Genomic DNA, 72089 nt, shown 5'->3' with positions numbered 1-72089 from the left:
AATATCTTCTGTATTTCTGTAGTGCCATTTTGATATTTCCTTTTTCATCATAGATTTTAGTAATTTGAGTTTTCTCTCTCCTTCTCTTCATTAACATCATTAAAGGTTTATCAATTTTATTTATTTTTTCAAAGAACCAGCTACTTGTTTTGTCAATTTCTTCAATTGTTTCTTTTGTTTCAATTTCATTGATTTCAGCTCTGATTTTAGTTATTTCCTGTCTTCTGCTTTTGGTATTGATTTGTTCTTTTTTTTTTTTTTTTTTTTCCTATGGCTTTGAGATGTAATTTTAGGTCATTTAGTCATTGACTTTTTCTTCTTTTGTAGAATGAACTCTACACAATGAACTTTCCTCTTAGTACTGCCTTCATAGTGTCCCAGAGTGCTGGTAGCAGGCCTGCCCTGGCCCCTGGGGACTCAACCCCCAGTTCTTTGTTATGCATGTGAATGTGGCCAGCTCACAAGGCCGAGTCTCGGGCTTGCGGTTCCCTATTTATCTGCCTAGAGCATATGTGTCTCTCGGGAACATCTTGACCTGTTCGAGCCTCCTGATAGGGGACGGTGACATGTCGGTAACCCAAGGACGCAGTTATTACTCTCCCCTCCTCACTTTTGAGTGTCTTCCCGCAGCTGTTAAAAGATATACAAGGGGAACAAATTTGGCAATAAAGCGCACACGCTCCCTCCTGGATGAAGAACCTTGGTGTCCTGTGTATTTTTTAACCCCGCCGTCCCTCGCCGGACTCGGCTCCGTTAGCCGGACGAGGCACCAGAGATTTTGATATTTTGTTATCAGTGTTCTCATTTACCTCTACGATTTTTTAATTTCCTCTTTGATGTCTTTTGCAATCCATTTTTCATTCAATAGTATATTACTTAGTCTCCAGGTTTTGGAGTGGCTTCTATGTTTTATTTTATCATTGATTTCTAATTTCATTCCATTACAATATGATAGAATGCAGGGTGGTATCTCTACTTTTTCGTATTTGCTAAGAGTTGCTTTGTGACATAATATATGCTCTATTTTAGAGAAAGATCCATGTGGTGCTGAGAAGAAAATGTCATAAAATCATTTGCTATGGCTGAGTAATATTCCATTGTGTGTGTGTGTGTATGTGTGTATTTATCTTTTGAAGGGCACCAAGCTTGGCCCCATACCTTAGATATTGTGAATTGCTTCACTATAAACATTGATGCAGCTGCCTCACTGGGTTATGCTAATTTTAGTTCCTTTAAATATATACCAGGGAGTGGTATAACTGGGTCAATGGTGGTCCCATTCCTAGTTTTTAGAGAAATCTCCATGCTGGTTTCCAGAGGGGTTGTACCAATTTGCAGTCCAACCAACAAGGTATGAGTATGCCTTTTACCCCACATCCTCACCAACATTTATTGTTACTTGTATTCTTGATAATTGCCATTCTGGTTGAAATGAGACGAAATCCCAGCATAGTTTTAATTTACACATAGCTGAGTGTTATAACAATAGAATAGGAGAGCTTGTCTAGTGAACTCAACTGAAGAAGGTAAGATAGAAGTTAGTACACAAACCCCATCTAGAGGATCAGAATGGAAGTAATAGAAGAAAAACAGCTTTGAAGAGGAACAATGCTGAGTTTAGAGGTTTAGGTTTTGAGAAAATAGAGCAGAATATTAGGTTTTTTGACCAATTTGATAAAGACCAAACAAACATGAATGACAAAGGATGTTGGGAGCTATCTAGAAAGACATATTTAAATTTGGTGCCCAAGGGGGTGCTGAAGAGGTTGCTGTTGCATGCTTTTCTGCTTTAAGTTTCTGTGGAAAGATCTTAAAATATTTTGAGCCACTGGAAAGAGCAGAGAGAAATGTGAGAAAGGCTTAGATTTCCTCAAGCATCATGGAGCTTGAAGTTCCTGAACTTCAATTTTCTATGTCCCTGAACAGATGTCTGCTCACATTCATCCAACTCACTGATTCCATTCCTATGTAGGGTCGGGCAGGGTTGTGATTGGTTGGCAGAGCCATCATGAAGCTTCAGTTGAGTAGCTGCATAACATATTCACACTGAGGTCAGTGACTGACACTCATTTAGCTCGTTTTCCAGGAGCAGGAAGAGAGAGCTCCTAACTTTGTCCTTTGAGCCCAACCTTGTTTCAAAAATTGTCATCTTCATAGGATGAAGATTTAAAAGTAGGATATTGTCTTTGAGTCCTGCAGGAGAGGGCCTTTGGAGTGGGAGCCCACAGGAAGGAAGTTATTTAGATTGTACTTAGGGAAACAGAGGTACAGCTTCCAGAACTCTACTTTGCCAATAGTCTTTCCCCTTGAGTGTCTGAATGCCTACAGAATTTTGCGTTACTTGCTACTTAATTCTGCAATGTGACCAGCGCTGGTTTCATTAAAGAAGGTTCAATTCGTGAGTAAACACTAGGGAGTTTTAAATTAAAGAGACAAGACTCTAATTACCTTTAAAACCAGCTCCAGAATGGCTTCTCCTAGCTCCAGCCTCCAGCCACCTAATGCGGTAGCAAGGTTTACTGAAGAGGCTAGTGAGAGAGAGAGAACACCCCATGGAGTGGACTTTTATTGGGGAACAAAAAATTCCCGGGAAAATCCCACCCAATGAAGATTAAGGGGGCAGCATCCAAGGTCAGGGGTGACGACTGGGTTTTCGGGGCAGTGGCCAGACAGGCCTCTGCACGGCCAAGCCCTCAGACCGGGAGAAGGGTGGGGAAAGTGCTGGGAGCCATTAGCCAAGTAGGTATGACAATTTCCTTGCCAGCATACCCCATGTTGCTTAGTGGAAGGACTTGTGGAAATAGGACATTTTGCAGTGACATTGCATCTAAGGTGACCTTGCTCAAGGACCAGGGCGGATCCGGGTTTAGGGTGTTCCCGGTTTAGGATAATCCGGGTTTAGGGCGTTCCAGGTTTTAAGGTTATTCCTGCTGGGAATAGGGCATATCCTGCTGCCTGAGTTCCCCTTGAGTTCTCACAGGATTCAGACAGTATTTTGGGGGAGACAGAAGCCCAGTGGGGGTGGATTTGGGCAGAGAACGTGGATTTCCCCAGAACGTGATTGTAGACGGCTGGTGTGAATTTGGGAATAAAGAGTTGCTGTTTGAATCTACAAGCTGTGTGGTGGCTCGTGATTTTGTGCCCAGCCAGACTGTGGCATTTGGTGGTCCGTACACGGAACGTCTGAAACTTGGAGGTAAGTGAAATTGCTCGCCCCTGAGGGAAGGCAAGAGAATGGGTGACCATTTCAAAAAACAGTGCGTTCTTGTTTTGATTTATTTTGTTTTTGTTTCAAGCTGCCTATCCCTAGAAATTTCTCAGGCAAACTGGAAAAAATGGTTGACTAAAGGTTTGAAGTTTGTCGGCCCTGAGGAAGAGAAAATTGTTACAACGATTTTTTATTCCATTTTTGTTTCATTCAGTTTCGGTTTTGTTTTGTGTTATCTTGTTGGGTTGCGTTATCTTTATAGTAGATTAGAAATTAGTAAAAAACAAACCGAAAAGATGTTAAGTAAATTGTTAGAGGTTCAGACCATGGAGAAAGACATTTTAGATCAAGCAAAAGAGAAGGTCTCTCGAGCTAGTCAGACGGAGGAAGAAAATTTAAAGGAAATGGGGTTGTTAGGAAAAAGGCCACAACAGGAGGCTGTTACTAACTCCGTTTTATCACAAGAGGGCGTAATTCAACCAACAGCCCCACTGATGGAGACAGCTGAGTGGCCCTCAAACCCTGTAGTTGATAAATGGGATCCTGAGACAGGACCTCAAAGATTAGCATGCCCTGTACTTGAACAGGTAGGAGGGCAGCGAATTCACAGTGCTTTAGATTTTAAAACAGTGAAGCAGTTAAAGGAGGCTGTAACAACCTATGGTCCCCAAGCTCCCTTCACGGTAAGCATGGTCGAGTCCATTACTAACTTGGACATGACGCCAGCAGATTGGACTAGCATGTGTAAATCTGTACTAAATGGAGGACAATATTTGTTATGGAAGGTTGCCAATGAGGAATTTTGTGCGGAGACAGCTAGGCGAAATGCAGCAGCCGGTTACCCTCAAAGAAATCTAGATATGTTGTTAGGAAAAGGACCTTATGAGGGTCAACGGCAACAAATTGAATATGATCCTGCTATATATGCACAAATTGCTGCAGACGCAGTTAGGGCATGGAATACTTTACAAGGACATGGAGATTTACAAGGTCAGCTATCTAAGGTAATACAGACAGCTAGTGAACCTTATGCTGACTTTGTAGATAGGCTAATTCAAACGGCTGCCAAAATTTTGGGGGATACAGAACAAGCAATGCCATTAATAAAACAACTGGCTTATGACCAAGCAAATCGTTGCTGCAGAGAGGTTATTAGACCATGGAGACATGAAGATTTAAACACATATATTAAATTATGTAGAGATATTAATGAACAAGGGCAAGTCTTGGCAGCTGCAGTACAACAGGCTTTAGATGCCAGGCCAAAAACATGCTATGATTGTGAACAAACAGGACATTTTAAAAGGAGTTGCCCCATAGGAGGAGGGTTTAACAAAACTAGGTATCAAAGAAATAGAATACCGGGTATTTGCCCACGATGCCGTAGAGGGAGACATTGGGCTAATGAATGCCGTTCTCAAACCACCATAGAGGGTACTCCCTTATCAAAAAACGGACAAGGACCAGGTATTTATCCACGATATCGTGGAGAAAGGCATCAGGCTCCATTGCCAAAAAATGGACAGGGGGGCCCAATGCTCCGGGGCCCACAACCACAAATCTACGGGGCAGTGGAGGAACCCAGCAACACCATCAGGGTAGTGCCCAGGACACATTGTCCATTAAATCCCTCATCAGACAAACCCGAGGGAGCGCAGGGTTGGACATCTGCGCCTCTGCCAGAGCAGTATTAACTCCAGAGATGGGAGTTCAAATCATTCCCAGAGGAGTAAAAGGACCTCTTCCCCAAGGAACAGTAGGCTTATTATTGGGACGTAGTTCATCTACATTAAAAGGACTTATGATAAGTCCTGGGGTAATTGATCGCGATTTAGTAGGTGAAATAAAAATTATAGCTAGTTCTCCAAGAGGTATATCAGTAATTTCACCTGGAGATAGAATAGCACAGTTGTTAATAATACCCAGCCTACATAATAAATTTCCTAGTCGTAGAGTAGAAAGAGGTTCCAGGGGATTAGGCTCCACAGGTGCAGATTGGGCTATGTTGTCTTTAAATTTAGATTCTCGCCCAATGCTAAAACTAAATATTCAAGGACATGAGTTTAATGGGCTACTGGACACAGGTGCTGACCTTAGCATCATGTCTCGTCAAGAATGGCCAAAACATTGGCCATTACAACAAGCCACTCAAACGCTTCGAGGCCTAGGAGTGGCGACTAATCCCCATAGAAGTTCTATGATATTAGATTGGAAGGATCCTGAAGGATGTGAAGGAACTATACAGCCATATGTATTGGATCATCTTCCTATAAATTTATGGGGACGAGATGTCCTAGATCAATTAGGTTTGACATTAACAAATAACATCAATCCTAATGCGCCCACTACTAGGGCTAGACAAGGCTTTAGGAAAGAAAAAAGATTAGGAAAACAAGGGCAAGGTATAGCAGCACCAATACAAATAGATCAAGGAACAGACAGACATGGGTTGGATTTTCAGAAAGGGCCACTGAGACAATCAAAATTACTTGGAAATCAGAAAGACCAGTGTGAATTCCTCAGTGGCCCCTGACTAAAGAAAAGATACAAGTAGCCCATGATCTGGTCAAACAACAATTAGCGGAAGGACATATACAACCTTCCATATCTCCCCATAATACTCCCATTTTTGTCATCAAAAAGAAATCTGGTAAATGGAGATTATTGCAAGTTTTAAGAGCCATTAATAATGAGATGGTTATTATGGGACCTGCTCAATCATGGATTCCTCAATTGTCTGCTTTGCCAAAAACCTGGCATGTTTTAGCTATAGATATTAAAGATTGTTTTTTTTTTTTTCTATTCCAATTCATCCCGAGGATAGTCCAAGTTTTGCATTTACTATCCCTGCATTAAATCATGAAGGTCCTGATCAGAGATATGAATGGAAAGTACTCCCTCAAGGGATGGCTAACAGTCCAACTATGTGTCAAATATATGTTAACAAAGCAATCCAGCCACTTAGAAATCAAAATCCTGAACTACAAATATTTCACTATATGGATGATGTATTATTGGCACATAAAGATAAAAACATATTGCTGGAATGTTATGCCACACTTACAAACTTATTAAAAAATTATAATCTAGAGATGGCAATAGATAAAGTACAATTAAATTTTCCAATTAATTATTTAGGAGTTCTATTATCCTCAACCATGGCCCATCCACCAAAAATTCAAATACGAGTAGATCAACTCAAATCACTTAATGACTTTCAAAAGTTATTGGGAGACATAAATTGGATAAGGCCTTATCTAGGTATACCAACAGGAGAGTTGGGACCTTTATTTGATATTCTAAAAGGTCCATCAGATCCAAATTCACCCCGCATGTTAACTCCTAAAGCAAGAAAGGCATTAAAAATTATTGAAACATATATGGAAAATATACATTTGGATAGAATTGATATAAGTTTGCCTTTATTATTTATTGTACTACCAACAAAAAATATTCCTACAGGAGTATTTTGGCAAGAAGGTCCATTATTGTGGATACATTTATCTTATTCTCCTAACACTATTCTTACTAGGTATCCTGAGGCTGTAGGACAATTAATACTCAAAGGAATAAAAGCAGCGAAGGGAGTGTTTGGAATTTCTCCCAATAAAATTATTACTCCATATACTATGGATCAAATTGATGAGTTAGCTAATGAGTTAAATACTTGGGCAATAATCATGTGTAAATCTAATGTTTCATTTGATAATCATTTACCATCTAATCCTTTGTTGTCTTTTTGGTCTAAGCATCCTGTAGTTTTTCCTAAAATGACAAGAAAAACACCTATCATGAATGCTCCAAATATATTCACTGATGGGTCAAATAATGGTACAGCAGCAATACTTACCCCTGATCAAACTTTTACATTTTTAGTACCCAAACAATCAGCTCAAAAGGTAGAGCTTAATGCAATTTTACAAGCTTTTGTGATGTTTAAAGATTCTGTATTTAATTTATTTTCTGATAGTCAGTATGTAGTTAATGCTATAGTATCTCTTGAAGATGCTGGTAGGATTTCCCCTTCTTCTACTGTTTTCTCTTTGTTTTCCACTATACAAAGTCTAATTTGGGACAGAAAAGATCCATTCTTTATAGGACATATTAGGGCACATACAGGATTGCCTGGAGCCCTTAGTTTAGGCAATGATTTAGCAGATAAAACTACACATGACATACATATTTTCTCTACATTTGAAGAAGCTACAAATTTTCATAAAAGGTTTCATGTTAATGCTAATACTTTACAAAAGCATTTTAAAATAACTAAGGAACAAGCCAGACATATAATAAAACAATGTCAAAATTGTGTGACATTTTTACCACAAGTTAATCTTGGAGTCAATCCTAGAGGACTGATACCTAACCATATTTGGCAGATGGACGTCACACACTTGCCAGAATTTGGAAAATTAAAATATTTACATGTTACAGTTGATACTTCTTCCGGATTTTTGATGGGCTCCCGTCAAGCCGGAGAAAAAACTAAAGATGTTATAGCTCATTGCTTACAAAATTTTGCCACTGTGGGCGTTCCTAAATAGTTAAAAACCGAAAATGGTCCTGGCTATACCTCTACCTCTTTTAAACAATTTTGCTCATCATTTGGTATTACTCATATAACAGGAATCCCATACAATCCACAGGGACAAGGCATAGTTGAAAGAGCTCATCAAACTATTAAAACGTACTTATTAAAGCAAAAAGAGGGAATTGGAAGGGGGTATATATCCCCCAAAGATAAACTTAAAATAACGCTTTTTACTCTAAACTTTTTAAATTTGGATTCATCAGGACTTAGTGCTGCAGAAAGGCATATGTATCCAAAAATGTACATAAGCCTAAAGTACTTTGGAAAGATATTCTAACAGGACAATGGAAAGGTCCTGACCCAGTGATTGTCTGGAGTCGGGGCTCTGTTTGTGTGTTTCCACAGGGAGAACAGCAGCCGATTTGGATTCCAGAGAGATTAACTAAAACAATTTCTACAGTCCAAAAAGAAGATGACTTGACTCAAATCCATAACAGCTGATATCCAGAACTCCAGCTTGGCCATTCTTACATCTGCGACAGTGATTAACCAGGATGCTTTTTTCAATAGCTATTTTATTATTGCATTTTTCCACATCATAAGGTTCTATTTTTATTTTTTGAGCTCATGCAAACCTAGGTTAATGTTTTTCTGATCAGTTTTATTTTTTGACTGTGGAGTTTTTAAACATTGCAATGGAGATTTCACCTAGGTAAAGCTACAAGGCCTTTACTATTTTCTTATGTGTTGTACGTTTGTGTGCACTCTTGTGTTTTGTGTTGTATGTCTGTATGTGCGTATGTCCATATTTCTTATGTGAGGAGCGCTCATGAAAAAATGGATCCGAATTATTATTATTTTTTTATTCACATGATTTAAATGGTTTAATTTAAATTAGGTAAACAGCTGTTAAGGATTGTTTTTAAAGTAGGTTAACAGATCTGTTTGTTTACTTTCACCTTTCCTTTTCATTATATTTAATAATTCTTTTCAGGATAATGTCTCTTTAGCATCATTGCCAGAATTCCTATCTTCATCCCAGTGCTGGTGAAGACAAAGATAAAACCAGACTACAGCTTCTATGATAGCTATCACAGTAAACTGTATAAACTGATGCATCAATGAATATAACTCAACAAGTAATGCTCAATCAAGGACTCGATTTACTTTGGGAGGAAATGGACATATTGATAGACCCCTCTGCTTTGAACTGCTTGCAGAACTTGCCTGGACTATGTAACTATCGTTTGGTGCAGCGAACTGTGGTAATGCTGGCATATCTTTGCTGATGGTGTCACCAGTGATGCAATTTTTATTTCCTTGCCAGCGCACCCCATGTTAATTGTGGTAGTGCTGGCATATCTTTGCTGATGGTGTCACCAGTGATGCAATTTTTCACCAAGTCAATTGGCTTGGTGTCGTGGCATTTCTGTGTCCTCTTCCCTTCTGCTAGTGATGGTCTAAAATTTGGGGGCCAATGGCTATATGCTGGACCGGTAGTCAGTGACGGGTATGATCCAATTGCAGTGGTATCAACCTAAGACAGGAGGCTGACGCCTAAAGGTCAGTTTTCCGATGACGGGTAAGAACCATATGTTGAATTGGACAACCTACCAGGCACGGTCCTTAAGCCACATTAACCTCACTCCCCTGCCGCAGTCTGGCTGGGCACAATCAGGAGCCACTTGTCAAAAGAAACTCACTTTATTTTTAGAACCACACATGCCAAACAAAACAGCCTCTCAGGAAAAACCCTCAGAGCCTCAACTGCCACCACCGGCTTTCCACAAGCCTCTCTCTCCCACACAAGCTTCTCTCCACCTCTCACAATCCTCCTGCTCTTGAAGCCGATTGGCTGGGTCATGTGGGCGGAGCCCAAAAAGTCCCCCAATGAGCAGCTCCGTGGTCTGAAAGGGCAGGGAAACAGCCCAATGAGCATCACCGCAGAGGAGCCAATCAGCTAGATGTTGCTGGGGCCGAGGAGCCAATCAGCTAGATGTTGCTGGGGCCGCTGTGAGCCAATCATCAGCCGGCAGCTGGAAGTTTGCTGGCAGCTGGAAGTTTGCTGGGGCCCCTTCGGCTGTGGCTCTCAACATCTCCCCCTCTCTGTTTAAACAACAAGCATGTGGCTTAGGGACCGTGCCTGCCTTAGGTTGTCCAATAGTACATATGGTCCTTAGGTTGGTACCATTGCAATTGGATCTTACCCGTCACTGACTACCGGTCCAGTATACAGCCACACCTGTGGAGAGGTCTTTGTACCAGCGGGGGGGTGAGGTTCTTTGCCTCACCTCTGTTGGCCCCCAAATTTTAGCTGGACGATCATGACAAGCAGAAGGGAGGAAGATACACCAAGCCAATTGATGGCTCCTTTTGGAAAAATTGTACCACCAATGACATCATCAGCAAAAATACCCCAACACTACCACAAGTCGCTGCACCAACAGATAGTTCACAATGCATACAGGTGAGCTCACAATGTGTCCAGGCAAGTTCTGCAAGCAGTTCAGTGATGGCTATTGTAGAAGCTGTAGATTGGTTTTATCTTTGACTTCACCAGCACTGGGATGAAGATAGGAATTCTGGCAATAATGGCTAAAGAAAAAATTATGTAACATTACAGAAGGCACTAAAAGAAAACAATTTTCTTAACAATTTACATTGTCTTCACCGGCACTGGGATAAAGATAGGAATTCTGGCAATAATGGCTAAAGAAAAAATTATGTAACATTACAGAAGGCACTAAAAGAAAACAATTTTCTTAACAATTTACATTATCTTTAAGAGAATTATTAAATATAATGAAAAGGAAAGGTGAAAGTAAACAAACAGATCTGTTAACCTTCTTTTGTGTTCACATATTAAAACAATCTTCAACAGCTGTTTACCCAATTAAATTAAACCATTTAAATCACGTGAATTAAAAAAAATATTTGGATCCATTTTTTCATGAGCGCTCATCATATATGATATATGGACATACATACATTCAAACATATAACACAAAACACAAGTGTGCACACATAATATAATACATACAACACATAACATTATAGTAAAGGCCTTATAACTTTTTACAGGTGAAATCTCCATTGCAATGTTTAAAAACTCTATAGTCAAAAAATAGAACTGATCAGCAAAACATTAACCTAGGTCTGTATGAGCTCAAAAAACAAAATAGAACTTCATGATATGGCAAAGGGCAATAATAAAATAGATATTGAAAAAAGCATCCTGGTTCTGTTGCAGATGTAAGAATAGCCAAACTGGAGTTTTGGATATCAGTTGTTATGGATTTGAGCCAAATCATCTTCTTTTTGGTCTGTAGAAATCGCTTTAGTTAATCTTTCTGGAATCCAAATCGGCTGCTGTTCTCCCTGTGGAAACACATAAACAGACCCCCGACTCCAGACAATCACTGGGTCAGGACCTTGGTTAATCTCTCTGGAATCCAAATCGGCTGCTGTTCTCCCTGTGGAAACACACAAACAGACCCCCGACTCCAGACAATTACTGGGTCAGGACCTTTCCATTGTCCTGTTAGAATATCCTTCCAAAGTACCTTGGGCTTATGTACATTTTTTGGACACATATGCCTTTCCGCAGCACTAAGTCCTGATGAATCCAAATTTAAAAAGTTTAGAGTAAAAAGGGTTATTTTAAGTTTATCTTTGGGGAATATATACCCCTTCCCAATTCCTTCTTTTTGCTTTAATAAGTACATTTTAATAGTTTGATGAGCTCTTTCAACTATGCCTTGTCCCTGTGGATTGTACGGGATTCCTGTTATATGAGTAATGCCAAATGTTGAGCAAAATTGTTTAAAAGAGGTAGAAGTATAACCAGGGGCATTATCTGTTTTTAACTGTTTTGGAACACCCACAGTGGCAAAATTTTGTAAGCAATGAGCTATAACATCTTTAGTTTTTTCTCCGGCATGAAGGGAGCCCATCAAAAATCCAGAAGAAGTATCAACTGTAACATGCAAATATTTTAATTTTCCAAATTCTGGCAAGTGTGTGACATCCATCTGCCAAATATGGTTAGGTATCAATCCTCTAGGATTGACTCCAAGATTAACTTGTGGTAAAAAGGTCACACAATTTTGACATTGTTTTATTATTTGTCTAGCTTGTTCCTTAGTTATTTTAAAACGCTTTTGTAAAGTATTAGCATTGACATGGAACTTTTTATGAAAATTTATAGCTTCTTCTAGTGTAGAAAAAATATGTAACATTACAGAAGGCACTAAAAGAAAACAATTTTCTTAACAATTTACATTGTCTTCACCAGCACTGGGAAGGTTTACAAGGTCAATTATCTAAGGTAATACAAGGAGCTAATGAACCTTATGCTGAATTTGTAGATAGGCTTATTCAAACAGCTACCAGAGTTTTTGGGAATACAGAACAAGCAATGCCATTACTAAAACACCTGGCTTATGAGCAAGCGAATCGTTGGTGCTGATAACGCTAAGGTCGCGGGTTCATTCCCCGTACGGGCCACCAAATGCCGCAGTCTGGCTGGGCACAATCAGGAGCCACTTGTCAAAAGAAACTAACTTTATTTTTAGAACCACACACGCCAAACAAAACAGCCTCTCAGGAAAAACCCTCAGAGCCTCAACTGCCACCACCGGCTTTCCACAAGCCTCTCTCTCCCACACAAGCTTCTCTCCACCTCTCACAATCCTCCTGCTCTTGAAGCCGATTGGCTGGGTCACATGGGCGGAGCCAAAAAAGTCCCCCAATGAGCAGCTCCGTGGTCTGAAAGGGCAGGGAAACAGCCCAATGAGCATCACCGCAGAGGAGCCAATCAGCTAGATGTTGCTGGGGCCGCTGTGAGCCAATCATCAGCCGGCAGCTGGAAGTTTGCTGGCAGCTGGAAGTTTGCTGGGGCCCCTTCGGCTGTGGCTCTCAACACTCCCCCACTGGCACCAAGGCCAAATTTGGGGGCCAACAGAGGTGAGGCAAAGAACCTCACCCCCCACACTGGTGCATAGACCTATCCACAAGTATGGCCGTATGCTGGACCGGTAGTCAGTGACGGGTATGATCCAATTGCAGTGGTATCAACCTAAGACAGGAGGCTGATGCCTAAAGGTCAGTTTTTCCCATGAAGGGTAAGAACCATATGTTGAATTGGACAACCTACCAGGCACGGTCCTTAAGCCACATTGCTTGTTGTTTAATTAATCAGAAGGGGGGAGATGCTGGGAGCCATTAGCCAAGTAGGTATGACAATTTCCTTGCCAGCGTACCCCATGTTGCTTAGTGGAAGGACTCGTGGAAATAGGACATTTTGCAGTGACATTGCATCTAAGGTGACCTTGCTCAAGGACCAGGGCAGATCCGGGTTTAGGGTGTTCCCGGTTTAGGATAATCGGGTTTAGGGCGTTCCGGTTTAGGGCGTTCCAGGTTTAAGGTTATTCCTGCTGGGAATAGGGCGTATTCTGCTGCCTGAGTTCCCCTTGAGTTCTCACAGGATTCAGACAGTATTTTTTGGGAGACAGAAGCCCAGTGGGGGTGGATTTGGGCAGAGAACGAGGATTTCCCCAGAACGTGATTGTAGACGGCTGGTGTGAATTCGGGAATAAAGAGTTGCTGTTTGAATCTACAAGCTGTGTGGTGGCTCGTGATTTTGTGCCCAGCCAGACTGCGGCAGGAAAGCTCTGACACAGCTGTGTCTAAGCGCTTCTCACCCAGCCAGGGAGGTAACTCAAATCACTTGCGAGGATGGCCTCCCACACTTAATGTTGTACTGAATAAGATAGGACCTATATAAGAAACTGAGTTGGATTTTATAATGTGTAATGCCTCCCCCTCTCAGGGAAAAGGCTTCTCAATAACAACATACACATTTGTTTTTCATTATTGTACGTTGATATTTCAAACAATTAAATTGGAACAGGTAATTCCCTAGATATTTCTGGGTAAAGGAAAGCAATAGGTTCTTTTCAGTAGGTGGTTTCCATGCTGAAGAACTGAACCTGCCATTTTCAAGTTAATCTGACTTAGTCTTTGATCCCTGCAGACATAAATGTATAGGGATAGTGTATCTTTCTAGCTCATCTGGGTTACCAGTTTTTGTTTCAGTTCAGGTAATACAAGTGATTTCTCTCATCATTTGGATTTTCGGTTCAATCTTCAGGACAATTTTTTTTTTAAAAAGATTTATTCTTTCAACCTATTGGCCATCACCTTTGAAACAGAACTAAGTATCCCTTCTTTTAATATTCCATTGATTGGAAAAAGTACAGACAGAGATGGATAAAAATAGTGTTTTGAAAAACAGAGGTCATATGTTAATTGTATCAATCTAGAAAAATCATTTAATATAGTGATATATAGACATTGATTACCTTTTATTTCTTTGAAAACCTGGTGCCTTTTTTTTCTCTAGTGATCCTCCAGGAAATGTACTCCTGTTGAAGATGGGCTTACATCCAATGTGGGCAACAATAAATCTGATACCAAGGTAAAGTGTGCTTTTGTGAAATTGATGTACTTTGTGTGAATTTTTTTTGTGAAGTGTGTACCATTACAATTAGCAGTGATCTTCTGGTTATCTTCTATTGGAATTTTTTCAAAAGAAACGATATTATGTAGATTTTGAATTTTTCTCTTTTTTTTTCTTTTTAAAGTTTTGTACATAGCAGTGGTCTGCAAACACTTATAGGTGGTAGCAGCTAGAAAATGTGTAGTAATACAAGAATTGCATTAGTTAGAGCCTTCCAACTGCAGAGAATAAATTAAATTTGGTCAAGGATTGTTTTGTTAAGCTTATTTACTGTTACTTAAATCCTAGTGACGCAACTTACATAATATTTGAGTATAAATTAGTTTTTAATTAATTAGTTATCATGGTGACTTTTGTTTGAAAGCTGTAAGCACATTGCCTGTAGTTTTTTTTTTCTCTGAGACACTTTATATTTTAGTATCATATAATTTTTTGTTATATTTTTCTCTATTTCAATCTTTGGTTCTATAGTTACACTCGATAATATTAAGAGCTGTGAAAATTTAAAAATTTTAAGTCTGTTTTTCAAAATTTGTATTGCAATGGTATTGCCCCAAGTTTTCTGAATACTTCCATTAATAGAGTATTTAAATCTTTTTCTCTATCTGAAGGATATATTCTATAAATAATAACCAGTTCTAGAAGCAAAGACTCTCATTAAGCATATTGTATAATGTTAATTTTAAATTGTTTTTGCATTGTTGTGTTTTAAAATATTCACTCCAAGACCTCATGTCACATTCTAAGATTCAAATTTCAGAAGTTTCTGTACTTAATTTTTATTTATTTATTTTTGGTACTGGTGACTGATTTCAGGGGTACTCAACCACTGAGCCACATCCCAGCCTTATTTTGTAGTTGTGCTAAGCAACTCAGTGAGCTCCTGAGTTGTTTAGCACATCACACTTGCTAAGTCTGGCTTTGATCCTCCAGACTCAGCCTCCAGAGCTGCTGGGATTACAGGCATGTGCCACTACCCATGGCCTACTTATTTATTTAAATTTTCATTTTAAAGCTCTTCTGTCATTCAAAGTTATTGAAAGTTAGAAAACAGATTTTGTGTATCTTGAAGCACCTAGAACAAGGATTTGAATATGAGAAAGTTATTGACACATTTGACATGAATAAGCAGGCAGAAAATAAGATTTCCACATAATGAAGTTTTCTACGTAATATGATAATCATGAGGTAGCTAATAATTAGGATTACTGAATTTCTAAATATATGGCTTAAATTTTTATTCTAAGTTAGAGGAGGTAGATTTTCAGGTGAGTTGTAGTGAACTAATGTCATAAATTACAAGCAAACAAATTAGAGAATTGCTAAATATTTAACAATTGGCTCTTTTGAGCTGGCAGAGCAGTCTTCAGCATATCAATGAGCCATATCTTCAAACTGTTTGTCATATGAGTAAAAAAGTTTCTATTGTTTAAGCCAGCTTGAGTTGGGTGCCCCAAAACATCCAAGTGTTACCACCTGGAACCCCCTTTTACCGTCTCAACAAGTTTTTCTCTCTCCCCCATCTTATGATCTCAAAGGAAACTGATCCTACCCTAGACTTTCCAAGAATGAATTAAGCCAATCTGCAAAACTCACTCCCTCCATTTGGTCATTGGTTCAGGAATTGCTTACATCTAAACAGTTCAATAAGAATGCATTTCAGGACTACAGAATGGGGTAAAAAAATCTTTGCTAGCTACCACTCTGACCAGGATTAATATCTGGAATATATAAAGAAAACAACATCTCAATCAGGGAAATGCAAATCAAAACTACACCAAGATTTCATCTCACTTTGGACAGAATGGTGATGATCAAGAATACAAGCAATAATAACTACTGGCAAAGAAATGGGATGAAAGGTACACTATACATTGCTGGTAAGACTGGAGACTAGCACAGCCACTAGAAAGCCACGTGGAGACTCCTCAAAAAAAAATAGAAATAAAATCACCATATGACCCAGCTATCGCACTCCTCGGTGTTACCAAAAGATCTAAAATCAGCATACTACAATGATACAGCCACTTCAACTTTTGTAGCATCATGATTCACAGTAGTCAAATTATGGAATCAACCCAGACACCATCAAAAGAGGAATTAATTAAGAAAATGTAGTATATAAACACAATGGGTTCTCCTCCACCACAAAGAATGATATAATGGAATAATGGCATTTGCTGGTAAGTGGTTAGAAACGGAGAAAAGCATGCTAAATGAAATAAACCAGACTCAGAAAATCAAAGGTTGAATATTTTCTCTCATATGTGGAAACTAGAGCAAAATAAAGAAAAGAATGCAGTGGTAGAGGGGATGGATATCATAAAGATACAGGAAAGATCAGTGAGAGTAGAAGAAGGAGAATGAGTGGGAAGGAAAAAGAAAGAGAAAGGAGAAGAAATATGGAATAAATTTAACAAAATCATGTTATAGACAAATATAAATGTACCAAAGGAAATTTAACCTTCATGTATATGTAGATAGTACCCAATCAAAAATAAATAAAGGATTAAAAAAAAAAAGTTCATTTGTGTCGCAGTCGGGCTGCAGCAAATAACCGGGGGGTGACGAACAACTTGTGTACGTTGATACAGCAGGAGTGGGAGCCGTTTATTGTAGGACAGGAGCAGTATTTATACATTCCACACAGCTTATCTAATTAGCATAAACTAGATACATCAGTCAACCAATAAGGAATCTCCCCACTTAATGGCTCGCTTTTGTTACTTCTCAAACCACTCCCTCTGGCATTTTGCCAGGCACCATCCAGACTTGTTTACGAACTCTAACATTCCCCTGGCAAAGTGCCAGGTGTTATTCAACACATTTAAGTAGAGAAGGAAGAAAAGGGGGAGGGAGAAGGGGAAGAAAAAAGGGGGGATGGGATTTAAATCAAATTCCTTGCATGTATAATTTTGTCAAAATGAACTCAAGTGCTATACATAATTATAATGCTCTATTAAAACAAAAGAATGTTTCTTAGTATGCTTTCAGAGTGCTAGATAGGAAGTGCTCCCTCTTCTGGATGTTGTGACATACAGTGATGTGATCACAGGCCCCTGTCACTATTAGTCTAACAAGCAGATATATAAAAGGAGTCCATCCAGGGAATCACAGGAGGAACCAGATTAGGCTAATCAAATCAGTCCTATCTCTGAACTTCCAATAAGATATTTCAGCTAATTTCTGTTTTTCATAAGCATATGAATTGAGGGGTTTTATTACTATCTTGAGGTAGAGCCAGGTAGTGATATATAATTCATACATGCTTTAATCTTCATGAAAACCAAAAAATGTTGAAACGATTTTCACATTTTATATATGGAGACACTAGGGATCCAAGAATTACATCATTTGTTTCTTCCATTATGGGGCAAATAAATATTTCTTCCAAGAACTGCATGATTCTCAGTTCATCACTATAATAAAATGCAGATCCACATAGGAAACCCTCATAATCTCTGTACTTCTCTCTTGGGTCCTGTCAAAGGGCTTTAACTTGAACATTAGTTTTACCAAAAATGTAAACCAAACCAAAAGAAAACATTGTTTCTAGTCACCTAATGCCTAAAATGAGGCAGGCCTTCAGGTTAATTGAGAATAAATTTATTTCCTAAGGGCCACCCCCTCTGAATCTCAGCAAATAGCAATGATAAATGAAACACCTTTAAATGAAACTAAAAATTCAGAGCTTTTTACAAAATATGAGAAAAATCCTTCCTTGCTATAAGAATGGAAAATAACTACAAGATGCTGATGAGGGCACAGGCCAAAGTCTCATTGGGTCAATACCCGAGAGAAAACCAAAGCCTGATCTCAGGTTTAGTAGAGGGAAAAAAAAAATGTGCCTTCTAGAGACAGAAAACAGAATCAGGCTCACTTCTCAAAATCAGGGTCTGTGTTGGGTGTAGCTCAGTGGAAGTGCTTGCCTAACAGAGGTGAAGCCTTGGGTCCATCCCAGAACCACAAACAAAAACAAACAAAAAGTCAGCCAAGACCAAGCTACTATTAAACACTGCCTGGAACTACGACTTATATGAAGCTGAGGCCTAAGGAGCTAGGAAGCTGTCCTCAGACACAGGACTGAAATTGCTCTAGCCCTGATGTCACAAAGGGACATGAGCCTCAAATATCGATGAATCCTGGCTCACAGCTGGGGACTCTGGAAAATCTAGTTCAAGGACCCACAAAACTACTATTGCAGAGAAATTGGAAATCATCTGTCACTCAAGATAGATCTATAAACCAAGTTCAAAAGTAGTTTAGAAGCCAGGCATAGTGGTTTGTAGTCCCAGTGACCCAGGAGGCTGAGACAGGAGGATTGTAAACAAGGCCAGTCTCAGAAATGAGTGAGGCCATCAGCAATAGTGAAACCCTGTCTCAAAAAAAAAAAAAAACAAAAAAAAGGCCTGGGGATGTATCTCAGTGCTAAAAAATCCCGGAGTTAAATCCCCTAATACCAAAAAAAAAAAAAAAAGTATAGAAAAGTCACAAAAGGAAAGCCAACCTACAAAACTGGCATAAAATCACTGTCGTTGAAATTAAGAAAACAAAGCAATTCTAAACAGGGCTTCAAGCCAGATCTGGTGATCTGGTGGCACATACCTGTAATCCCAGCTACTCAGAAGCTGGGGCAGGAGGGTTCTGAGCTCAAGGCCAGCTTTGGAAATTTAGCAAGATCTCATCTCAATAACATTGACAATACAAACTTTCTTTTTCTTTAGTTTTCTTTCTTTCTTTCTGTGCTGGGAATTGAACCCAAGGCCTTGGTCATGCTCAATAAGCTATCTCCTCAGCCCCTTGGTATAAAATTCTAAATCCAAATAAATTACCATCCAGAAATTGGCATGGAAAAAAATTCTTTTTGTTGTTATTGTTGCAGTGCTGGGGGGAAAAAATTCTAAATCACATGCATTATTAATATTAATTTTATAAGCATTATCCAGACAGCTTCAATACCTACAAAATATCTGATCAAATCAGAGATGGATGGACTCCATGGACATGCTAATGAGAAAGACCAAGATACTCCAGTATGTAAGGCCACCATGTGACCTGTGACCTCATTCTACAAATAGCCTTTTTTTCTACAGCTTATACATGACATTTGGTTGATACTCATACCCACAATGCCCACCATAGATTAGGCCAGGTTCACCAGCATGAGGGTGACTTTGAATCAAGGAGCTCCCTTAACTCAGGAACATAAATGTGATTGCTGACATAGAAAGAATCCTGCTTGGGGCCCCTGGGTGAAACCAGAAGTAGAAGAGCCATACCACCAAGTACAAAGGTCTCCTCAACTTCCTCCTCCCCCCGAATGAGCCCAGAGTTCTTGGTTGGAACTCACAAGAGTGGGTACAGGATATTCTCTAAGTCATTTTTTTCCTTGCAAAGTAGGAATTCCACTTCTGGCTATGAAGAATAACTAGCGCCAGACTTGCCCTTCTGCTATCTACAGCTAGAAAACTAGACAAGGTAACACAGCCTGTGAACGCTCAGAAAAGAGAAACGAATGAGGAGAGTCCTATGATCACTCAGATTTTCCCCACACAGGCGGGGCCCCTAAGCAAAGCACAGTCATTCTTGCTAAGATGAAGAGCAGAGATTGGAGTGGAGGAGGCGAAAGCTGCTGGACTTTGCAGTACAGATATACTGGAGGGAAGGGAGATATCTAGGTAAAATAGTTTCAAGTATTATTTTGCCATAAAGAATAAATTGTGTTATCTGCAGGAAAATAGAACTAAAGATTTAATGAAAAACCAAATAAGCCACACTCAGATAAACAAGTATCTCATGCTTTCCCTTACATGTGGAATCTAGGGGGGGAAAGATGATATAGAAGTAGGGGAGACTCTTAGAAGTAAGGAAGGGCAGGGGAAGGCAGGAGAGAGGGGAGGGTAAGAAAGGGAAGTTGAGGGTAGGTGTGATCAAAGTATGTTATTTGCATGTATGAATATGCCACAATGAAACCATTTTTCTGAATTAAAATGTACTAACATACGAATGTGATATAATGATTTTCACTATTATGTATAATTATAATTTTTATTTGCTTTATTTAAATAAATATACGTTTTTTAAAAAAGGTGCACTAATAAGAAAAAAAAAAAAAGAAAAATTGTTCCAGATCTATCCAGTTGTTCTCTGGAGTCTCTCGCTAAATACTATATGGTCATGAGGCAGTAAGACTCTTAAGAGTCAGGCAAAGAATAATTACAAGAGAAGTACTACTGGGAGCTATAAACAGAACAACTCCCAAAGCTGTCACAGGAATGGGAGGTATTAAGTTCAGCCAACCAAAGTGAAAATATTATATTGAACAGATCTGGGCAGTGCCAAACTTTTAGGTCTGGACTGGACATAATTAAGGCTATTCTAGACCACCTAACAAATATATAACCAGAACTATTGAATATGGTAGTCACTAGCCACATGTGGCTATTGGCCCTGTAAAATGTGGGTAGTCCAAGCCAAAATGTGCCTGAAGGTGTAAATAAAACATAAACAAGATTCTGAAGACTTAGTATAGAAAAAGAATGTAAACTATCTCATTTACTGATTACACATTAAAATATTAATACTTTGGGAATATTGGGTTAAATTAAATATACTATTAAAATCAAACTTAAAAAGAGAGATGGAAAGAGAAGACAATGTTAGGAGAAGAAAATTATTTCTTATTATATAGACTTTGAGGAAGGGAAAGAAATTCCCCACTCATAAGATCCTGGAAGTCAGCTTCAATTATCTGATACGGCTACTAGTGAATTAGTCACATTCCCTTAATATTGCTACTATTATACTTATTATATTTGAGTTTGTGATGAAGTTTAAGCTAACTTTAGGGTTAATATAACAGCTACTGTGGTGTGAGACATCTATGTTTAAATTGTGTTCTTGCCAACATGAAAAACAAAAGGAATTCATTTAAGGATTAAGACAGAATCAGTGGTCACCAAATAGCTAGAATGGAATATTAGCTTTCTTACCAGTAAAACCTACACTTTCAAATTTGTACTTTCCTATCCTCATTTTGGTGTCTGAATGTAACCTTGTCCAACAAATTATTGTGTGCTGTTTGAAAGAGGTATTCTTGGCAATAGCAATATACAGAAGGGATTATTTAGCTATTAAAGGGGCTTTATTAAAAGGAAGTACCTTCTAAGTGATCAAAGAAAGCTTTGAAGCTTTCTCTAAACAGTATTTATAGAAAAGGAAAACAAAAAGTAAATCCCCACCAAAAAAGAGAGAACTAGAAATCCAAGAACATTGCTTTAATTAAATATTTTAACCTATATTTCCAAACATTAAATGGGGAAGAATCCTCTCTCAATGGAAGCTCTTTAGGTAATTCTAAGTACCTGCTTCAGTTTATAACCATCTTCAGGTCATTGTACATCTATATAATCACAAAATAACCTTTATTAAAGTAGAAATATAAATACCCTTTATTAAAATTCATATTTAATACAAACTTTCACAGATGTTTTAATGTAAAAATAAACAACTATCAGTAGGCAAAGGAGCTTGTTTGAGAATCTGCAGACAATAACAAGAGCAATTCCTAAAACCTGACAACATTTTTATCTTTGCTAGGTATTGGTAGCCAAAAATAATACAGGGTGAATTTGGGGACATTCTGCAGAGTAGGGACAAAATAAAAACCTTACCACCCTTGATAGTAGACATGGGCTCATGATATGCCATGAAGCTGTCACCTGTAAGAACAGTGAGTCTGTTTCAGACCAGGCTAGATAGGCTAAGGGCAGTCTTGATTTATGGGGTCATTAAATATTTCTTTGGCAGTCCTTTCATATTTGAGGGTGTACTGGGCTGCCAAGATGACAGCAATGGAGGTAGCAAGGGTCTAGTGACATATATCTGTTAAAAATGCTTTTGATACCTGAAAAAGAAATCAAGTATTTTTGTCTAGTAAAATGGTACACAAATAGAAAATATTCAATAACTTTAATCCAATCTGCATTTTCCATTCAAATTCAAAACTGAAAATTGGACCACAGAGTATCAGTGATCTGCACAAATATCTTTGAGGCATAAGTTTATTAAATTGTACATTCAAATATATATGCAAGCTGTGCCTGAATATGTTCCTCTCAGAGTGGTAAATAAAATTTACAAACATGGCAAGATCTCCAGAGTCATCACAGAATCACACAGAAGTAATATAGAAGCAAAGCAGTCTTTCCAGTGACTGATGTGGCAGCAAAAGTTCACAGTTTCTGTTGATGTGTGGAAAGAGGTCAGCAGTGGGCAGTCATTTATACTAATATTCACTAACTACATTCACACTGACAGAACTGCATGTGAGACGCTACAGCACAATCCTAAGCTTTTCCCCTTTGTACAGGCTTCTCTTTGGGTGTTTATCATGCCACTGCATTTACTCTTGACCATGCATGTCTGTCTTCCCACCTGTCTTAAACATCTTGAAGGAAGAATCCTAAGGTCTTTGAACTCCATAAAGGAATACCTCTACAGATCTCACAAATGAAAAAACATAATGCACCCAATAAAAAGTCAATTGATATTTACAACCTTTAGCTACACAAGACCTTTTTCACACTGATTTTACTTTGTTGACTGTACATACTCAAAACTGAGTTAGCTCTTTTTCACCCTGGGCCAAGCTTTGTCTTTCATTTTCATTTCTGCAGCTTGAATTTTCACGGTCACTAACAACGTCTGTCTGGACAAAATCCTGAATTTTGTCAGCCAGAGCACAGAGATTGGCTTTTCGGAGACTTTTAATTAAAGTGTTATATGCATTCTTCTTGCCATGAAATTGATACCAGTTACGAAGCAGTTGGACTTTCTGCTCAGCTGTATCTTGCGGATTGTCATTCTTGATCTCATCTATCTTGGCTTCATTGATACCATTCTTACGAACAAATTCTCTAACTTGATTGATCGTCATCTCTTCAGCAATACTAATGATGTATTTACTCAGGTCAACATCTGAAAAATAGAATATAGTCTCTGAAAATTTGTTTTTTTTTTTTAAATGAAATTCCCATTATAGAAAATCATGTTTATTCCTTCCCTTACCATAATTAACAATACAGGAAAATCCTAGAGACCCAAATGGCTGATTATGGAAAAACAAAAATAAAAATAATTCTGAATTGTAATTCCAGCTCCTGCTATGGCCCCAGTAGTTTGCTCTCTGATCAGGGCATGACACATAACGTCTCTGTTTCTTCCTACCTCCTATATGAAATAAGAGGTTTAAAAGACATCAACTCTAATATCCCTCACAAAATTGAAGATCAATGAGCCACAAGCCTAAATGAATAGGCCAAAAGTTTATGATCATTTTATCTGTGAAACCCAGGTCAAATGACAGAACCAAACAGCATCAGGTATGTTGTTACAGAATTGAGTACAACAAAGACAACTGAGTCTACAATTCTATTTAATTGTCACTCTGAACAGAGGTGCTATAATACACCTAACTGGTTCTGAAGGAACAATTTCTCAGAATGTGATGTTCTGTTGCTACCTGATTTATTTTTAACAATGAGCGCTATAGATTTAAATGAACTACTGAATAAACCCTTGATGGTGAGCAAGAACTGTAAGCCCAAGGGGTAGCAAAGTCCACAATATGTTACTGAAATTAGCAAGACTTTATTCTAAAATTGGCCTACTCCTGCAAAGGAAGCTATCTTTTAGAAATACAATGATAAAGCCTTACCTGAGAAATTCATTGGCTCTATTTCCTGGGGAGAAAAAAAATGGAGGTGGGGAAGAGACAAATAAAAACATATTTAGAATATTATAAATGTCACTTTCAAATTCCTTAATTCTGAAGAAAGTACATTCGTTTGCCTGATATATAAAATTAGGAAACTAGACTAAGTGATTAAGAAGGGTTCTTTCATCATTCAAATTTTTAAAGCTTTTGGCCTCACTAGAAACTAAGCAATACTGGCTCATTTTTTACAAAGACAAGGAATCTAAGGAATCCATGAAATAAAATGAGATTATTTTCCATATAAATGCATTAAAGTAAACAACAAACATAAACATTCTCAAATTTTCTTTACTATAGCTATTTTTTTAACAGCAGAAAAATGGCTCAAAATGAAATTCTTATGTACCATATTGATTCAAAGAACTTAACTCCCTTTGAGCCCTTGCCTCAAATGAAAACATCATTATTCAATTAACAGGAACTGTTTTCTCTTCCCAATGTATAGTTTTGCTATTTGAAATGTCTTGACCCCATGTTAGAAAAAGAAACAACTAGAGATTGGCTTAATAGTTGTCTGGAAAGAGTCGGAATGTGCTTTTGTGATAGATTTTAAGAGCAATCTCTTTGCCCAGGCTAAATCCAGGCTTTGGTAAAGGATGTCTCCCTGCAGAGGTGACACCAACGTGAAATAGGAACCTTGACCACATCCTTCCTCCAATTCATATACAGCACACTTCCACTCTCCCTTTTGTTGCTTCTTAAGACGCTAGAAGCTTATCTATAAACTAGGTACCATATCTTAACTAATATTTGATGCTGTTCTAACCCATATACACATTAAAACAATACATGTTTGTTTAAAAGAAAGTAACTATCAAAAAGCTGAATTACTACTTTCTCTATTTTTTAAAGAAATCTGATTCACCTACCCGATTGTTGGGTAGAAGTTCATGGTGACCATGTTTTGTACTGCGGTACTTAAAAATTCTGTATATCCCTGAAAGACCAAAGCAATTTCTATCAGACTCAGACCTTAGCTTGGTAGAAAGCATGAGAAGATACTTTCACACTAAAATATATAAAAAAGAAGAAAGAGAAATTCACGGAAACTTTAAGTGGCCAAACACAACAGGAAATGGCACTGTGCTAAACTTACCCCCACTGAGTCAAGTGTTCTAGAGACAGGCCACATCTTAACTGAATCATCCAATTATCACACCCTGGCCTTACATGAAGTTGGCTTTTGACTGACTCTACGGCCACACCACTTCCTTCCTCTCCAGTATGGTGGGTGGCATGACAGCAGAAGGGCTCGGAAGCCATAGGATGTGGAATTGAAATCACCCTGCTGTTGCAGGGCATTTAATGCCTAGAAGTTCAAGTACATAACACTTATGAGTAACTCAGGTATACACATTCAATAAGTTTTTCCTTGAAGTTATTATGAGATGGAAGAAAGGAATCTGTATGTCCCTAAGTATAACTGTTTAAACACCAATTACGTATTTTTAGCTAAACAACCTCTAAAGCTAAGACAAAAATCATATTTTAGTTGAAGAAGCAGTGACTTGTTCCAAAAAAGAAGGAAAAGTGTGATAATTCTGAGTTACTAGAAGATGGTGTGACCCTGTATTTTAAATGGTTAAAGCTATCTTCCAAACTAATTATGATTATATCCAATCTGGGGCTTATCTGCTAACTTTAATAAATGATCCTTGCATAAAACGTGTTGCCATCATATTTTAAGTGAAGTAGAAGAAATGTTAATTTAAAAAAAAAAAAACAGCTTGGTCAAGGTTCAGGAGGTACAAAAAGGGATCAGTTTATCAAGTGTCCTTTCAATTTTGTTCCAAGGATGGCCCTTGCTTTTGTGTTTTCTTAACTCATAGGAAAAACTTAATGAATAGTGAAGGATTACTTCTGATTTTTAGCTATTACTGCAGAGAACCCTTGCTTAGAAGGAGGATGGGAATACCACTCAATTCCCTAAAACTGTTCATCAGAAATAGCAGCAGAAGGTATCATCTGTTCTTATTAGCTTTCAGGAGTATGTTCAGTAGCAGGAGATCACCGATACAACAGAGCTACACTTGGTAGCTTTCTTACAGTTAGAAGACAGAGAAAAATTCTTGTGGGCAAAAATTCAAATTTATAGTTTGAACAAACTAAGAACTTACCAAAAGCTATAATCGGGAGTAGCAGTAGCAGGAGGAACCACAGCCAGTTATAATTGAAACCTGTAGCTGGAAACATTGAACATTTTATATGAAAACAAGCAATTTTTAAGGTTAAACAAAATATTGTACTCTTAAATAATTAAAATCAATTAGTTTTTCTTCATATTTAATGGTGAGGATGGGAGAGAGGAGAATATAAAAACAAAAAGAATCATTACTTTCTTTTTTGCATTTGGTATTGCTAGTGGGTGTACATCTCTCAATGATTCCATGTTCACACCTAGAAAAAAAATACACGAGAAATTCAGAAAGCCTGGGTTGATTCCTTCATCATTTTCAATGGAACGTGTATATTTGGGGCCATTTTATTCATCTTTATGTCTCTGAGAAATATTTTTTCCCAAATATATCTAGATTATCATCTAAAAACTAAGTGCAAGTTAATAACATGATTTTGGGTGTTTGGATGAAAAAAACACCAAGAGTTACTTTGTTTTAAGATACCAAAGTTAAAGGAAGATAAAATATTGGCATACAAGGGAAGATGAAATAGACAAACAAACTTCAAACTGACAATAAACCGAACTCTTAAAATACCAGACCTTAAAATAAACTATCTTTTAAAAAATGAACTACCAAGATAAATTTCAAAAAAGTATCATAAAACATTAAAATGCCCAGAGAGCAGACAATGCTCAGGATATTGCTTAGGGAAGCTATTCAACTAGCTTCTTTGGGTTGCCATTCTTGGAATCAAGGGGTGATAAGGAGAGTCAAGAGGCTCAAGTGGAATTTTCTTCATAAGTCAAACACTGACAGAGACCCAGTTTACATCATCATCTTTAGCAATTAAGGGCACAGGAAGTATTCAATCATGTTTGAATGAGTCAGTGGTCATCTAGTTGCTTGGAAGGAGAAACAAAACCAGAACCTTGAGTCTTGGTCAGTGTGGGCTTTTCTCTAGGAAGACATTCTTTATTAGGGTACGTCTAATATTTTCATCACTGAAAGACTAAAACTTACGTGGTGCACGGGTCACAGTGTTCACAGAGAGCAGTTTCACAATAAAAGTTCAGTTTACATCTGCACTTGGTATTCTGGGTCTGGGTACAATTTGTTTCCACTTCTAAGCCTAGAAATTCAGTTTGGAAAATATTAATTATAGCAGCTAGTTATAAATGAACTATGAAAATAATGATCAAGGGCGGCATGGATTTTTGAGATCCACTGCTAAGATCAACAGTTATATCATCAAGCCTTTAGTAACATAGGTAATGTTAAATAGCAACACAAATACCCACAGGTTAAAATAGCCAGCAAAGTTTTAAGTGAACAAACAATCCAGCAACCAAGATCATCCTGCCATTGGTTAGATGGTTCCTCTCTTCCTCTAGCCTAGACCCTTGCTACTAAGAAAAAAGCCCATGGACTAGCAGTATAATCAATACTCAGAGCTTGTTGGAATTGAGAATGTCTAAATAGACCAAAGCCAAGGCCATCACTTAAGGGATTCTGATTTAATTGCTGTAAGTGAGACCTAAGCACTGGCATTTTTAATAGCTCCTTGGGCAATTCTCACACACACAGCCAGGGTTGAGAAACCTTGCTTTACAGCCTAAATAGGGAAAAGAGAAGCTTTTTGTCCAGTGGGTTTTTGATATCAAATAAAACTAGGAGTCCTTCTGTTACATTTTACTCTGCTCCCTCAGAAGAGATTGAGATATCCATAAAAATTCAGGTCCCCCAAGTGGAATTATCAAGACAAATCAGATCTCCAAAGATAGGGGAATATGCTACCCACATTTTGGGTTTCTCTGCCCTTGAGTCTATAGACTTCTAAGCTCTTTCTGGCCATGAATAAAGACCATTATACAAGCAAAAATCAAGGCAGGATAAAAATAGTTTCTGTGGTTTTGACTGGAGATGATGAATCCTTTGATTTGATATTTAGTCATTTGCCTTCATCTGAGAGAACTGCTGAGAGTTGACCCACAAATGTCCAGACCAGTGAATTTCAGCTCAGTACTTGGTCCTGCATTGCTCCAGCCAGCCTCATTCTGCACCTTCCTGTGTGTCAACATCATATCAGAAGAGGGGCCAATCTCAAACTGTACTATAAATGGTTCTACATGAAGTACCAGGTTTGGACTCTTTTTATTGCTTCCTAAGACACTTACCATGTCCTCCATCACAAAACTTACATCTTCTGCATTTAGGAGAATAATGTTCATTATCTGTATACTCCTTCCCTTCTTGGCAGGGCACACATATTGGCTTTCCCCCATTGGCTGTGCAGTCAGCATCTTTTCTTGTACCTGAGCAGGGGGAAAAAAATCAAGTATTTGAAGGTAAGGTGGCTATGTAACAGCATGGGGAGTGCACAGGAATTATTATGGCTTGGATGTGAGTTGTCACCTCATGTGTGAGACAATGCAAGAAGGTTTAGAGGAGAAATGATTGGCTTATGAGATCCTTAAACCAATCAGTGAATTCATCCCCTAATACGGATTAATTGAGTGTTAACTGGATGTGGGTAGGGTGTGGCTGGAGGAGGTAGGTCATTGGATGCATGCCTTTGGAGTATTTGTTTTGTATCTAGCTGGCAGAGTCTCTGCTTTCTGATCATTACATGAGCCACTTTCCTCTGCCACACTCTTCCACCATGATGTTCAGCAAAGGAATGGAGCTGGCTGGCTGGCTGTGGACTGAGACCTCTAAAACTATAGGCCCTCAAATAAACTTCTCCTTTTCCTCAACAATTGTTCCAGTCTGGTTCTTTTAGTCACAGTAGCAAAAAAAAAAAAAAAAAAAAAAAAAAAGCTGACAATAAAACACTCCTAAAATGTTGTAAGGGCATTTAAGCTAATGATATATAAATACAATGGGGAGAAGATTATTATTAAAAAGTCAGTTGTGAGTGAGAAAGTCTTCTAAGACAAAAGCTAAGAGAATGAGTAAAGGAATATGCCTAGAGAAACAAGATAATTAAGAATAAGAGCATATAAAAAGTGGGAGATGGTCTGGGATTGTGGCTCAGCAGTAGAACACAGGCCTAGCATGTGTGAGGCACTGGGTTCTCAGCACCATACATAAATAAATAAATAAAGATCTACCAACAACTAAAAACAATATTTTTTTTAAAAAGTAGAAGAGAGGTGAGAATGATCAAATGCACTTAAAGAAATTCTTTTGCCAACTAATTTCTTGGAAAGGGGAGAAGCCTGGGAGATACTCAGAGCAAAATGGCTGTCACTGGCTACAGAGATTACTGAATTAATTTTGTTCTAATTTCTTATTTTACTTTGAAAAGTCCACAAATCCTAATAAGAGATAATGTAGTTTTAGGGAAAGGACATTAGACGTTCCAAAGACCTTGGTCAAATCTTTAGTACCTATAAAATCTATAACAAAGTGTTTAGTCTCTCTAAGCCAAAATTGTGTCATGCATAGGATGGAGATAATAATCCTTCTCTTACATTGTTATTAGAATGCATCTGTTCTGTATAGTTAATGCTCAGTTTCCTCCTCTCTCCCTTTTCTTTCTACTCTGTTTCCATCCAGGAATAAAGTCCAATTTGCTGGACAAGCATAAACATATTGATAACAAAATTTATTATCAGGGTTGTTATCTTAATGCAAACAGTTTTAAATAATATTCCGGTTTCCTTTAATTTACATTAAAAATAAAGCATGGCATTGATAATACTAAGCATTACGCAACAATATTTTCTGGGAAATTCACACATTTAACAAGAGCTTATTAAATGCCTGTTGTGTAAGAGGCAGTTTCTAGGAGCTGGAAATGCTGTAAGAAATAAGTCAAAGCCTTCATTGCAAGACTTTCACCTTCCCAGGCAGACAATGTGTAAATGAATATGTGAAGTCCAGGGATGACAAGTGCTATGGGTAAAACTAGATTAACATAAGGGGACAGAGAATGAAGAAGAAAGAGACAGAAAATATAAACAGAAAAGCATCACTAGTGACTAATTATTAATGGTAGAACTAATTTTAAAAGATACACAAAGTCTAATCCACTCCACTCACATATACAGCAAAAATAATTTACACTGTTTCCTAAGTACGTGACTTTATTAATAACTTTATAACATTCTTATTGATTAAAAAATATATTTACTATAAGCAAATTATGAAATGTAAATATATATGATATTTTAGTAAACAAAAACAACAGTCTGTCAATATAAAAAAAAATAAGCAAATCATGGAAACCCAGAATAGAATTCAAACACAGGGCATCGGGGCTAGGTAACATCGAGGCAGCATCCTAAGGAACACAGTGAAATAACAACTGTGTTTCCTGTGAGTCGTATTATACTGATTTCCAAATGAATTGCTCTCTTCCATGAACTGTCATGGAATGTGCCTAGCACAGTGTAATAGGAGATATAAGAACTCACATATTCTTTGCTCCAAAGTATACAAATTAATTTTTTTTTCTTTTGGTACTGGGGATTGAACTCAGGGGCACTTGACCACTGAGCCACATCCCCAGCCCCATTTTGTATTTTATTTAGAGACAGGGTCTCACTGACTTGCTTAGTGCCTCGCTAAGTTGCTGATGCTGGCTATGAACTCATGATCTTCCTGTCTCAGCCTCCCCAGCTGCTGGGATTACAGGCATGCGCCACCGAGCCAGGACACAAATTTTTTTAGATGAAAAATTAGTGACTGTCCCCCCCAAAAAATGTATAACACATTATTTTCTGAATATAATGATACATAATTATTATAAAAAGTTTGGGAAAAGGACTTATGAAAGCACTTATATATCAACTACCTTGAGATATTATTTTGTTGTTCTGCTATGCATATAAACACACACACATATATTCATATGTGAGCAGATGTATGTGTAACGTGTGTGTGTGTGTGTGTGTGTGTGTGTGTAGTGTGAAAGTAACAAACTACAGAATCCTTACTGGATATGACAATATGACTGGGACTTTTTGATCAAAAGTGTTAATTCACATGGAATCATTAAAAAATACTGCATTTTATTGTAATTTATAAAGAATCACTATGTAATCATTTTCTAATTGTGTGACACTGTACAAACACATTAGAATTCCAGATGCTTTATCGCTTGTCATACCCGTAATGTATCACCTGTTGGTTATTTCCTTCTTTTTCTTCCTTCCTTTCTCTCCTTCCTCCCTTCTTTAGTGCTAAAATGAAAGTTTAAATACACCAATAGTCTGTCTGAATGCCTGAAATTCTCCAAAAAATTCAACCAAGTTTTCCTAGAGATAAACTTATATTTTCTCAGTATTAATAATACATTGATTTATATAAGTTAATTAAATTACATTAAAATCATAGTAACAATGAATACAAACAGATTTGGAAGCAACTTGAATACTGATAAGCCAAAAATTCAATAACAGTGAATAAAAGTGAAAAGAGTGTTTATCCTGTATTTGATGCCACCTAGGATCATTAGAGGAAAGGGCAGAGAGAAGCAGTTTATCCAGTCAGCAAGCTAGTTGGCAATCATGAAAGGGGATTTATACAATTAAGGACTATATTAGAAATATACCAGAAATTCTGCTGTACTTTGACTTTGATTGGCAGAAAACTACTTCTTTAAATATCCAGAAGTCACTTAAGCAATCCCACATCATTGGGTATCACAGTGAAATGCCATGCATTCAATACTTTTCTTTATTTTTTACTATTTTCTTAAGGCATTTTCTATAAATTAGTGTGTCAGTGGTTCTAAACATTTTTAAATTTTTGACCTGTACATTCAACTTTATTTCTTATATAAGTTTGTATCATTAACGTTCCTATAGTGGTAGAATGAGTTCTCATCCCATAAGCTAACTCACAAGGGCTGAGATCCATTCTTAAAGGAAAATAAAACAAAGCAAAAAGGCAAAAATTCTTGACAGACTGATATATATACAAAGCATACTATTTTTTATTTTAACTTTTGTTTTAGATTTTAAAACTGTGAACATATTCCAATTCATAGGGAAAACTGATCCTGTTCAGCAAGTTATAAGAAAGTTAAGAAGCCATTTTTCATTCCTGTTGGAAAAGGGTAAATATAAAAGGGTGTTAAGTATAAGTCAGTTGTATTATAAGGGATGTTTTTCCAAATCTGAACTGGAAGCTAAGGGGGACTCTTAGAGAATCTTTTCACATACCTGACTGATGCCTGCTTTGCACTGGTAGTGTGGGAATCCTGGGAGACCAACAAGTCCTACTACAGATCTACTACAATTTTTTCTGGCCCTATTAATCTGTTGCATAAATCACACAAACCCATGTATTGCTTTCCTATACCTTCCTGTCTTCACAATACAGAAAGATGAGAAAGATCCACAGTTGAGAAAGATCCACACCTGTAATGTACTAGTAATCAACTCTAAGTTGGAAAAAAAAAGTTTGTGCAATTACATCTGGCTTAGCTTCTAATTTGCTAGTGTTTGAAGGATTTCCGATATGAAATTGATTTGCATTTCAAAATAGTGACTTTTAAAACTTATTGATTTGTGTCCGTTACATTTCTAGTTCATCTAGTTATTCAGCTGCAAATGCAAATATATTTTGCAGGCTTCAGTGCCAGGACTAACAGTCTTCTTAGAGACCTGAGGGGAAGTGTGAGACATAGCCTATAAGGGTGAGAGTGTCTTGCTTTCAGAGCTTCACTATTGTTATAATATATCCTAGTCAGTTTTAAATGATAAGCTTTAATACTCACAAATAAATCCTCTTTTGCTCATGAGAAATGGAGCTAAATAGACAAATCTCCCATTTTGGGGGTACACGTAATTTGTAAATTTGTAAAATTTTCACTTAATCATAATCATATCAAACAAGTTTGATAAAGGCAAATAAAGCTTATCTTTTGAAAATAATTTCATAATTGGTATATTCCTCCAGTAATATTATAACGCTAAAGGGTAATCAAAACTTGTAAAGATAACAGATTCATTATTACCAATGCTACCCCTCACCCTGATTTTCATTCCGATCTCTGAATATTTTGTGTGACCTACCAGGAGGACACAGCTGACAGCAGAACTGGCCTCCATGATGCAGGCCTTCTGAGCACTGAGTCTCAGCTTTTGTAACATTCTCCCTCAAGTCCCACACCTCAGTTGCTCGGGCACTGATATTTTTGGGCAATGATCCAACAATAAAGGGAAGTATCTGTAAAAGAAAAACATGAAGAGAATTTATTGATTTCTGAAACAAATAACTTGGGAAATGAGTGTCACTGAGCCAAATGATTGGGTCTGCTGTGCAGAGGCAGACTCAATGTTGGGGCCCCACCCTCCTGCTCAATAATCACTGAAAAAGGAGCACACCACCTGCATACACCTCAAGCCAAGGTTTCTAATCCACACAAAAAACAGTGTCATGCATGGGAGGAACCAGAGCTGTGTTCAAAAGTAAGCACTAGCTCCTACTTACACTGCCCTGTGCCATGGATAAAGAACTTAAATTGTTTCCTTATCCACACAGTGGAAATAATCTATTCTCATACATCTGCTGAAATAATTAAACAGAATCATGCATTTAAAGCTCTTACCACAGAATGGGGTGCATCATAAATAGATGCATACTAAACACTGATATTATTGTGACTATCATAAAGTTGCAGTGACGGATAGCATAATGCAATGGGAAAAAAGAAATTTCAAAATGTCAGTGGTTTGAATCCTAGTTCTGCCACCAGAACTGTGACTTTAGGCAAGTCACATAACTGCTCTGATACTTGATTTCTTCATCTGCTAAGTGAGAATAGTATTTTCTATCTTAAAAGGGTTGTTATGACAATAAGAAGTGATAATTTCTATCAAACCTACTACTTAGCTTACAGAATGGCAATTTCTTCCCTTCTTATATACTAATGCAGAATCAATGGTTTATGATTAAATCTTCATTTGTTATCCATCCAAGCATACAATAAATATTTCATTAAAACCAAAAGTATATTCTTTATCTTTGTTCTGGAAAACAGTCTTTTCTTTATAGAGAACCAACATTTGATCTCCTTTGATTCCTTTCTCCTTCAAACAAACACTCATAACTCTAAGTGACATTGTGTCAAACTTAGCTAGCTATAGAGTGGAGTTCCTTAGGAACATGAAGAGGAAAAAAATGTATATATATATATATATATATATATATATATATATATACACATTATATATAAATATTATATAGTTTATAAAATAATAAAAACACCCCCTGCTCTGATCCTTCTTTGGGTTTCCTATTTTTTTCTCTAAACATAATTTTAAAAAATCATTCATCTTACATATAGTAAGTAAGTTCTATTACCAGTCATTTTGCTGTTAGTTTTGAACTTTGTTTTCTCAAGATCATTTTCATAGCTTTCCTGTGTGTCTTTTTTCCCCCTATTATATGGCAGAGCCATAATACTGGCTACCAAAAAGTCACAACTTCCCTCTCAGCCCTTTTTCCTTCATCACTTAAACTGGCATCATCCCATTCAGACCACAGGATACCACAGGACTTATGACTGAGAAGATAAGGAGGGGTGAAGAGATGCGGTGGCCCACATTTCCTCCTGGGATGGATGTGTCTTAAGATGCATTTCTAACATCCAGACTTTCCAAGAGGGAAAATGACACCAAAATATCAAGGAAATGGTTGACATGTCCAGGGTCATATCACTTACTAGCAAAAGGAGAGCTCAGATTTGTCAATTAACTTCTACCATATCTTTCTTCCCCCTGTACTCTGGACTTAACATAGAATATAGCTGACTTTCCAGTTATGAACAATTCAATGTAAGGAACAGTTGGAATTGGCACACAGATGAAAAGAATGGTACTAAATATGCTGGCTTTCCCACCAAACCACTGCCAAATCTATCTAACACTTTTGTTGAGCCGAGCTTGGAAAATACAAAGGTAACTAACTTTGATTACAATGGAAAATTAATATCAAGTTTCCAAAAGCAGAAGAACCTCAGGCCTCACACATGCCAAACACTCTACCACTGAATCTACATCTCCAGGCCAATACCTGCATTTTATTTATATTTATATTTATATTTATATTTATATTTATATTTATATTTATATTTATATTTATTTATTTATTGTAGGAATTAAACCCAAGGCCTTGAACCCAAGTAAACACTGTAGTACACAACCTCAAGTCCGTGGCTTTTATGTTTTAAAACATAAATCTATGATCTTTTTTCTAAAACACAACAAACATGCAGTTTTGAACAAAATAGCATTATTGACCTCAGTCTCTCTTTTTAGGATAACAATTCTCCTTTCTTTCTGCCACAAAAGGTCATGCTGTTATCCTGCTAATATTAATCCCTCTTTTATATCACAGAATCATAGCTAGGTAACAGAATTGGGCACTCTAGGAAACAGTAATGTGATTGGAGGTGTACCAAAGTGTTAATCACTGAGATGGGAGAGGCTTTCAAATGAAATTTGTCTACATTTTTAAGACTCCTTATTCTATAACTACCCCCAGGTTCTAATTAATGGCTAAGAATTAATTATATTAACTAATCAGCATTCCAGACATTAGAGCTCATGAAAATTTTCAAATAATATAAAAATTCATTAGGAGATAAAAGAGATCAGTGAGTCTTCTTGCAAACTGAACAGGAGCAATTCTTTTCTATTGCCAGCCACCTTTGTTATTGTGAAGAATAAAGTTACTGGTGAGCTATTACTTGCTTTCCTTCTCTTTCAATTCTGGTTTCTAATTAGAAACAAGATGACACAAATTTAAACTCAAAGGGATGGGATTTATAGGAACTGGGCCAGCCCAGATTCCCAGATTGACAAGTCAAAAGCACTCAACGTTAATGCCCAATTAATTGTGTGTGTGTGTGTGTGTGTGTGTGTGTGTAATAGAGCCCTATGCTCTTTGGTATGCAAATTTTATCCAATATCCAGGAGACTGAGTAATGCTTTAACAGTGTATTAACTAAAAATCAATTGTTTGGATGAGACTCACCTACATTATGGAAGGTTATCAGCTTTACTCCAGAAAAGGCAGGAAAATGGGTTAAATCTAAGGTCTGAAAGGTACATAAACTAAGGAAAATGGTAACCACATGGAAAAATAATGAAGAATAAAAATTATTTTAAATATCCATCATAACATTTCTTTAAGTCAGAGAAATCTTGATCACATCATCCAGAATATTAGCTAAGCCATTAGCAAATTAGTTAAGCAAATTCATTTTAAGCCTTTCCGAGTTTATATGAAACCAGGGTGTTTTGTTCAGGTTGTGTGTGTGTGTGTGTGTGTGTGTGTGTGTGTTGACAGAGAGGGTCAGGGAGAGATGAGATTTATCTTAAGGAACTGGATCATATGATTGTGAAAGCTCAGTGAGCCAGAAATCTGATAGTGTAGGCCAGTAGTCAGGAAAGAACTGCAGCCAAGAAATCAAGTCCAGAGACAGACTGCTAGCAGAAATATTTCTGGCTCATGTTAGTGAGGCAGCCAGTCTTTGTTCTACTTAGGCCTTCAACTAGTTGGTTAAGGTCCACCTACATTATGCAGGGCTATCAGCTTTACTCCAATTTATGTTAATCTCGTCCAAAAAACATCTCCACAATACATCCAGAATAATGTTTACCCATATATCTGAGTGGGGTGGCCCAGCCAAGTTGACACACAAAATAACCATTATGTAAAGACATATGGTGGGAAAAAAAGAGATACACAACAGGTCAGGGAGAGAGAAATGCTATTTAAGTGAGTAAAGGAGGATTAGGGGCATGAAGAATTTTGAATGGGACGATGCTGTTTCAGAAAGAGTAGTCTGGGAATGCCAATGAGCAAGAAGACACTTTGGCAGTGACTTTACAAACGTGCAAGGGGGAGCGAGGTGGTTGGAAAGGCTTTCCAGGGCATGGCCCAAGTAAGGAAAAACCCAAACTTCTCAGCAAAAGCTTCACTAGGAGATACTAAAGGAAATAAATATAAAGGTTTCCTGATCCACTCAGATAATTAACATTTGATATTCAAGGCCACAGTAGGACCATACAGCCTTCTGTATCCATAGATACTGCCATCACATAGAATCCTGGAATGACAGAGCAGAAGGAGACCATGGCCTCTATTCAGCTTCAAGGCAGATTTTTTAAATGGCTCTAAATGTAAGTTCATTGTAACTTGAGTCTTCTGTTACCTACAGTATTTTAATATCTTGTGCAAATGAGAAAATTTATTTCTCTCTTTCCGAGTCATTCATGAAAATGCTAAGTGAGAGGACCAACCCCCATTCACATTCCTTCGTGGCATTTGTCTGGCCTTTTACAAAGTTCACTCACATATATCACCTCTTCATAGCTACAGTAAATCTGCGTAGGAGGAGTTACTACTGTCCTTTTTATAGTTGAAGCTGAGCACAGAGTACAACAATGACTTATTCAAAAACCCAAAAGTATGAAAGCCTGAGGAAAGACTCCAGCACCATATATTTGGCCCAAGTCTGGGCTCCGTTTCAAGTTTGTGAGCTAGTTTCCCAATGACTTTTACTTCATCTAGGCACATAAACAACTCAATTGTTTTCAGATAATCATTGGCAAAAAGCCTGCCTGTTAATTGTATAATGAACCTTCCAAACAAAGGGATGTTGGGGAAAATGGAGATGTTTGGAAGCATTTCTCTTGAGGATCAGAAGTCAACTCCAAGTTATTTAGTCTGGGAAAATCGTAGCAGGATCCCCCCAAAGCCAGGGCTCTGACTGGCAGGAAATGGAAATCTGGCCAGCCCCGATCACATCTTGGGAAGAAACTGAATTTGTCTTCATCCCTCCAATTGAGTGCTATTTCTGGGAATAGCTAAGACCATCAGAGCACTGGTAGCAAGGGTGGGGCTCTGGAATGAACAAACAGGATGTCGAAACTGGAAACCATCCCATACCAGAATCTTTGCACCTGCTGCCTTTGAGCCCTCCTAGAAATAAGGACACATGAGAATTTGTTCCTGTTATTGTAACACGGAATATGGATAGTTGTGTTCCTCGTCTTGGGAATTTGAGGCATGAAACCCATGGACACAAGGATGAGAGTAAAGTGACAAGAGTTAGTAGAGTAATAAAAGCAGAACTCCCAAAGGGAAGGGACCCCACAAGGGGGATGCTCCTGGGTCTCTGTGGTCTAGGGGCTTTTCAAGACTTATCTGATGGTCCAGCACCAGTGGTTGGTGTAGTGAGGGATGCCAGCATGGATCAAACAAGCTCTTCCAGCTCCAAGTTTAATAAGCCAATCAGAGGTGCATGATTTCAATCCTTTATTTGCATAATTAAGAGGATGGATCCAACCTTTGGGTTGACTTGTCTGTTGGGGAGAGAAAGTGCTTTGGGTAGGGGTCTGCTTTGTGGTTGCCATTGCTAGGGGTAAAGGTGAGGTAACTAAGGAAGGGCGGTCAAAGCTGTGAGGAACAGAAACAGTTTTTCTAACTAGGAAGTCATTGTGGTTAGAGCTGACAAGGAGTAGCTAGTCAAAGGACATTCTCCAGACCCAATGTCTCCTTCCAGGTTGGCATGATGTCCCCCCGCCCCATCCTTTCCTTCTCTGAGGCCTTAATCCTATCTGCCTATGGGAGATCTATCTTCCTTCCTTACAGTCACTGGGAAAAACAGACTCTCATTAAGGATGACTCCAAAGAGTCAGTGGTGACAATTTGTAGAAGGATGAGCTAGGATTTGAGAAAGAAAAAAAAAAGAAGCTAAAACACATACACCACATACACATACCTTGCTCTTACTGAAGTTCAAAACAAACATGAAAAAACTTAATGTAAAGTAGTGGTGAAAAACCTTAATGTAAAGCAGTGGTGGGAAATGGCAGCCCTCTGAATGGCAAGAATGAGCAAACACACGCCTGGCATGGTCAGGGAAATTTCTCACTACTGAGCTCAGTCATCGAACGGTTTGTCCTGACATAGCCAGGCAGCAGCAAGTTCCATAGTAATCGTGGGGAACAGGGTTTTATTTCTAACCAAAAGCCAGGAGGCAGTTTCTTCCACAAGAACACAGTGCTCAGCCAACTGTAGGAAGTTTTCCTGTCTTGAAGAGGGTAATAACAGTGGTCTAGTCAATTCAACACTAGAAGGTTAGGAACTGAAAAAAGTGCAAGGTTAACAAAAAGGATATTAAAAAAAAAAAAAGTCTCATCAGGAAACCAGCTTTTAACACACTGAATTTGAGTAGTTTTTAATTCCTTAATAATTAAGACTAAGGATAACTTTGTTCCTTTGTTTTGCTTAACTCATCTGTTTCTTATTACAGTGGACATGTGTTCATCGTACAATAACGAAAATCAAAAGGTATAACTTCAGTGGTAACCAGATTGTGTTAAGCCTAAAGATCTGTATTGAATTATCATTTGTTTTTCTTTTTCAGTAAGAAATAATAATGGATGATAATGGTAGTGAACCTAAAATAAAAGCTTACCCAGCATTTGGAAGGTGGGAAAAAATTCTAAAATTTGAACTAGTAGCATTTATTCATTCACACAAATTTAATTTTCCTCAAGTATCTTTAGAAATTCGATGATTTCACTAAATCAGACATCTTAAATATCGACTTTTGTTTAGGTGAATATAACTTTTCCTTAAATAAGCGTGATCAGGGCTATTTTATTTCCCCTTAGTCCACTAAGATTATGTCATCCATCACTCAATATAAGACCCTGCTTGACAGTGAAGGAAACCGTTTCATTTCGGAAGAAAAATTATTAGACAAAAAGATGTCTCACACTAAAGGGAATGGTTTAATTTACGAAATTGAAAGCTCAGTTATACAAATCATCACAAACTGGTAACTATAGCTGGCAGTAAGTTCTGTCTCTGCTGAAACTGTTTTATTTTTCTTAAAGAATATTTACCAGAAAAGAATCCTTATTAGTCATATCCTCATAGATTCCCATGTCAAAAACACAACCCTTGAGTTGCTGGGCTGCCAATGAAATAACAAGATGTGTAAAAAGTAGTTTATAACTTAGCATCTTGTACTATCATGTCACTATAAGTAAATAGACACATTTCTTAAAAACCAATTTTACACCTTAGAGAGCACATGGACTAACTTTCTTGTGTGGTTTATAAACTGCTTGGAAAAAAAAAAAACATATAAGAATTACGGTGTTGTTAGTTACCCACAGAGGGGGAGAGGGGTGGAAAACATTCATTTATATGTGTACGTTCTGGAAGGTTTGTTTTAAAATGCCAGAAATATTATCTCATATTTGAATCCAGTGTTTTGAAAAGTGAACCTTATTCAATAAGCATAACTTACCCTAATAGACAAGTATAATGAAATACTTGGCTTAAAACTTATTTTAAAATGCTTGTAGGTAGAATTATTTGAACATTAGACATCTCGAATTCTAAGTAGAATCCATTTTAACCCCTGGATCTGAACTTCAAATAGACTGATGAGAACAGATGGGTTCTAGGGAAAAGAACTCACCATTTAAATTGCCTTTCAGAATTCAACTAAGAGGTAACAGAATGCAGAGAGGCACTTGGGTGAGTGGTAGAAACAGAAAGTGAGAAATTTCTAAAAATTTAAAAGTTTTGTTCACACCAGCAAAGCCGTTAGCTAATTCCTAAGATCTTCAAAATGTGAACCAAAATGTGGTATCTCATTTTAGTTTTAGGGAAGAAGGGTTCTGAAAGTGATGTCTTTAAGCCCCCCTCTCTGACAGAAGGATGCTTCATGCCAGCGCAGTGACTGGCCTGTGGTTACACAGCTAGCTCTAGAGAGTCAAGACTTGTCAGCCGAATTGTGCCCCACCCCCAAATTCATGGATGTTGGCCTACTCCCTCAAAATATGACTACTTTTGGAGATGGGGTCTTTACAGAGATGATTAAGCTAAAATGAGGCGAGCACAGTGAGCCCTAATCCAATGTGACTGGTGCCCTTTTTTGAAGAGAAAATCTGAGCACAGGCTAACACAGGGTCATGTTCAAGGACTAAGAGAAGTCATATATAAGCCAAGGACAGAGGCCTGGGACAGACGGTTCCTTTGTGGCCCTCAGAAGGAACTAACCTTGGTGAAGCCTTGATCTCAAGACTTTCCAGAATCCAGAACTGAAATAATGAATTTCTTTTGTTTAAGCCACCCATGTGAGGTTCTTTGTTATGGTAGCCCTGGTACACTAATATAAGAACCAATACAGCCTCTTCAATCCTCAGATTCTCGATGTGAAGGGTGTCAATGGTACCTACAAACTTGGGATCATGCATAGCTGAGCCCAAGGACTTCTCATCTGAAATGATGAGAAGCAGAGTTAACCAGGTAAGAGAACAAATTTCTTATGGTATACAGAAACTAAATTGTCAGGGACTGAGAAGAACCAGAACTACTTCTTACCAGACCTATTAGCCCTGCTTTCTAGTTGAAACCTCTACTACTAATGACAAAAATGAAGCAAGATATAAAGTTCCACTAACTAATTCTACTTGCTTGCTAATTAGACTTTAGTTACTTATCAATACTTAAAGAAAAAGAAATTCTAAAAAAAAAAAAAAAAAAAAAAAGACTATGAGGGCTGGGGTTGTGGCTCAGTGGAAGAGCGCTTGCCTAGCACGCCTGAGGCACTGGGTTTGATTCTCAGCACCACATAAAAATCAAATAAAGGTATTATGTCCACCTACAACTAAAAATATATATATATTTTAAAAAAAGACTATGAGCAATTTCTTTTTTTTTTTTTTTAAAAAAAGGCATCATTACACAATTCAATGTCAAGGTTTTAATGATCTCCAATATATTTTTGTAAAAAATAAAGAATAATGCCGTTTTATATACTATTATATTATTGAAAACTGAAAAAAAAATAAAATAAATTTTTACATGAAAGAGATAAATAAAATTCCATTTCATTTGTTTTTACTTTTTTCAAAATGTCTAAAATAAAAACTCAAGTTAATCCTATCCCAGGGACATCTTCTTTCTTTTTAAAGCAGTTCCTGGAGAATTCAGATGTACCTGAGGCAGCAGAAATAACTGTTTAGGTCCATGACTGACCATGCAAAAAATTAAATTAAATTAAATTAAAGAACCTAGGAATTTCACCTGGGATTAGATTTCGAGTTTGATGCTAAAAAAATCATTCTCAAAATCTATCAGAAAGGGGCTGGTGTTGTGTCTCAGTGGTAGAGTGCTTGCCAAGCATGCATGAAGCACTGGGTTTGATCCCCAGCACCACATAAAAAAACTAAATTAAAAAAATAAAGACATTGTATCCATCTACAACTAAAAATATTTTTTTAAAAAATCTGTAAGACATTAGAATCAAACAATGATTGATGCATTTAAAAAAAAAAATACCTGGGGCTGGAGTTGTGGTTCAGTGGTAAAAACACTTGCCTAGCATGTGTGAAGCACTAGGTTCGATTCTCAGCACCACATATAAATAAATGAATAAAATAAAGATCCATCAACATCTTAAAAAAAAAAAAAACAACCTTATAGCACACCACAGACCCAACAAGGAATCAGGATCTCTGAGAACAGGCCCTTCTAATGATCATCTTCAACATGTATCCCTGGCAATATTCACGTAAAGGAAGGAAAATCTGAGGTTAGTAGGCTACTACATTTATTTGTGAGGAAGATAAAGAGTTTACAGACTTAACAGCATCTGTGTTTTGCACCTACAAACCAGAATGTGGCTTTTCAGGGAGAATTAATGATCTTTCCAAAAATAACTCAAGAAAGAAGTCATTTTGAGCAGAGAAAACAGGTAATGGGAAGGCTACAGAGTCCTAAACAGGAGTCTCAGAGGCCTTAAATGTCTCAGGGGCCACACAGGTAATACAGAAGTAGCCAGATATAATAGACAACAAGGAGTGGAACGGGCTTGTCCAACTGCAACACTCCACCCGGATCCAAGGGGCAGCCATTACTGAGCTTCAGGGAAACAGAGGCAATGTGTTATATCCGCTCAGATCTTCAGGTTTTCAAGAGAAACCAAAAGCCCTAACATTTAAATGGTGGCAACAAATATTAAAAATAAATAAATAAATGCATGTGTACATACTTATGTGTCGACACAATGTGGGCTCAACAAAAACATAATCTGGGGGTAGTATAAAGCCAATTTTCAAAAAATTTTTAATGAACAAAAATTATACATATTTATATATCCAACATGTTCTAAAATACATATACATTATGGAATGACTAAATCGAGCTGCTTAAAATCTGTATTAGCTCACATACTAATGGTTTTTCTTTGTGATAAGATGTCTCAAATTTATTCATCCTGTCTAAATCCATTCATCCTAACTAAAAACTGGTATTCTTTGACCAACATCTCTCCAGCCACTTTCCTCTGACAGCCCCTGATAATCATCTTACTACTCTCTACTTCTATGAGTTCAACTTTTTTGGATTCTACATGTAACTCACATCACATGATATTTGTCCTCCTGTATGTATAGGCCCAATTTTTAAAATCAGGCCTAGATTTTTCAGCATGCATGTGGAAAAAAAAAAAAAAAAAAACAGCTTAATGGGACCAAAGACCCTGCTGTAAGAACAACTAACCATCAAAATTTCTTCTGCAAGGAGTTAAAGGCCTTAACTCTGAGCTTGTGTGTTCTTTCTCTCTTTCTTTCCTCTGTCTCTCCTGGGGTTTTTTTGGTTTCTTTTTTCAAGATCTCTGCCTGAAAAATCAAGTGTCTGTGTTTCTCACATCTTAAATTTTTATAGTCTCACAGAATATACAGGTGAATAAGTATATACCTTATTTATATATTTATAACACTACATAACTGGACCAAAGAACAGCCTGTCATTCATAAATCTAATAACAAGTTTATTCCAATTTTGGAAGTTTATCCCAGTCTACAGCTTAACATAACCTGCAGTAAGCTTGGTCACCTCAAAGGGCTGAGTCCATCTGCTGATATGTATACCATTATGGTAAGACATGTTTTCTTTATAAGAAATTATTAATAAAAATAATAAGTAAAATAAAATTAAATAATAATTTTAAGTAAAATTCAGTAATCACAACTCAACAACATATCAAATAAAAATTAAAAGAAACAATGGTTTGCATATATGCAAAATGACAATAAGCAGAATATAAATAGCACTGATTATACATGTAATTATGTGCAGGTATAGACAAGGCTGGGGTGTTATAAATAAAACAAAAAATAGATTTGAATAAATCTAAAACGAGTGACTTTATTATTTCAGTATTTACTTTTTGTTTCACTTCATCTGATTATTTGTTTTTATATTTACCTACTTAACAAGAAGGAATTGATGATTCCCTATCCTAAATTTTGTTTCAAGTTGCTGTGGACTTTAGAACCTATTAGAAAACATGTGCTCATTAAGGGACTTTTGGGACCCAAGATGATTCACCAAAAGCACTTAAGTTAGTAGGGGTTTTCAATGGGGGGGATTTCCTTATTCAGGTTTCTGATTATCTCAGAAAATGGTGATTCTCTCCAACTGACAGTTGTGCTGTAGTGATCAGCTATGAAGATTCCATAGCTTTCACAGATTCTTTTGAAATACTGACACTTCCACTCTCAGATTGTTAACAAGTAAATTACTTGTCCACTGACCCAAAGAGACTTACTCAGAGACAATATCCAAATCATGGTTTTTCTTTGCCTCTGTCTCACCTTTTTCCCCTCTAAACTCAGTGCAAAAAATAAAACATTTTTTCAAATTAAATGCTTTACCTCTAAGAGTGACAACTGTGTCTGTCATGGACAGTAAAGGACTTTCCATCTGTTGAACTAGCTATCACTGGGGCCCCTGATGGTCTCTCAAGTATCAACTTACTTTTTGCCTCTCAATCGTGTTATTATATATGAACATATTTTCCATACTAACTGTTAACATTTTGATTTACATTTCATCATTTTACTGTATTCATAAAACTTTTTAAGTCCTTTGTGATAAGTAAAAATCCATTAAAAAAAAAATAAAAGTAGAGACATCATGCAGCCCATCGCATGCTTTTTGGACTGCTTTAAGGAAAATTATTAAATTATAAATTAATTAACTGTTCTTTTTTTCCCCAAAAACAGCTCTTTGAACCATGCACTATTTTAAAAACAACAACCACCACCTTACAAAAACAAAACTAACACAGTATCCAAAGGTATTTTTCAAAAAAAAAAAAAAAAATTATTTCGACTTTTTCTTTCTCCTTTAGAAATTTGTAAATGTTTTGGAATTTCAAACTTAATTACTGTAAGTGCCATAAAAAAATCCACCCAGAAACTATGACAGAAAAAATTAATTCTACAAGGATAGGGAGAGGGAAGGGAAGCAGAGAGGAAAGGAGAAAATAAAAACAGCTCCAAGCTGTCACATCTTCTCCCAGTTCGTTAACCCAATTAAACAAAATTTGCTTCCGTGTTCCATGTAACGAACATTCTGCCTCCATTTTACTTATTGCTACGACTTATAAAGCACTACCAAGTAGGGAGGTAGAAAAAGCATTTTTTCTGGAAAAACACAAGGGGACACAGCAATGTGGAAACTTCTTAAAGAACACAGATGTGATGTTGGGCAGGCAGTGGGCACAAGGCCATGTTCTGCAAATTTTAAAAAGTTATATTAAAAGGGAAAATGGAAAGTATACAACAAGATATAAACAATGATTATCTAGGTTATGATAGGGTTTTCTGACTTTTAAATTCTATTCATCTGCACTTATAACACTATTTAATAAACCATAATTTCTTAAATAAATACATAATAAATGTTTTATTTAATTTTAATGTTATATATATTATTGTATCATATGTAAAGAAATGTATGCATATGCATGAATGTGTGCACTCTTTTGGAAAAGCAGTTTCCTTGGTGCTTCAGACATGCATCACTTAGTAAATATATAACTGTAGATAAGTTAAATACACGTACCTCCAAGCCTTGACAATTTTCTTACACTTTGCTAATACTCCTGTCCAAAAACTGGGAAACTGTCAAGGCAACCAACACTGTAACTGTGGAGTACTTAGGAGGATTATACTCTGAGGCTGTATAATTGATTTCTCAATTTTAATCTTAAATTTTCTCTAAGGAAATTTCTAAAGGAGCCTAAATATTGCACATTATTTTTGAAAAAACTAGGGGGTATTTTTTTTTTCTTCTGGTCACAAAGTGGTCTCAGACACACAAACTTTTCCTTTCTATATTTAATGTGTTCTAGGAGTCAGTTGCAATCAGCAAATTGCCCATGTATTGGAATTAGATCTAAATTCAAGCTCAGCTCTGCTGTGTGATCTGAGGTGGATTATTTAAGCTCTCTGACACCATTTCACCTTCTGTAACTGAAGATGAGGCTTCCATAAAACCGACTTGAGATCATATTTGTAAAAACATTCCTATCACTGTGTCCAGGACTTCGTTTGGGCCCAATACAATAATCCATTGACTCTCAGAACTCAAATGAACCTCTTGGGACCAAGTCCCATAGATTTGCAATCATCAAGCTGGCATTTTCTGAGCAAGAGACTCTCTAAAAGAGGCTTCTGGCCAGTTAACCTTGTTTAGTGGGCTGTGTCACCCTGGCAAGAAGCCTTAAGCTTTCAGAAACTATGGTGACAGTGCTAGCTGAGGTAGGGTAAGAGGAAAAGAAGGTAGAAAAACAACAACAGAACCCGCTGAGACAGTGACTAACAGTCTTAAGGAGAGGAGTTTCCCGGAAGGGAAGCAACTTAAGTTTCTTTTTCCTGTGTTGCAAAAAGGAGGAAAACAAACCTCCAGAAGTGTATTCGGTCCGACATAACTTTTTCAAAAGAAACAAACGGTGCCTTCCGAAGACTCACCAAGAACCACTGCCTAAGACTGACTCGCTCCCTAAGTTTGAGAACTGTCAGAAAACTAGCAGTACCGCTCCCCGTCGCCCCAGGCATCCAGCGCCCTCGCGCACGATCCCACCCGTCACGAAACGGACCTTTGGCTTGCCACTGCACGACAAATCCAGAAGATCTCCTCTTACCCCTGGCCGGGGTACTCCTCCAGCGACATCAAAGTCTCCCGGGCCCTGCCTCCAACCCTGACCGCCTCCCACGTCCAAGTTTTCGTCAAGCACAGCAGCCCCCCACCCGCAACCCGCAAAGCGTTGGCGGTGCGCCGCCTGCTCTGCGGCTCAGCACTACCCAGCAAGCCCCAAGAAAAGCAAGTCCCCGGGCTTCTTGACCACCCGGAGCTAGTTAGTCTACTGCCCGCAGCACGCGCTGGCCGCCGAGCCCCAATTCCCAAGCACCGGTGACCTGCCGCCGCTGCAGCTCCCGGGTAGGTTCCGCCCCCGCCCCCCAGCGCGCGCTCCGGGGCTAAGCCGGGAGAAGCCCCACCCCAGCGGGAGAGGGATCACCAGAGGCAGGAGAACCCAGATCCTGGGCATGGCTGTCGAGCAATTCGCCGAAGTGAAAGGGCCTCTCCAACTCGGAGCAGAGCGAGTCACCCGCCCTGGGAGACGTGACGGCCAGGAGAGCCGCACCTCGAGCTCTGGCTGGCGTCCAGGTGTGTGCTCGGCCAGGGCCCGCCCCGGTGCGCCGGCGAAGTTGTTCTCAAACTGTTTCCCTCTCTTCCCAGAAGCGTCTTTGAACACCTGTACTCCGTTTCTTTTGAGACAGGAGATACGACCTAAAGAAAACCCCTAGGGTCAAGAAGAAGGGAAGTTTTGCTGGGGAACGCCCGAGGGAGGGCTCCATTGATTCAGCAACTTGGCCTGCGCGGGGCGGGGCGGGGCGAGGTGGGGGTTGGGTAGGCCTGAGAGGGGAGAGTCAGGGTTTGTTGCACAAACGGGCATTTCCCCTCCCGGGGTGTTTCCGCGGTTGTCTGGCAAGCTCAGTTCAGGTGAGGACCCTGAGAACCCGATTGCTCCTTCCTCAGCTTTCCTGGAGTTCAACCTGGGAAGGTTGGAGAAGACTTGAACCGAACCTGGAACTAAGAGTTGGTAGCTCCTGCCTGAGTGCAGGAGCCTCGGCCAATTGCGGGGAACCACCAGCAGAAGACTTGGCGTTCACTCAGCTCTTGATCTTACGGTTGCTCATAGGAGCCTCTTAATATTGTATCAAGTGGCAGTCATCAAACGGAAAGGTAGATATTGTGCTATGGGATTCTGAAAAGGGAGGGTCTATTAGGTTGTATTTCTCAAAAGAAGAACAAAGTTAACTACTTAGGACAAATCAAAAAAAAAAAAAAAAAAAACCCAGCTGTATTAAAGGTTCTCAACGACTTCCTCTCCTTTGTTACTCATTATTTCCTGAGGAATGTTCTTAAAAAAAAAAAAAAAAAAACTTGTAATTCTTTAGTGCTCTCATTAACACAGCTTAAAGCCACTATTATTTTGGAAAAGACTATTATTTTGGAAAAGGAGATATCTCCGTAGATGGTTTTGCATGATTGTTACAGAAAGTAAGTCTGTGCAGTGACATCATTAATAAGCCTGAGTCCAGAAGCAGTTAGTCAACTGCATCAGTGCAGATTTTAGTATTTGCATACTCCATGAAGCTTAGCACCTTGCTACTACTACCTGTCTTCCACCTCAGCTGGACTCACCTTTTTATGCACTCTAATCTGGAAGCATCCTTGCCTGGCCCACTCCTCATCCTTCAGGCTTTCTCTTAGTGGACATTTTCTTCTGGAAGCCTGTTCATGCCCCCAAATCTGGAAATCTGGGTTAGGTCTCACTCCTGAATGCACTCACCCTGTGTTTTGCATTTGTTGCTGCACTTATCTCTCAGCCTGGTATTGATTCACTTGTCTCTGCTTCACCTTGGGGTGGATTGTTCATGCCATCTGAAGAGGACTCTGGCTGTGCAGGTCTTGTTCAGTCTGGGCCTATAACTGATGCAAAGAAGTGAGTGGAGGAAGGGAGGATGGACTATGGGGACCCTCTAGGTCATCTTTGCAGCTTTTCTGTAAATATTATACTATTCTAAAAATTTCATTTGAATTGTAAAATGTCAAGAAAAGAGGGAAGGAAAGAAAAGGGAAGAGAAAAAGAGAAAGGGAGGACAACTGGCAAAATCAACATCTCCTGAGTGTGAGTGCTGAGTCAGCAACTTTCACAAATGATTTGCCCTTGAAAAAATTATAGCCAAAAAAGTTTAAGCAACACTGGCAAAGCTGGTTAGTTAATAAATAGCAGAGTGAGGGAATTGATCTTAGATGTTCTTGCTCCCAGGGCCTAGTTTTTTCTGCCACCACTCATCACCTCCCACCTCTGCATCTAATTACGCTCAAGTTCAAAGAAATGGGTAGAGGAATATATCTCATGGAAAATGATTTTAGAAAATTCTGGGTTATTTAATTAATTACTTTTTAAACTTAAATTTAACTATTTGTGTGTATTAGTTCTACAAATCAATGGGTTTCATTGTGACATTTCCATACACAGATCTAAAGAGCTTTGTATCCATCCTCCCTACAACTGTCAATTAACTTCATGATGAAGAGGAATCCATATCAAGAGGTGAAAGCTGGTGCTGTCATCAGAGTCTTGGATGGGTATATATTGTCCTGAAATTGAAACCTGTACTACCCACAGTTACTAACTCAATAAATTCTGTTTTTACCTTAGCCAAATTCTTACAACTTAAAAGGATCCTGATGTATCATCAGAGTTTATTATCAGTAATAACAAATCCTTTATTTCCAAAATCAGTTGCTCCAAATTATTATTCTGGCTTCAAACCAGTTAAAGATAACTGCCTATACAACTCTATGGAGACAGCAGGATATAGGGATATTACTTTTACCAAAGAATTTTTCTGTCACTAGAGGGCATCAGAGCCCACATCTGCCAAGTGATAAACTGAATTTTCTATCAACTAATAAAAAGCATATACTACATGCTTTTGAAATTATGTCAAAATATACCTAATGTTATGTATAAATAAAAAGAAACAATAAAAATATATTTAGCTTCTTGAAAAGGAAAAAGAGGAGAGAGAGCCTTATTTAATAAGTAATCTGTGATCCCGGTCATACAGATATTTTTATCCCCCAGAGAATATATCATTTCTTATAGGGTTAAAGGTATAATATATGCAAAACATCTATCATAATAAATACTAGTTGCTACTTTCACATTGCTTTGCCTAATAAGATGCAAATATTTACAGGGCAAACTGCTAATTTGGGTCACAGTGCAGAAGGAAATAAAGACAAATTAAATGCTCATAACCTCCTTTCCTGAAATGACTCCTATATGAGCATGTTCTTGTGCCAGAAGGGACTGCATAGCCCTTGGACAAGTGCCTTGGTGTCCAGCTGACCAGGGCTGGGGGTCCTCTACTGAGATGTGGAGGACACTGTTAAATCTCCCAATTTCTCCCACCACAAAGATTGGTGGTGTGCTAACCAACCACTTGGCAATGACCTGGAAAATACAATGCACTAAAGGATGTTTAGACTGTAGCAACTGGGCTGCAAATAGCATTTGGGTCAGCAAGGGGGTAGAGAAAATAGCTGTTTTGCAGGCCCTGGTTTCATATTCTCAGGGTGCCCCTCCCCTACCATTTCTGCATATAGGGGTGCTCTAAAAAGCATAGATACTCCATGACTCCATACATAAGAAGAGTACCCACGCCAGGAGTTCAAAACTGGCACATTTTTCAATAACTGCTGCTCTGGGGCAGACAAAGATTGGGCCACATCTTCATTAACCCCAGGCATCCTCTTGCCATTTTTGTGGTCCACTTGTATATATTAAATATATGTTTAAGCAGTATGTATTTTTAAAATCACTTTGTTTCTTCAGTCATTTTATTTTTAAAATAAAATATTACACTATCACCATAAGTGGAAAAATCAACATTCCTTGCCAAAAATAGAAGGTACCCATAAAAATAAATAGACATCTACTGAAATAAAATATTTGCCTGCATGCCACTAAAAATTGTTTCCCAATACCATTGGCGAGGGTATTATCATTCTGGAACAGCTGACATAAGAGATGGTAATGCCTTCTCTCTGTTTCAGCTCTCCTCTCTACCCCCATATAAACACCAGAGAAAAGACTAGCAAATCTGGGCTACAGATTATTCCTAGGAGACTACACAGTAGATGATGTTAAAGCAAAAAAGATTTCAGAGCAGTAAGTGGCTTGTCTCTTGAATCCCATTTAGTGCTGCTGGCACTACCAGGACAGTTTTTCTCTATTAGAAAAGGCCAAGGGACAGCTGATAGGAGACAATGGTTAGGTAAGAGGGAAAAACCACAGTAAATCCTGCAGAGCTGGAGAGAGTAGAGTGAGAGGTCAGAGAAGAGAGAATAGAGGAGTTGAGGACTGATTGAGTACACAGAGTACTTGGTTGCTCTTGGAAGGGAGAGATTGATGATTTTTCACCCAAGGCAGCATCAGCCAATTGATAGACATCATGGTATGGCTACCCAGTCCAACTGGGAAAGGGGAGAGAGAAGATGGAGAGCTTGGTTTGGATAGAGTATTTGTGCACCTGCTCAGAGAGACTTTTTCCTTTCCCTGAAAACACCTAACATTAGCAACTTGCAAGAGAGAGACACCAGGGTTTTAAATCCTAGTTCTGTTACTCCATAATCTATGCAAGACTGTGCATGATATATAAGCCTCAGTTTTCTCACTTGGCAAACATAGGCAGGCTTTCCAATAATAATGATTTGCATGGGACTTGATTTTGCATTTTATAATTTTATTTTAGTGTTTTAATTTTCAAATTGCCCTCTTAAGACCATGTGGATCACCAACACCTTTTATAGTGACAATTTATACAGGCCCTGACCATCTTTACCAACATGAGTGCCCTCAGGCTTACCTACACTGCTTTACCTCTTTGCTAGCTAGGAAAATATCCTCTGGGCTTCTCCACAAAGAAAATCATATTTTCTAAATTTTCCAGAAAAGAAATATTTTAGTCTATTTTATGGTGCTACAGAATCCCAAAGACTGGGTAATTTATAAAGAAATTTCATTCATTCATTCATTCTTTTATTGTTACCGGGATTGAACTGAAGGGTGCTTAACCACTGAGCTACATCCCCACCTTTTTTATTTTTTGAGACAAGGTTTTGCTAAGTTGCTTAGGGCCTTGCTAAGTTGCTGAGGCTAGCCTCCTGAATTGCTGGGATTACAGGTGGGTGTCACCAGCAGAAATTTATTTCTTACACCTCTTAAAGCTGGGAAGTCCAACATCAATGGTCCTCATCTGGTAAGAACCTTCTTACTGTCATAACATGGCAGAGGTTATTCCACCGAGTGCAGAAGCCTGCAAACTTGGGTCTCTCCTCTTTTTATTAATCCACTAATATCATCATGGGGGCTGTGCCCTCATGACCTCATCCAAACCTTATTACTTCCCAAGACCTCACTTTCAAATAACATCAAATTTGAAGCTGAGAGTTAAATTTCTAGCATACAAACTTTTGTGGGACACATTCAAACCAAAAGAAGAACAGAAAAGGAATTATTGTTCCCATGATCGTCCATTGTTGCCTTCAATTAGAATAACTAAATGCAAGGACAAGGTTTATCAGAGGTCAAGAGAGGCTTGGCTCAGAGAGCTTGGACCACATATGCTTTCTGGAGTTCTCTTAGTGCATCAAAGCAAAACAAAATTCACAAATACTGAAGGAATTGACAAAAACATGAGTGTTTCCATGTAACATATTGATGATTTTAACACTTAAAACTTCAGTACCGATCACATTTGGAGCTAGAGTTGTAGTGTCATTTATCATTTGACCCAGGATCTAGTGTCCTGGTTTTACTTGAGGCCTTTCATAGATGTAGGGCCTGGGGTATTCACATGCATACCTGATAGCCTCTGACCTATGTAGGCAGAAAGTTAGGGAGCAGAAACCTTTGGAACCATGATATTAACACCTCCCCGTACACACACACACACACACACATACACACACACATGCACACATACGCACACACACAGAGTTTAAACCAGATTCCTCTACAGCAGCCCTGGGAATTGGTGCCAGCCTTGGTTTGAACCTCCAGGCACTGGCTCCTACCACTTGCCAAGACAGCTCATTCCACTTCAGAGAGCCTTCCAGTGGTTACAGATTCTCCCCTGTGCTATAACTTTCTGTAGTTTGGCAAGTATTTGATCAACATCCACTGTGCAAAGAACTACTTATAAACAGAACTGGAATTGCTCCATTAAAAATGGGTGCTTTCAAATCCCCCATTATGCAACTTAGGAGGAGACATTTTGCCATTGAAAACCTTCCCCACAAACCTGCATTTTGAGAGTTTTTCTTCCAGCAACCAGAATTACTAAGCAGCCAGCCTGACTCACTGATCACAGTAAACTGAGGGAAATTGAGATTTTTTTTTTTTTTTACAGCATCCTCTAGGCTGAGGCAAGATACTCTGAAGACACCTCTCCACATGGCGAGTCAGTCAATTCCTCGAATTTACTTTCTTATAAACGATGAAAATATGTTGAGAAGGATGGTTTAACTTAGGAATTATAGATAAGATGACATGTGTAACATGCAATGCTTATATAGTGACACAGACCTGCATGTAGGCTCTGTGAATCTGCTAACTCAGATCTAAGTTTCATAGCTCCCCAGGAAGTAGGTCCTGTTACCATCCTATTTTACAGAAGTGAAACATGTAATGATTTATTCAAGGTCACACAGTGACAAGGCGAATTTCTTTTTTTAATATTTTTTAGTTGTTGATTTTTATTTTTTATTTATTTATATGTGGTGCTGAGGATCAAACCCAGTACCTCACATATAAGTGCTCTGCACTGAGCCCACAACCCCAGCCTAGGAAAGGTGAATTTGTACAGTCCATGCTAAACACACTTCTTCTATAGTGTTCTGTCATTGGTCCCATGATCAAGATGTAAACCTCCCAGAAGTACAAAGCCTGGTTGTTTTGTTGTTCTGTTGGACATTAGGGTTTTCTGCTCATCAAAAGCATACTTTTATCATGCTCTTTTCTTAAATTCCAGATTTCATTGGCTAAGATCATAATATACTGAGAGCTAAGGAAACTCTACTGCATGGAGTAATTGTTTGGTAAGAAATGTTGTTGATTATTTAGATGGTGTGGCCACAACTCCACACTTGGTGGCTTTCAAAATTCAAGAGAAATATAAATCACCTAGTAATATTAAAATTCAAATTGAGTCAGTAAGTCAAACAAGGAGAGTGAGACTCTGTACTTCCCTCATGCGCCCATGATGTTGAGTTCACCATCTGCAAGGACCCATGAGGTGACAAGAGTCTGCTTTCTGCTCAGGGACATTATTCATCAACTCAGTTTTTGATATCTCACAGATAAAAACAAACTGATTATACCTCTACCTTGCACATTTTTTTGTCAGTTGAATTATTATTTGAAGCACCTCTTTAGAGTATTAGATGAAAAATGTAGGAAAATCAACAAATTTAATAATCTTGTAACACACATTTTTATCCTGTTTCTCTTTAGCTTAATATTATACTTCTGGGGTCAGATTTTCACTTAGCAGAAATAAGTTGGCCTTGGCTACATAAATAATTTTTTTCTATCAAAAAAGAAAAAGAAATAAAAAAGAAAACTTAGTTGATTTTCAAACATACTGAGCATTTATTTCCGTGAACAGAAAGAAAACTGGCTAGAAGCCTGCTGCTTCCATCAACCAGTCAGAATAATGTGACCATAAAAGTCCATGAATTACCCCGTCAGTGAATCTCTGCCTTTTTTATTTCTGTCGTGGAGACATGTATCATACAGTTCTGTGTCACATGCTCTGCCTTTTATGTCTTACTTTTCCCTCTTCTTAAAAAAAAAAAAAATTAAGCTCAGTGGGCTCTCTCATTTAAAAATTTGTTGCATGTTAAAAGCTATTAAATAATTCACATGCTGCTTTAAATCTTTTATTACCTAGCACACTAAGAACACCTAACAGGAACCAGGTACCATTCTAAGGATTTTGTAAATATGATTGCATTTCATGCTTATAAAATCCTGTGAGTAGCTTCTTATGATGCCCACTATGTAGGTGAAATAACAAAGGCCCCAGGGTTAAGGATCCTGCACTAGTCATCCAGTATTTGACAGGGCTGGAATTTGAATCAAGATAGTTGTTTCTTGCATTTAATAATGTATTTCCTTCAACTTAAATTAATACATACAAGTTATTTGAGCAGTTACAGCTTGCCAAACTTACATCATCTCATTTAATTCTCATACTCCCATTTATAAGGAAAGAACAGCTTTTTTGATTCATATAAGCAGTAAGTTTGATCAAGTTTATGCTCCAAGTGAAATACCAAGTTTTGTATGAATAAGGCCTGTGCTCTTTGCACAATAGCATATTTCCTGCCATTTTTTGTGCATTAGAAAATTTTACTCTTGTTGCAGTCTGAAACCTTTGCATTCACTGAGTCCAGACCAAAACACACAGTATCACAGTATCAGAGACTGGGACACTTTCTAGAAGGAGCCACAATACCTTACCTAACATTTTTTCCACCCTTGTCCCCATCTCATCTTTCCCACCTTCCCCAAAGCTCTCCCTTCTTTGGACATCATGCCCACCTCCTGCTCTTTGCTGCCAAACAAAGAGGTTATTGAATTGAACTGGAAAAAGCATCTGTCCTATCTTAACCTTGGCCACTCTCCATGTCCTAGGATCTGGTGTCTTCATTTTGCCTTTCTTTCCTTGGAAATTTAGTCTAGTCCTCACTCAAAATAGACTTTACCATCAACTTTTCTTGTGGCAAATACAGCTAAAGACCATGAACCTGAACAGTAAAGGACAAAGCAATGCCTAATTCCTTCACAACTAACCATCCCTCTCTCAATCCAGTAGTTAATACATTGCAGTGGCACCCCCTCATCTACAGAAAATATTAATTAAGCTTTTTCAGAGACCCTCACCATAATTGTTCTTATACTCTCAGTAAAACTTCTGCAAAAGAATTTTATGCGGGGGTATGCTTGCAGAAGCAGAGTCCATAAGAAAGATTAACCCAAGGCCTTCATGGAGGCATTTGCATTGGCAGGGAAGCTAGCTGGCAAGAAAGAGGGAGGAGAACTCTCCCTTTCCCAGGCACTGATTTTCACAGATGATGTGATGTCCTTGACCTGAATTGGTTGCCCAGAACAGTAGGAGAAAAAAAAAAAAAACCTGTTATATGAACTTCTGCAGATTGTGAGCCTCTGAGCCCCTCCCCCTACACACTAGGTATAAAGTTCTAAAACTTTCTGAACTCAGGTTCAGAGGGATTGATGGACTGTGGTGAAAGTCCCCCTTCTGAACCTGGCTCCAGACAATAAACCTGCTTCCTACTAATTCCTTGACATCCAGCCTCATCTGCCCCACAACAACATGAATAATAATGATTAAGAGTTTAACTACACTAGAAAAGTGCTTTGTACATGCATAATCTCACCTTTTCTTACAATCTAATATTATCCTCATTTTTCAGGTTAAGAAACTGAGGTTTGGTGAGTTAAAGTAATGTACACACAGCTAGTAAGTGCTAGAACTAGGGTTGGGACACAGGTCTAGAGGCTCTGTCAACTAATCCTACTTCCTCTTTAATGGTCTATTTTCTGCTTAGGTTGATTTCCTTGCAGTTGGCATCCTGAAGTCCTGTCCCCAACCTGTCATCCTCTCTGGAAGGACACTCTTCCTCCTCTTTGACAGCCCCAACCAAATCCCACTTTTCCTATAAGGTAAAACAGAAGACTTGCAGCGTCCCCTGACTCACTGTACCTGCTTGAGATCTTTCCAAACTTAGAGCTTCCTTGGCAATTTAAGGAGAGTGATTTTTATGGAATCTGTCAAATTAATTCTCTGTTTTTAAATACACACTTCAGATAAATCCAGATTCACTTGGCATTGGACTCTTCCACTCTCACATACCAATGCTTTATAACTACTTGACTTCATCTGACATGCAAGACATTTTTCATCAAAATGCAAGTTGCTCAAGAGAAAGACACATTTTCCCCTTTCTTTGAATAGATGCTTTGAGCTTAAGTATGGATCCCTGCACCTTACCTAAGTATACAACCATTTTTGAATACCTATTGTGTATAGAGGGCTGTGTGAGGCCCTGGGGAACTGCATTAGGCAGGATAAGAATGGTCCCCAGCTACAAGGTCCTTACATCTTCGTAGGGATGACACATTCAAGTAATTACCACAGTCCTCTCTTTCCTCTCAAAACTCTTCTCTTTGGTGTAGCAGACATTGCACTCTGTTCTTATCCTCCCCTGGCCTGTGCTTCCCTGTTTTTCACTGGAGATGCCCCTGACCTTCTGCTTATTGAAGCGCTCTCCTCAGTCCCCAGATCCCCTTCTTCTTCAAAGGTGCTCTGAAGTGTTCCTCTTCCCAGGTGACTTTCCACTGGGAACCTGGTGCTCTGACTTCTGTGTTTTATATTTCAAATGTGTTCTGTTAAATCTCTGCTCACTTTCCACTCATCACCTCAAAGTTCTTACTGTGTCTAAAACTGAACTCCTTCATGGCCATCTGGTCCAAAAGAGCAGGAAATCAGTAGCATTGAGCAAAATACTAAGTAAATAACTAAAATTAAATTTCCAGAGGAAACAAGTCCACTGCAGACTTTGGGGTGATCTGGTCACTTTCAGAACCCACAGCCTTTGACACTGAACTTTGTCTCTTCTGTGTCTGTCAGTCTCAGCGTGGAAGCTCCTTGACGGGGTACTATGTCCTCGTTGCACATGGCCAGGGCCTACCCACAGCCATGACAGATGCCTTATACATATAGGACGAGTGGTAGGGGGTCACAGACACTTTGAAGTGGCCTTTGAAAGGTTGCTTTGAAAATGGTCACTTTGAAATGACCTTTACAGTGGCTCTGTGGGTCCATCAGGCATTGGACTGCAGAATCAGGACCAACTAGGCAATCATCAAATTATATGACCAAGTACTGTGTACCTTTTCTGGGTGAATTGAGTTTTAATTTTGTCCTAATTTGTTATAGAAGTATCCAAACAGTTTATACTGTCATTTCCCCCTCTCTCAGGATGTATAGACATGTCAAGAAAAACATCATCATCATCACAATTAAAGTATGTGGGTGGGTGGTGGGGGGAAGACTAGCCTCAGTATGAAAGTCTTGTTTTCTTTTTCCCCATACTTCAGTAGGGTTTGAGGCCTACACCTACCAGAGTCTAATCTTATGCCACAATGAGTATCCTACATTTTAAGGGCTTCTGACAGGTATTTGGCCAGACTCTCATCCCTCCTGAATGCTGGCATCTTTTCCTTGTGAACATCTCTCTTTAAAGTCAGCAAGAATCTGGTATGTGATGAATCACAAGGCCTCACTTCCTAGGAGGCAAGGCTGGCAAAGCTCTCTGCTGCAGGGCTTGGAAACTCACTGCTCCCCCTCTTTTTAAAAAAATTGTTTTCTCTAAGCTCTCACCTCCCTCCCTGGGCCACTGCCTTCTGAACACTCACACACATAGTGTAACCTATTACAACTGGCTAAGGAATCCATCATTTGAATTATGCTTTCTCTCTCTCTCTCTCTCTCTCTCTCTCTCTCTCTCATTTTTCAGTGGACAGTGTTTTCCAATATAAAATAAAATGACAATCTTTTTCCTTATCAATGCCCATTTTATGCTGATTTTTATTTGTTGTTTTTCATTTATCTCTGCCTTTGGGTTACCATTTTTTTCCAGAAGGAACAGAAGGACGACTTGCTCGTGTGCATGTAGAGCAGGACAGAAAACATTGCATGTACACCTCAGCTCCAGGAGATTATTAGGGGCCTGGATCCTCTTAGAACTAACCTTTTGTCTGAAGGAGGCACATTTACCCATACTTCCTACATTCAAAAGCTCACTTACATTGAGGATCATTCGTTACTTTATGGATGGTAACGAATGCATTCTAGATTTAAGCAGTGGCATGGTCAAATGAAAATTGACTTTGCATTTTAAACACACCAAGGAAGAAGAAGAGGAATTTTTAGGATAGCCTGAAAACCATCTATGGAAACAAGGTTTTCCATCTTCAGACCTGTTATATCATTCCCAGAGTTATATCATTTCTGTATCCTCCAGTTAGAAAGAATGAGCTGCCCAACCAGTGAAACTCCACATCATGTACAACCGCAAGAATGCAATCCTAGTTAGAATAAGTTGTACTCCTTGTGTGTATAAGGAGTATACACTCTGCTGTCATGTATATCTAAAAAGACCAATAACTTTTTAAAATATTCTTTTAGTTGTAGATAGGCTCGATAACTTCATTTTATTTATTTATTTTTATGTGGTGCTGAGGATCGAACCCAGTGCCTCACATGTACGAGGCAAGTGCTCTGCCACGGAGCCACAACCCCAGCCCAAAAAAAGACAAATAATTAAAAAAAAAAAGTAATGAGCTGGGCATGGTGGTGCATTTCTGTAATGATAGCTACACAGTAGTCTGAAAAGGATTACAAATTCAAGGTCAGCCTGGGCAATATGAAAAGACCTTAAAAAAATAAAAATAAAAATTGGGACTAGGGATGTAGCCCATTGTAGAGCATTTACCTAGCAAGCATGAGGCCCTGGTTTTTATCCCCAACACTGGAGGAAGGAAGGAAGGAAGGAAGGAAGAGAGGGAGGGAGGGAGGGAGGGGGGGAAGGGTATAAAAGGAGGGTGGGAGAGAAGAAATAAAAGGCTGGAACAACTTCATAATTATTGCCAGTCTGCCTTGGCCTAGAAGTGAAACTCAAAACCAATCCATTTCTGGGCTCCAATTCCAAAAATGTTTATTGCATTTTGAGGATAGTGTTATTTTTGCAGTGAGAAGAGGAAAGGAATATTAGGATACAGAAATGAACAGGATTTGGGTCCTATCCATTAGAACACAAGGCAGTTGAGTATAATCTACAGGCTAACAACATGGGCTCTGAAATAAAATCTAGCTCTATCCATGTTAGTTATGAGGAGGTTTTTTTGTTGTTGTTTTTTGATATTTGTGGGGTTGGGGGGGAAGATACCAAGTATTGAACTCAGGGACACTTAGCCACTGAGCCACATCCCCAGCCCTATTATGTATTTTATTTAGAGAAAGGGTCTCACTGAGTTGCTTAGTGCCTAGTGTGTGCTGAGGCTGGCTTTGAACTTATGATCCTCTTGCCTCAGCCTCCCACACTGTTGGGGTTACAAGAATGTACCACTAGGCCTGGCAGTTATAAGGGTTTGGATCAAATGTCCCTCAACTCATGATGGGGTCATATCCTGGTAAACCTATCATAAGTTGAAAATATCATAAATCAAAAGTTTGTTTAATACACCTAACCTACCAAACATCCTTGCTTAGTCTAGCCTACCTTCAACAGGCTCAGAGCACTTACATTAGCCTACAGCTAAGAAAAGTCATCTATAACAAAGCCAATTTTATGATAAGGTGTTGATATCTCATGTAAGTCATTGAGTTCGGTGCTGAAAAGGAAAAACAGACTGGCTGCATGGGTATGCTTTCACACCACTGTCAAGTCAAAAAACCTGAAGTTAAACCAATATAAGTCAGGAATCATCTGTACTTTGCTTTTCTGAGTTTTTAGTTTCCTGATCTCTAAAATGAATGATGACAGAATAAACTTTATATGCTTATTATGAGAGTTAAAGGAGGTACTTCATAGAAAACATGCTACATAGTGCCAAATATACAACAAGTTCTTGATTAAAAACTAATTCCTAGTGATAACACAGAAGAGGTAAAAATCTAAGCAAAAAGAAGGAGAGGTTGTGTCTAGCTTCAGGTAGCAAAGAGATTTTGGAGACAATACCACTAGATTTGGAATAATTTAGCATGAGTTAGTAGGACAGGGGACTCAGTTTTAATAATGTCCCCTCTCAAACACACTAGCTGGACACACTAGCCTGCATCTGGCCCCTGATAGCAGGTTGAGCAGGAGCTCTGGTGCAAAATGACTGAGCCTGCTAGTGTCTACCCCCAGTCTCAGCATGGGTCTGCCTGAGTGACACTTCTTCCTTCTTGAGGTTGTGTTTCAGTGGAACATAATCTTTTCTCTCTTTAGCAATTTCTTATAGGTAAGGGCAAGTTTGATAGAAGCATGAGCCAATTTTCAGGTTCTAACAAATGTATTTGCAGTTATGTTTCTCACTCTTCATCTGAAATGAAGAGTGAAGAGATTAGCTTTTTTTTTTTTTTTTTTAACAATTCAGTCCACAAAAGCATGAATTCATTAGATGGCAAAGGAGCAGAGAATGAGTTTCTCCAGTGGGATCCTAAGGAGTATTACTTTTCTGATTGTCCAAAGTAGGCAGACATAGGCAAAAATTCCCCTAACTAGAATTAAGCATCTCAAATACAAAGCAACTACCATACAAACTGGTTTTGGTTTTAGCCTCTAAGAAATGCAAATAATCTTTAATGAATGAAAGAATTATTCAATTCCTCGTCTCAACCCAAACACTGGACATTTACATTTTTTCTTTAATACAAACATTTTCAAGAGAAATTCTATTCAACATTTCACTTCTACCATAGCTTTTTAATGAGGAATAGAAATGTTTAATTGAGGAATAGAATTAATTTAAAATTGCATTCTGTCTCAAACTTAGGATATGCTTTTTAAAATGTAATAGCACGGATTGCTACTTATTATGTTCAGGATCCATTATAGATATGTTAGTCATTTTCAAATCACTAAAGAGGGAGTGAATTTTAATTATCGAATTATAGAATTTCAGGGTTGAAAAACCTTGAATTAGATCAGTACATTCTAAGGTATATTAAATGCGATCAATGTACTTTCTCCCTCCATTTTGCATGACCCTTGTTATACATGAGCCACTGTTTCAATCTTGACTCCATCCACCCTTGTTGAGATTAAATATTGCCTCCCACTTTTACTCCGTAATTTGTGATAATAATACTATTATTTATTTATATACAATTACATACATTATATAATTTCTATATATAAATTAAGGGTAATAATCTGTGGTAGAGTCCTCATCTAGAAGGGACACAAGATTCAGTGGCTGGGCCACGGGTCCTGTTCTCAAGTCTGAGGAGGAACTCAGATTTTGGTAACAAACTGAAGAATAGCCAGATGAGACTTATTCACAAATACTGATTCTAGATTAAGCTTATTGACTTATAGATCATTAAATTATAGTATTGTAATACAGCACGATAGAATTAGAATGGTATACCATGCTACAGGGAGCACTCCTCAGGGGAGGAGGCAGATCTAAAGGATGCACCTCCAAAGCTGCAAACTGCCAAAGCCTTACCTTAGTACCCAGCTCTTCCTATCCTAATAGTATAGTGCCCTCCAACTGGCTTTTATTCAAGAATGTTTATTGAGCCAGGCATGGCAGGTGCATACCTGTAATCCCAATGACTCAGGAGCTGAGTCAGGAAGATCACAAGTTTGAGGCCAGCCTCAGCAACTTATAGAAGTCCTAAGAAACTTAGTGAGAACCTTTCTCAAAAGAAAAAATAAAAAGGGTTGGGGATGCATCCCCAGTGGTTAAGGGCCCCTGTGTTCAATCCCCAGGACCAAAACAAAGGAATATCTACATTATGTGGCAGGTACTGTTTTATGTCCTAGAGCTGCAACAATGAAGAAAATTGAAAAAAAAAATTCCTACCCTCATGGGATTTACAATTAAGAGAAAAAGGAGTTAGGGTCTCAATCTTGTAGAGTCCAAATTTCATAGATGTGTTTTCTGACTGTTTTTCTTTTTCTCTATGCTCTTCGCATACTATGTATTCTCTCTCTTTTTACTTGAAATACTTGATCTTTCAGAACACTGGAAGAGAAAATTTTTGTCATATCTAATTTAAAACAAGCAAAAAAAAGAAAGAAAATTAAAATTAAAAAGGAGAAATATAAAAAAAATTAAAAATAGTAGTGCTATTTTCCTTCTCTCCATGAGGCTAATAATACTTCAACTGAAATTCAGAGACTGAGTCACAAGGGTCCTCTCCACCTCTGATTTATCTTCTGCCTTTATCTAAATTAAGCAATCTTTTCTTCACAAACCTTAAAATGCCCAAATATTCAAAGAGATAGAAAATATTGAGGCTGTATCATTGTTTGCTCTTGCTTAATTTTTTTTTTTAAATCTGTGACAACACACTAATTTTACTTTGACTTCGTAGTTTAATGTGATACAAGCGCAACCTATAGTCATAGTTAAATGCATGGAGCATGCTAGACATTGCGCTAAACAATCTGTATCAATTTCATTAAACTCTCAAGATAACTATATTATTTTTCTACTTTAAAGATGTGATTTTGGAAAGTGAAGCGAATTGCTCCAAGTCACAGAGTTAGCAAGTGGCTGATCTGGGATTCAAATTCAATACAGCTAATTCCAGACATGGAGCTCTAGGCCACTGACTACTAAAACCTCAACTGTCTGTCCCAGAAAGCTGCCCCTCTCCCTGCTCCTGTCGATTGCAGAGAATATTATTTAAAAGAGGAGCCACAGCCCACATATTTTCTGACCCCATGTTAGAACATTAGTCAGGTTCCCAAAAATGCTTCCTAATTAGGAGGAAAGAGATTTATTTTACCAACGTCTTAAATGAGCTATGCCAAGGTCAATAGTCAGGTGGAATTCACAGAAATATTTTTATTACTTGATAAATATTAACTGAGTTCTCTGACTACCAGAGAGGAATCCATTATTTCAGAGGACCACCAGAATTTTATAAATCACATGCTATGGCAATTGCATTATATAAATTTTCAAACTAATTGAGTGGAGTTTTAGCTTCAATCTCACTTTTAATGCATATAACATCCAGTTTAAAGTACAAACTCTTTGGACATCTATTTTGAGAAAAATATCAAGAACATTTTTCTATTTGACATCGGTTTCCTAAATTGAGAGCTTAATTTCTTTAACAAAGAGGCAAGCCAGCTGAAATAACACTTTAGTTTGGCTCTAGGTCATCTCAATGTCTGATTTTATCCCAGTTTTATAATTTTAAGAATTTAAAGCTCCAGAATATTTATGTAAATAAATATTTATAAATATATATATTTATATTTATGAATATTTATAAATATATATATTTACAGAATATTTATAAATATATATATTTACATATTTATGTAAATATACAAAACAGATAGGTAAATATTTATTATGTGTGTGCATATGTACCTGTTTATATTTGGTCTGGCAAAAGGTAGATTGCCAGGTGACTTTCTGGAAAAAGGATTTGGTTTAGTAGCAAAAATGAATATAGATGTTATTCAAATGTCTATAAATTAGTGAGAACCACTTGAAGTTAGTTCAGTCTAAGTTCATCAATCCTGAAGAAAGAATGACCCACGTTAACAAGGCTTTAAGGATATGGGGAGTAGGGAACAGGCATTACATTGCATGCAAACAGGGCCTAGTGTTAGGGCTCACTGCCTCTCATCCATGGTAATCTGATTATTAAAATGGAGTAATGTATTTTTCTTTACAAAGGAGAAGAGACAATTTCTAATAACAAAGTGTTTTCTCTTCTCAACCCTCAAATCCTAACTTCAATTTAAAAGAGCCACATGGACAAAGATTGAGCTGGCATCAGATGACTCCTTGCCATTGACACTCTTTACAAAACATCCTGCATAGGATTTATTTTTGTGTATGTGTGTGTTTAGCTGTACTTATTTCATCAAATTAACTCTTTGAGGATGGAAAATAAATGTACTATCTATTACTGTACACATTTGGAGGTGTGATACCCATTTAAGTAGTTGGAATTTGCAACTTTAGGAAAAGTGAGACAAAGCAAAACGCCTGCCTTCTCCAGCTCAGGTGCTCTGGAAAACCCTTTCCTCCCCAAACCCACAAGTGACTGAACAGTACTTAGAAATCAAATTCCATTTTTCAGGAAGATAGCTCTTAAGAGTACATGCCTTTCATGGAGCTGGGCCAAAGAAGACAAAGTCTGTCTTTGAGTGGTGGAATCCCAATGCCAGAATGCAAGCATTTTTTATCAGATTTGGGATATATAAATATCAAATGGGAAATTCTACAGCTATGCAAACCCTCTAATTCCTGTACTATCTCAATGTAATTTTAATATTCTGATATAATGTTCTTCTTCTCATTCCTTAAAACTAAGCTGAGTTGTGCGCAGCTAGAACTAGGCCTATTTGGATGGTCCCGGTACAGTTAATGGGGTATCCTCCCTGAAGAGCAGGAATGTGAGTTCCAACAAGACTGGATGAAAGCAGAGATGGCGGTCAGAAGGAGGCTTAACATTTGCTGCATTCAAAGGGAACCCAACAAAGAGGACGACAACCAGCCTCATGCCAGAGAGTTTGGCTCCAATGAGCCCCAGGAATGTGCGTATATCTTTTACACACTGTAAATCCCAGTAATCCTAATCTCCAATCCTGAGAGTAGAATAGGAAGCAGACATTAGAGAAATGAATCTCCTTGAACTGGGCAATGACTTTGCCTTTTAACCAAGAAACAATTGATAAGTGCCTTGAAGTAGGAACATAAACTAAAACTTCTTCCAGAGCACCATATCCTGAATTTTAACATTGAACAGAAGGATATGTAGAATGCTTGAACATTTGGGAACATTGTTCTGTCTCTCAAAACTCATCTAAATTCACATTCTTTTTCCAGTTATCACTACGGTTATATCTGAGATCTACCATCAGCATATTTTTCAAAAAAAGTGCCTTCCTTGAAGAGTTAGAGGCATTTGTTTATTCATTCATCATAAAGCCAATGTAAAATTTATAATTTACAACATCCATGCAAACAATCTTTACTAAGCCAAACGCTAGAATTAGACCTGTCTAGATGGTCTCAGCACTCTATCTGAGGCACTGTGATAGACACTGGCATACAATGGTGAATAATCAGAGTCCCTGCCCTAGCCCAGAGAGGAAGGTAGATGTAATAGAAATAATCACACATAAATATATTGTTATAAGCTATGATAAGTACTATGAGGAAAAAATAGAGTACTATTCAACTATATAAAACTATCTAAGCCAGGCATGGTGTTGTGTGCCTGAGATCCCAGTTACTCAGAAGGCTAAAGCAAAGGCTGAAACAGGAGAATCTTTTGAGCCTAAGAGTTCAAGGTCAGCCTGGGCAACATGGCAAGACCCTGTCTCAAGAAAAAAAAAAAAAACACTTTTACAAACCAACAACAACCAAAAAAATTGAGGCAAAAATAAAGCAAATAGATCTAGTTGAGAGAGTGGTAAGGTGGTCAAGGAAGGCTTCTTGCCTTGATGAACTCATCATCCCAGAGATCTGAAAATTTTAAGGAGTAAACCAGGAGTAAACCAGCCAAAACCTCATCATGATACTGGGAACATAAAGCTGCTTTAAGAAAATAAAATATACTTTTAAATGATAATCAAAAATGAACACTAAAGCTCAGAAAGTCTCCTTTACACAATACAGGATGTGTCATGTTTTTCGTCTGATTTACAGGCTGTTCAAATAGACCCCAAAGGCAGAGTGATTGCTCAGCCCTACAAGCAGGAGTTCAGGACCAGTGAAGCCCCAAGACATAGTAGTAGGTAGAAATATTCATACTCATCCATTTCTTACAAATAATGTTTTTCTTTGGAATATTGATATTGAAGTCTTTTTTGTTGTTGTTTGTTTGTTTGTTTGTTTTAATGAGAGAAGCAGCTAGGTGAAGAGGTCATTAGAAAACTCTCTGTTAAAACTAGGGAAACAGCAATGTGTTCCAATGTCCCTCATCCCCACCACTCAGGATTTTATTTTTTAACTCCTACTTATGAAAGTTCTATTAAATATGGGAGAAAAAAATTCTAATACTACGTAGATAATAACCTTCCAAACCTTTAACATCTATGAGTTCTGAAATACTCCTTTTTCAGAAGACTCTTCTACCCAGCCACACTTTCCATCTGTATGTAGTCTTGGGGGAAAAAAAATTAAATAATATAATGTGTTACCTAAAATACTAAACCCACACAGAATGCTGATGGACAGAAACTTTTCTAATTCTGAGAAATCCTCCTCCACGTCTGCTTTCCGAGAAGGCTGTAAAAGGGGTTGAGTGAGGTATAAGAAACCTGCAACATGTCCACACTATGTTACTAGAAAAGACATCAGAAATGCCTAAATCAACAGTTGCCGGTCCATTTTTAGCAGAGCCTCATTCCAGGCAGCCAGTGAGAAGGAAGCAGGAAAAGCCTGTGATTCAGAAGCTGCCTTCCCTTATAAAGTCAAGGTTCTCCAGAGTGGTATTTTGACTACTTTGGAGGAGGGGTTGCCTGCACCCAGTTCTGTGAGGAAGCCAGTAATTTCTGTTCCTCTCTACCAAAAAAGTACTCCACTGACAAATATGTGTTCAAAATGCAGACCGTGCCTGCATTCTTTCAGGCTGTGGAGTGCCCCGTTACCAGCATTCATTGCTGGGATTTGGACAAGTTTCTTGTTGCCATGGATTCAGGAAAACAAACAGGTTTTCAATTGTTCCATTATGAAATTTCAGTCCAAGGTGACCAAAAACTTTATGTGCACATTCATTGGGGTCTGTCCCCGAAACAAACCATTTTCGTATAACCTTACTGGAAAATAAGAACATTAATTGAATGCATAGATAGGAACACCCCAAAACATAATTACATAGTCTGACTAGTCAACCATTCTAGATAAATTAAGATGGCTATACCAAACCAGTTTTTCAGGACTTAAATGCCAATTAAATACACAAAATACAAGTTAAATACAAGTAACTATAAACATTCAAACTATTAATTTGAATAGTTTCTTTTCTTCTTCTTTTTTTTTTGGGGGGGAGTAGGTACCAGGGATTGAACCCAGGGGCACTTAACCACTGAACCACATTCCATATCTCCAGCCCAACCTTTTTTATTACTATTTATTATTATTATTTTGAGATAGAATTCCACTAAATTGCTGAGGCTAACTTTGAACTTGTGAATTTCCTACCTCAGCCTCCCAAACCATTAAGTATATATATAGGCTGAATATTTACTTCTTAAAGAATGTTAAGACCATGAAATACTTAACATCACAACAAAATCCCAATTGTTGTTATGTGTTACAGCAACAAAACAGTTTTTATGTGGACAGGATTATTATTATGCAGTTTGAATTCTGGATAAGATATAACCTTGCAGTACTGTGATCATACTGACAAAGTCTTGAGATTTTATTCCTGTAAAAACTCAAATTTGTATTTGTTCCAGGCAGTGTCCCCAGAGGGGGAAAAAAAGGGTAACCTTATCAGTCATCTTCCTGTATTGCGCTGAGTGAGGACCAAAATGGGCTTAGGTGTGTGGGGCTTCGTTAGGCTGAGAATATTCACAGTTATTTGGCCTCTTTTCCTTTTATTGGCCTTTACAAGACATGATTTCCAGGAAGAAAATCATGAACTTACATGTACTTTATATGTTCATCTTTCATCTTGGAAAATTTAAAAAACAAGGGCTCTTCCACCTAGCTTTGTCAGTGTTTGAAGGTTACCAGGTTGCACTGCAGTTAGCAATTTGGGTTTAAGCAGGGTAGATTATCACAAAATGCATGCAATTGATGCCAAAGAGCATAATAGTGAAAGTCACTGGGATTCTGCACTGTCCTCTCATCAGTTCTCACAATCTCTTGATGAACTCAGTGCTACACCATCCCACTTTAAAGATTGGAAAGCCAAGGAGGCAGGATTCTGGAAAATTTACCCAGGGACTCAAAGTAAGTTGCTAAAAAATTGGTGTTTGAACCCAATCTAATTCCAAAGTCCACACTCTTACCCTTATTTTATAATGTCTTTCAGCATAGATAATAAGAATTTTGTCCTCTTTAACTATCTCAAATTCCAATCAGGTTTTTAAGCAGTGGGAGCTCTGCAGTATAAAATTACCCTATAGGGTCTCAAATTTGCAGTAAAAGGAAGTGAATGCCTCAAATTCCAAGTTGTAGCTTCTAAAATTCTTAAGCATCCAAAGCTGCCTCACAGGGTCCTTTCTGTTCACTTTTCTAGGGGTGGGGGCGGGGGGGGGGGGTATGCCTAATGCTAAAATGAGTTGTGTAATCTCTGGGGGTCATCTTGGCAGGCAGCCTGCCCTCTCCCAGTTTAGGTCACTTATCTATTGTGGGATCATCTCACTAAAAACCTCATACTCTTCTAGTGGAATCCTCAGTGTCTAGTGCTTCACACATGACTCTGGACAACAAGCATTTAAATACTGCCTGACACCTGATGCTAGCCTGAATTAATTCAAATTCAGGTTGACAACTGATTGGCAGTTTATAGCTTTAAGACACTTAAGCTGGACTGCAGTTCAGTGGTAAAGCACATACCTAGCATGTGCAAGGCCCTAGGTTCAATCAACAGCAAAAACACACTGAAATAATAATAATAATAATAATAATAATAATAATAATAATGGCATTTAAGAAGATTATGTCTTTTTTTTTCTGCTCAAGAACCCTACAAAGTGGTTGCTAGCAGGTGTCATTATCATTTTGCAGATGAGGAAACTGAGATGCAGGTTATTTGCCCACGTCACATACACCGCTAGGAAGTGATAAAGTGCCCACCCAGGAATGCACTGTGTCTAAGTCACACTTTCCCTTTGGGAAACTATCAACCTCATTGGCTGATTACCTCACAGATGCCACCTACAAACAGGAAAGTTTACACTTTCTTTTCAGAATTTCAAATTCCATATTCCAGTGAAATACTGTTAGAAGTAGGCAGGATGTTATATATAGGGGCCCAGGGCTTGGTCCAAGAGCTTAACCAGCTGTTCGAAGACACACAATTAGCAGCAAAACCTAAAAGAGAACATGGGCCACACTCCTGTCCTTTCCCTTTCCCCTGCCTACATATATGCTATTCACTCAACTCTTTGGGGATATGTGCTTAAGATTCCATAATCTAATGAGAGATAAATATGTAATAATGATGAAGAACCACCATTTTTTTTTTTTTTGTTTCCTCTAACTTTGTTTCCTCTAACAAAGTTTTCTTTACTTCTGGGAGTTCCATGCTCCATTTTGCTCCTGTCCTCTGTCCCAGAGCTTCTGTTTGGCTCCCGTTTAAATGTAGATCTCCAGGCCTCAGCCCAGATACTCTGGCTCAGATGAGCCCCATGAATGTACATATTAAACTAGTGATTGATCCTGGTGATAATGATCATGTGTTTATCCCATACTATAGGAAACTAAGCTTGAACTCACTATTTCAAGACTTGGATGGGAAAAACATTGGCTAATTACATTTAAGGAACAATTTACCCTTTGTAAATCTATCCCAAAGACCAGCTATAATAATTGGCTAACAGCCAATCAGCCCAAATCAGCAATATTATCACAGAACCTAGAGTCTTCCAATGATTATGCATTTCTTTAGAAAAGGGATTCTCCATTTAGTGATCCTGGGGAAACCCATGTTTTGCAGAAGTGCTGAGGAAACATGATGTCTAACCTTGGATGCTTTGTTTAATGGCCTGACCTTCCACACCATGGGCCAGCCTGCTTGACCAAAGACTTCTGTTCTGTGTGTTGACCTGTAGTTATTGATGTCCATTAATGTATGTAACTTTCTTGACCTCCTGAAACAAGGACACCAGGCAGACACAATCTGCTTAAGGAAAATGAGGCAAAATTGTCATGTTGTAATATTCCTGAAATGTGCTAAAGCAAGACTAGAGCCAGAGAACTTCCCTTATCTCATGCATCTTATCTGTTCTTTTCTTAAAATAAATTAGAAAAGCTTTCTGAAAATAACAAAGTCTGAGATGGTCATTGCAGCTCTTTTTAAGGTTTTGGGGAAAAGAGGAAGTTGCTTAACTACATTCCTGAGCTCCCACTACACATAGAGGGACAAAATGCCCCAGATATTTGCAACCTAATGGTGACAATGTGGCAAATGTGAGAAAATTAAGAGCTTAGGAAAGGTAATTGTACTGAGGGAATCACTAGAAAGGTTGGAATGTCCTCTGCCTGGAAAATTTCCTCTACCAAAGTTTGCTGTAGATGAATTTTGACCAGGCTTTTGAAGTAAGGCCAGGACATGATTTAGCAGAATAAGAAAAGGGAAAGCATCCTGGGCCATGGAAATATGTGAGAACTTAAGAGACTGGACCATATGAATTTGTGTGATGTGAAGAAAGAGAAAACTTGGACATTCTGAACCGAACATTTGTGAAGCTTAGAGTGAACATTGCAGGAGGATAACAAGTAAATGTGGTGGCAGGAAGCCTTTCAATGTTCATGCTCTCCTAATAGTTTAATTTTTTGTAGCTACATAAAGGGAAACAAGCCAGCTGGTACAAGATAAGTAGATACTATCTGCTGGGATGCTAGAATATACCACCCAGAAGGATGCTCCTTTGGCATAAGGATTACTTTGAGCTGAAACCAATGAGAGAGAGAGAGAGAGAGAGAGAGAGAGAGAGAGAGAGAGAAAGCTTTCTGTCCTCCACCTAGTCTTTTTAAAAAAGAAATTCATAAATTTACAAAGGTGTCTCCTCCCCTCAATACCTGGAAGAACAAAGTTGGATTGCCAGTTATGACCTTAGACCCCTATATTGCCTAGAGACAGGCACAGAGGAATCTACACAACAAACTACTAGCTTTTATCTACCATTAGTTTCCCATATATTTTGGCTTTTCCACAATTGACACTCTTAGGTACTCAAGGTCCTTTTCCTTTGTCTTGCTACTACCCTCAAAATTTATTATTCTTTCTGGAAGATGCTACTTAAGTCAGAGTTCTAAACCACCTTTTTGAGTATTGCTCATTCCCTGGATGTCTCCCATGTGTATCTGAGTTAAATATGTCAATAGGTTTCCATTGCTTTTTGGAAGATTAATGTCTTTTGTTGTGGGATAAGAACTCAGAAGAGTAGAGGGGAAATTATTTTTTTTTCTTGTTGTACAATGCAAAAATACGTCGATGCATAGTCCAAATTTTGATAGGGCCTTTGATAGGAAAAACAAGAATTAGAAATAA

General features: G+C 38.1%; 1 protein-coding gene and 1 long non-coding RNA gene across 2 annotated transcripts; one reads left to right on the top strand and one right to left on the bottom strand.

The window, feature by feature from the left end:
• Positions 1 to 21521: 21521 nt before the first annotated feature.
• Positions 21522 to 47649, bottom strand: Fas (Fas cell surface death receptor). Its single transcript, XM_046456774.2, has 10 exons — positions 47516 to 47649; positions 33183 to 33336; positions 28332 to 28469; positions 27178 to 27286; positions 26373 to 26434; positions 26155 to 26220; positions 24907 to 24974; positions 23978 to 24002; positions 22762 to 23238; positions 21522 to 22728 (listed from the first exon to the last, which is right to left on the bottom strand). Exons 1-9 carry the CDS (start codon positions 47543 to 47545, stop codon positions 22874 to 22876), a joined length of 1017 nt encoding a protein of 338 aa, XP_046312730.1. The 5' UTR covers positions 47546 to 47649; the 3' UTR covers positions 21522 to 22728; positions 22762 to 22873.
• LOC124101066 (uncharacterized) lies at positions 47526 to 49728 on the top strand. Its single transcript, XR_006854526.2, has 3 exons — positions 47526 to 47664; positions 48037 to 48243; positions 49547 to 49728. It is a non-coding gene; the product is annotated as an uncharacterized LOC124101066 (long non-coding RNA).
• The last annotated feature ends 22361 nt before the right edge of the window (positions 49729 to 72089 follow it).

This window comes from Marmota monax, unplaced genomic scaffold (assembly GCF_021218885.2).
Source record: "Marmota monax isolate L192 unplaced genomic scaffold, Marmota_monax_Labrador192_F-V1.1 WCK01_AAM20220418_F8-fsc00166, whole genome shotgun sequence".
Taxonomy (NCBI): domain Eukaryota; kingdom Metazoa; phylum Chordata; class Mammalia; order Rodentia; family Sciuridae; genus Marmota; species Marmota monax.
This window is presented reverse-complemented; position numbering and strand designations above follow the sequence as displayed.

Coding starts and splice junctions, on each gene's coding strand:
- Fas (XM_046456774.2), bottom strand. CDS start 47,545: ATGCCCAGGATCTGGGTTCTCCTGCCTCTG. Junction 28,470..33,182: donor CTGTCAGCTGTGTCCTCCTG/GTAGGTCACACA, acceptor CCCCCTGCTCAG/GTACAAGAAAAGATGCTGAC. Junction 24,975..26,154: donor ACTCCCGATTATAGCTTTTG/GTAAGTTCTTAG, acceptor TTGGTCTTTCAG/GGATATACAGAATTTTTAAG.